At 41.0% G+C, this 72,089-nt stretch overlaps 3 protein-coding genes and 1 long non-coding RNA gene across 4 annotated transcripts in view; 1 reads left to right on the forward strand and 3 right to left on the reverse strand.

Annotated features, from left to right (window-relative positions):
- Window positions 1–5,351: 5,351 nt before the first annotated feature.
- nsfa (N-ethylmaleimide-sensitive factor a) lies at window positions 5,352–32,975 on the forward strand. The gene is made up of 21 exons (XM_017722612.2): window positions 5,352–5,363; window positions 15,049–15,134; window positions 15,905–16,004; window positions 18,281–18,320; window positions 18,440–18,606; window positions 20,034–20,141; window positions 20,317–20,392; window positions 20,479–20,634; window positions 20,828–21,027; window positions 21,974–22,139; window positions 23,722–23,796; window positions 23,952–24,139; window positions 24,365–24,460; window positions 25,662–25,818; window positions 26,096–26,229; window positions 26,447–26,513; window positions 26,973–27,052; window positions 27,313–27,447; window positions 29,569–29,682; window positions 30,152–30,207; window positions 31,904–32,975. The coding sequence occupies exons 1-21, from the start codon at window positions 5,352–5,354 to the stop codon at window positions 31,923–31,925; spliced, it is 2,235 nt and encodes a 744-aa protein (XP_017578101.1). The 3' UTR covers window positions 31,926–32,975.
- A 5,220-nt stretch (window positions 32,976–38,195) lies between these two features.
- Window positions 38,196–43,883, reverse strand: LOC108442530 (gastrula zinc finger protein XlCGF49.1-like). Its single transcript, XM_017722610.2, has 3 exons — window positions 43,793–43,883; window positions 41,269–42,168; window positions 38,196–39,410 (listed from the first exon to the last, which is right to left on the reverse strand). The coding sequence occupies exon 2, from the start codon at window positions 42,052–42,054 to the stop codon at window positions 41,272–41,274; it is 783 nt and encodes a 260-aa protein (XP_017578099.2). The 5' UTR covers window positions 42,055–42,168; window positions 43,793–43,883; the 3' UTR covers window positions 38,196–39,410; window positions 41,269–41,271.
- Window positions 43,884–63,378: 19,495 nt separating this feature from the next.
- Window positions 63,379–72,089, reverse strand: part of LOC108442526 (cytochrome P450 2K1-like) — an 11,840-nt gene continuing 3,129 nt past the window's right edge. Inside the window, exons 4-9 of the mRNA XM_037544917.1 lie at window positions 70,962–71,122; window positions 70,677–70,856; window positions 66,028–66,169; window positions 65,747–65,931; window positions 63,657–63,798; window positions 63,379–63,569 (exon numbers count right to left, since the gene is read on the reverse strand). Coding sequence (XP_037400814.1) covers window positions 63,379–63,569; window positions 63,657–63,798; window positions 65,747–65,931; window positions 66,028–66,169; window positions 70,677–70,856; window positions 70,962–71,122 — 1,001 coding nt within the window. The remainder of the gene's footprint in view (window positions 63,570–63,656; window positions 63,799–65,746; window positions 65,932–66,027; window positions 66,170–70,676; window positions 70,857–70,961; window positions 71,123–72,089) is intronic.
- On the reverse strand, window positions 68,986–70,417 carry LOC119265087. The gene is made up of 2 exons (XR_005131381.1): window positions 70,206–70,417; window positions 68,986–69,548 (listed from the first exon to the last, which is right to left on the reverse strand). It is a non-coding gene; the product is annotated as an uncharacterized LOC119265087 (long non-coding RNA).

The raw sequence follows: 72,089 nt of genomic DNA on the forward strand, positions 1-72,089 counted from the left end.
CAAAACAAAACATTGCATGGATCATGATGCTGAACATCTGCATCCAGTGTAATATACCGAATGGAGGGGTTTGTGTTCTCTCTCAAGAAACAACGTGTATTGTGATTTTTATAATTTTATACAATTGGATAAAAACCACAATACAAGTTATAGCTTTTCCACAGTACATATTTTTAAAAAGAAAATGGAAAAAGATATCCTGAAGTGAGCCTACACATTTTTGAGTTATCCCATTATGCTCCATAAAAATAGATTTTTTCATCCTCCCATAGTCAGGCTGTAGCTATAGGGATGGGTACTGTTAGAATTTTATCAATATTACTATTCTTACCAACAGTCCTTATCGGTCCAGTACTTTATTCAATACTCTCTTGTTTTTCTTACTTGGGATTGTTTAATCACAACTTTGGGAGTTAACCCAACCTTTTATGATGATATGTCTTTTTAAGGCCACCATACAGATTGACCCAACTGGATAACAGTACCACCCACACAGCACTTTCACAATGAGGAACAGCCTCTTATTTATCACACACATCTGAATAATTTCAGCAAACTCTGGTAATCCACTTGCTGATCCATGGGCAACTATCATGCCATTGCTGTAGGCTATGCCACTACTTGATGCATTTTTGGTAAGATGCACTTCAGATATGTTAGGGCATTTTAAACCAATAGCCTCAGCCACTTCCTCCTTCAGTACATCAAATGGAACTATGGATACATTAGATACATCTAGGCCAGATGTACCATAGGATGGCGAGTGTATGTGGAATGCAATCATCATTTGATGTTTTGAAGCCAAAGTCAGTGGTATGTTCTTAAAGCAACTGGTGTGTTTCACAATGTTCTTAAAGAAACTATGTTTGGCCTCAAATCGCATCGTCCAAACGGTGACTAAGGGGGCCAAAACATCTGATCATCTCAGGGTAGTGCTCAAGACAGTGATGCTTTGGAAGAGGTTTGACACCAGGGAACAGTTCTTGGTACCTCTGTCTGTGTTCAACAATTTTGCTTTCAAGGTATGCGATGGATTCATCAGTATGCACTGGACCAACAACTAACTCAACAATGTGTTTTAAATCCATCAACACAAGCCATGCTGGCTCATTTTCTGGCACAAGAGGTCCTATCACAAATGGGAGTAACCTCAGGAAGCTCCAGTTTTCATGAGCATTACCACCAATAGTTTCAGATCATCTAATGTAAAGAACTTCTTTGATATCATTGATGCCAAGCAGTAAGCCAGCTCAACGGGCACGATACCTTCAAATTTGTCATGAGCAACATTAGGAGGAAAACCAGAGAGAGAGACTCTCTTTTAACTCCAAACCAATGTGTGTTGGTCTCATAAGCTGACTTTACATGATGTGCATGGCCCTCTTTAGTTCTCAGGCTGAAAGCACCAGATGCAACACAGTGGTACCTAAATATCACAACCCTTTCCTGTGCAAAATCAGCAAGAGAAGTCACCAGAAAAATTTTCTATGAAGCCCTCAAGAGCTTTAAGATCTTGAAGAAGAGGTTCCAAGACTTTCTCATAACCATATGTTTTTACATCAATACTTTTGCAAAGTACTGCAAGATAAATACACGATAAAGATGAGTGAAAGCCTGGTGGCAGGTTGCCTAGTGCCCAGTAAACGCCACAAAGCTTGTGTTTTTTCCAAGAAGTGCCTAGGGGGTTGCAAGTCTCAAAATCATCCAAATACAAATGCAGTGATATTCACAACTCCTCTGCATTCAAGAAAATTTTCCTTAAAATGCCGACCATCTTCAGATGACCTGAATTCATTAGATGGGTCAAGTTCAACGTCCTGTTGTCCTCTATGATTTTTAATAATCTTATCTAGAATTACTTTGTTGTTTAAAATTTCCTGCAATGATTTTAACAGTGGGACATACTGAAAGTTGTGTTTCTTTTTATGATCAAGTATGTAAGTAACTGGCTCCACAACACAGAATTTTTCCTTGTAGTACTGTTTATGCTGATACGAAGTGCTAAGAGGGCTGCCGTTTTCAACTGCTTTTGAAACAGGGTTAGATAAGGAAACTGCTGAAATGATTTCATTAACTATAAAACCATCAACTTGTAGGTTGTGATGGTGAAGGGTATCATGCACAAAGTCTCTAGATAGTGGGACTGATGCAGACCTTATCAAGCAGTAAAGTTCTAGTAAAAAAATCATCTACAGCTGTACCTAGCACATGGACTAAATATTCCAACTTCAGTAAGGCTGCTGTTCAATTACACTTGGAAGTGCCTTGTGTTGACTCTTCCATTCTATCGATGTATCAGAAACCTCCTCTTCCACGCACTTATCGTCCTGGCTATTAACAAACAGATCACCGAATGATGGAGATGCTATTGTAGTTGTCCTCAAAGTACCTGGTAAGAAATCAGTTAATGTGTGAGGTGTGTGTTTGCACTCTACTTTGATGTACAATTAAAGCATTTCAGGTCTTAAATGTGCATGGACAGTTTGAATATGTACATGGGTAATGGATGGTGTGTCCAAAATATGGGTGTTTGAATTTGTAATGAACAAGTAGTTCAGACGTACTAACAGCTACTGAACACCCCTTACACTGCCACATTCACTGGAGAAAGAGAGAGAAAAATGGCATGTTAGTTCATCTACACACATCCAACAGAAATAGATGTGTGAAATAGATCACATAATTGTCTACTTTAAATTAAATGCAACTTATAAGCCAGTTTATTAGCTCCCCTTGAAAGCAAAAATTAATGTACTGTAATCCAATAGTCTTGCAGTAAATCCTACTATCATGAAAGCTCTATTGTTTAGTTACAATTATTGCTCAGGTACAGGTGTTTAAACACCTGTTAAGTGTTGATTCAAATTCATGACCATTTTAAAGGCTGTAGTTTGTGATGCTGTTTAACTGTTGTGTTATAGTGAGTGTTCGTGTAGAATAACATAGTTATTGAAGAATAGAAAGAAACCAGGACTTACTGCAGGGCTGTTCGACTGTATAAATATAAGATGTGCATCTCATGAATTAGAAAATGTCTGTTCTTCCAATTTGTTCAGCACACAATATTACTGGAATTAATAGCATCAACATGATGCTGAGGAATTCATGAGGTTCTAGTTTAAACACAGCAGGAAAATTAACAAAAGCATTTGAATATCAATGCTCACCACTCACTACAGGGCCTTTGAAACAGCACTCACAGCAAAACAGAGGCCAACTGTTGGCCTAGGCTGGTTGACACCTATACAGTACAGAAAAGTCATCATTTTAAAATGATTTGATTTTCCAACTAGTTAGTGAATCTTTATATAGAATGAAAACATTTCCTGTATATGTAAATATCTCATCCAAGTGTCAGTTCAACAAATTATCTAAGAAAGATCTAAATTATTAAAAGCAGTTTAACACAACACTGATTAAGTTAATTTATCTTTTTTTACAAGTCTGTGTTTCAACAAGGGTATTACCCCTATTCAAACTGCATAAGCTTTTCAGGGGACGTCTGTAATAATAATAAAAAAGTACAATTCTCCTTAGTGACAAAACTGTCCAGAAAAATTCTGTTCACTTTTTTTCTGACTAACGATTAAATTTCACTTCCATTTGGCGATTTGTAAAGTGTTTCTTATGTAGGCGAGGATTTTTGATGCATATGCAGCGGACACTTGCTCAGAAAAACAGAGCAGTGAATTCGAACAGCACTACACCGACCAGAGCAGCAGCGAGTGTCGTGAAACCCAGCAGCGTGGAGTTTTCACCGTCTGAGAAGAACACAGACACCAAGGAATACATGTGAAACAGCAAATGACCCCAGTACACCATGTATATCATAAGTTTAACCTGAGTTTAAACTTATGTTGCGAACTTTTCTGGACCCGCTGGACATGTTAAGTCGCCCTGCGAGAAAAAAAGGCGCCGTGCCGATGCCAACGCCAAACTGAAGTCTAACTGAAGTCTAAGCTAAGTAGCTTAGCGCTCACGCCACATGTTAGCTAGCTCGTTTGAAGTTTTAAGCCACTACCTTTAATGCGAATTGGAAAAGATGAGCGACCCGATGTTCTATAAATCGTCAAAGTAAAACACATTCCGCAAACACTTTAGCTACGTTAATATACATAAAAAGATAGGGCTGATAACATTAGCATAGCGAGCAAGCTAATGAATAACTGTGGTTAGCATTAAGATTAGCTTCGTTTTGCATGATAATACCAGCAATTAAAAACCTAAACTTGCTAAAATATTGCATCTAAGCAGACTAGGTCTGCCTCTGACCGACAACTGATAAGTTGCATTTACCTTCTCCGTGTGCTGGGCTCTCCAAAATCGCATGAAACCTTCCAAAGCGAGGTAAAAAGATGGCATGTGTAGAACTCCAGCCACAGCTCCTGGAGACCGCCCCCAGGAGGCGGGGTTTCCCATTTCGGGTTAATGAAACATAACTGCTTTCATTCTTGGTGACGTGACAGAGACATGCAGAACGGAAATCCATCAAGATTAATATAATTCTACGAGTTTTAATAATGTTCAGAAGAGAAATATAAATAAATTATGAAGAATATACAAACTTAATATTCATAAATTCAACAACCCTCCATCGTCCTTTTTTTCAGTGCAATCCCAGGAGCTGAACCCTGAAAAGAGTCCCCAGTGTCAGCTGGTACAGAGACTGACCACCTCACTGACCCCCAACAACCCAAAATCTCTGACCAGCACAGCCTCCCAAACACCAGTCAGAGTAAACCAAATGATTAAACAAAGCAAAAATATCTACCTGGAACATTGGAAACACTAAATTCACTCACAAAACAGACTGAACTGCGTTCTGGCCCCAAAACATGAATACAGACTGGCTGAATATTTTTTTACTGTCCAAGATATGAAGCAGAGACAGATCCTCACCAGATGCAGACTCAATGACCACAGCCTGGCCATGGAGACAGGCAGGTTTAAAAGGCCTGGCTAGCGAGAGAGAGAGTGTGTGGTCATTGCAGGACAGGTGAGGTACAGACAGAGGTGCACTTCCTACTAAACTGCCCAAAATATGAGGCTATTAGAAATAAATATTTTAACCTATTTGAAAAGCAGATAAACAACTTCAGGATGTTGGGAGATGAATATAAATTAGCAAATATATTAGGAGAAGGTCCAGCAGCGTCCACTGCAGCCAGATATGTGTACGAGTTCCAGTGAGTAAGTGTGATTACAGTGTGCTGCCGCTGAGGGCGCTGTGTCGGTCAGCGGATGTAATTATATTGTGCTGCCGCTGAGGGCGCTGTGTGTGAGGGCGCTGCTGTCCGCGGTGCTGAATCTCTTTTTTCTGCTGCGGCGGCGGAGCGCGAGCACACGCGACCATGGCGACCCGGGTAAGAAATGCGCAATTTGTCCATTTAATAGATCAATCGGTGAATAATTTGGTGATGTAACGACGCGCGTCGATCTGTGTGTTTCTATCTGTGGCGGAAAATGGGTGGGTTTTACATTCAGTGAATCTGCGTTAGTTCTGTGTTAATGCAGTGAACGGGAGGGCGATGGTAGAGCTGGTGCTGGTGCTGATGGGGGGTTAGTGGGGTCTGAAGGCTCGCGCTGGCGCTGAAGATGTTGATCGAAGCGCTTCTCTCGCTTAACCTTCACGAGACTTAAGAGAGCCTCTCCATTCTGGAGCTTCTCGTTCGAATTTTCAGTTCCACCTTAAATAGTGCAGCATTTATATTCTAGTGCCTCAGGCTCTGCCGCAGTACCCGATGCACCATTTAAGGTGGAACGGAAAATTGGAATGAGAAGCTGGATAATGCTGGATAATGCTGTCCGTTCACGCTGCAGGGCGCGCGCTCGTGCGCGTGGGTTAATGCGCGCGCTGACGGTTTTAACCTTGAATCAGTCCGTTAAAGCCAGATTACAGCGACACAACCGTTACTGACATCCGAGCCTTTAACTTCACGCCTAGACCGCAAAACACCCGCCGGCCACCTGATTATCATCAGAATAGCTTCATCTTCTCATATTCAGTATTTTCATTCTCACTGTTTACACCGAACAACACCGACATCTTCATATCCTGTGATTCTGTGAAGCATTTTTGGGCTGAATTACTAAGATCAGCGCTGTGCAGAAGCCAGAGACCCCCTTCATTTATTTATGGTCGAGTTATTGATTATTACCCAGAATCCTCAGCTGCTAGTGTGTCACTCCTTTCCTTTATTTCTAGCCTCACTTTCAGTTCCTCAAAGAATCTCCAAAGTTCAGTCTTAGAAGCTGGTTGATGATTTTCTGAAGTAATCAAACACATTCAGTGGTGTTGAGGTCTGGACTCTGTGGTGGTCAGTCAGCTCTGCTGTCCAGTTTACCATAAATGCTCTTCACTCCTCTGTTATGTGGTCGTCTCTGCAGACGCGTCATACTGTTGATTGGTTCCTGCTCATTTACAGAACCCTCCTTGCTCTGGATTGTAAATAAAATGTTTATATTTGTGTTGTTGTCATGGCGACCCCTGGTTCCTGTCACCACCACTGTAAAGACACCTGAACCATGTCACACCCAACCACTCTGAATCTCTCTGATTACATCTCACACCCTGACTTATGCAGGAATTTTGGGAAATGGAGTTCCCCTTTAAAGCTTTCATCATTGAGAGAGAGGAGAAAATCAAGCTGCTTCAGATCTGAACACATCCACAGGTGTTTCTGTCTATTCTTCCACTGTGGGAAGATGACTCAGCGCTGTGGGTCTGAAGGATGTGTAGCTGGTTTTATTTAATTATTTAACCAGACGAGTCATTAAGAGCAGGCAAAGTCTCATAATAAACACACTACGTACAGTGATCACAGCTATAGTAACAGTTACTACATCACAGTCACAGACGCAGCTCTCAAAAAATCAAACAGACAAAAAAAACAAAACAACACGACACCAACAGGACCTGCATAATATCAGCCAGTAGGCAAACATTACAAGAACATACAGCGAGAAACAATAAACAGCAAGATCAGAGGAATATTAATAAGTCATGCAGCAGCTGCGTCATCCAAAATGTCCACAATATCATTCTTAAAACTGACCATCCGTAAGAGAATATAAGGTCATTCACTCACGCGATGAAGTTGCTGTTTATCTGACGGGGCAGTTTTGGGGTCTACCAGCTCTTCCAGGAGGTTGTTAGGAGACACATTTTCTCTGTAACTTTTAATCAGTTTGTACATTCCTAATTTTCACTTTGATGTTTCTCCTTCATTGTGCAGGTCAATTATCTGATGTTTGTACTCTATAAACATCTGAAAAATTCACTGACTAGGAATTTAGTAAAGCATGGGGGTCTCTGACTTTTGCACAGACCTGTATATATTTAACCTACAAAATAAAAGTCCTTTGTTATCAGCTGATTCCCTGTGAATCACAAAACTGATTTGCTGATTTATAAAGTATCTTAATGATTGATTGTGACGTTTGCTGGTTTTATGTTACTGTATCACATAGTTTACATTATTTTGGCGATTGATTATAGACTCTACATTAGTTTCAGGTTTCCCTGATTGATCGTTAATGAGCTTTAACTTCTCTAAATGGATCAGTATCAGCTGATTGTTTCCGGTTTTGGTCTCTGAGATGTTTCTGTGGAAGTTCTTGATGGGATCATGTGTATGTGTGTGTGTGTGTGTGTGTGTTGCTGATGTGAGTGTGTCTGTGCGTGAGTGTCTGTGTGTTGCTGGCATGTGTGTGTGTCTGCGTGTGTGTCAATGTGTCTGAGTGTATGTGTGTGTTTGTGTGTGAGTGTGTGTGTCTATGTGTGAGTGTGTGTGAGTCAATGTGTGTGTCTATGTGTGTGTGAGTTTGTCTGTGTGTGTCTGTCTGTGAGTGTGTCTATGTGTGTGTGTGTGTGTGTGCATTGCTGGCATGAGTGTGTGTGTGTATGTGTGTTTGAATATCTGTGTGTCTAAGTGTGAGTGTGTGTATGTGAATGTGTGTGTGTGTGTTACTGGCGTGAGTGTGTGTACATGTTTATGTGTGTATGTGTTGCTGGTGTGTGTGTGTGCGTGTGTGTGAGTGAGTGCGTGTGTGTGCTGCTGGTATGAGTGTGTCTTGGTGTGTGTGCTGCTGGTGTGAGTGCTGGTGTTAGTGTGTGTGTCACTGATCAGCACTGGACATGAATCACACACTCGCTCAGTGGAGCTACAGGAGAGGGGTTTCTAATAAAGTGGCCAGGAGGATTTAATCTCTGTAGGATCAGAAATAAAAACAACAACAACAAAAACAATGTCAGTCCTAAAGGAGCTTTAAAGTTACTGTGTGTGTGTGTGTGATCTCTAATCCTAAGAGATCTAAATTTAGAAACTAAAACATTCACACACACATACACACACACAAACGTACTTGCACACACACAAACACACCTACACACACACACACACACACACGTGTTTGTATGTGTGTATTTGTGTGAGAATGTGTGAGTATGCATGTGTAGGAGACTGTGTCTGTATATGTGAGTATGTGTGTGTTTATGTGTCTCTGGAGGTGTGAGAATGTGTGTGACTGTGAATGTGTGTTTAAGTGTGAGAGTATGTATGTGATTGTGTGTGTGGGTGACTGTGATTGAGTGTGTGTGTGAGAGAGACAGTGTGTGTAACTGTGTTTGTGTGTGTGTGAGAGTGTGTGGGTGACTGTGTTTGTGTGTGTAATTGTGTGTGTGAGAGAGAGAGTGTGTAACTGTGTGTGTGTGACTGTGTTTGTGTGTGTGTGACTGTGTGTTTGTGTGTGTGTGTAAGAGAGAGAGTTTGTGTGTATGTGTGAGTGTGTGTGACTGTGAGTGTGTGACTGTGTGTGTGTGTGTAACTATGTGACTGTGTGAGAGTGTGTGTTTGAGTGTGTGTGTGTGAATGTATGTGTGTGTGTAACTATGTGACTGTGTGTCTGTGTGTATGTGAGAGAGTGAGTCTGACTGTGTGTATGTGCAACTGTGTATGACTGTGTGTTTGTGTGTGTGTAACTGTGTTAGAGAGTGTGTGTGTGACTGGGTGTGTTTGTGTGTGTGTGTGAGACTATGTGTGTGTATGTAACTGTGTGTGACTGTGTGAGTGTGTGTGTGTAACTATGTGTGACTGTATTTGTGTGTGTGACTGTGTGTGTAACTGTGTGTGACTGTGTGTTTGTGTGTGTGTAAATTTAGTTTTAATGCAGAGTTTAGTGAAAACTTTAATACTTAGTGTTAAGAGTTCAATATAAACATATAACTCTCTTCGTTGTCTTTGACAAACTCATTGTGACTTAAATTCAATCATATCATTTAGTCATATTAATACAGTACAATTATATTAATCTCACTGTATTAAAATATGAAAGCATATGTAAGTTTAAATCTTCTGTTTCTCTCATCAGTCGTTATAATCTGCAGAATAATAAATTAACAATGATTATTTACGTTCAGCCAACAGTTGTATTTACATTCATATCATTAAACTGAGCAGTACGTTTTAAGTGATACTGTTTTGATCCCACAACTGGGGAAATTCCATCTCTGCATTTAACCCATCCATGCAAGTGAAACACCACACACACACACTAGGGGGCAGTGAGCACACTTGCCCGGAGCGGTGGGCAGCCCTATCCACGGCGCCCGGGGAGCAATTGGGGGTTAGGTGTCTTGCTCAAGGACACCTCAGTCATGGACTGTCGGCGCTGGGGATTGAACCGGCAACCTTCCGGTCACAGGGCCAGTTCCCTAACCTCCAGCCCACGACTGCCCCCTTAAACTTAAACTTAAAACTTAATGATAATAATTAATATTGAATGGTGTTTTGCTGATTACAGTCTGTAGAATTAGTCTGTGTTCAGTTATTAATGTTGAATTTTAATCTAAAAGGGTTAGATTTATGTAGTTAAAGCCTTTTTTTTTACAGATAGTTAATAATTGAAACACTTCAGTGTGAAAGTAGAGCAGGTCTGTGATTCTCTCCTCAGTGATTATATAATAAACTGACTAATTAATGACTAATAAGCCTTGTTTGGCAAAATATAGAAACACAGTGTTCATGTCCAGTAGAGAAGATAAAAGCTGCAGTGAATTATGTGCAGATACAGTGGAATTTCAGTGACTGTGTTTCTGTAACTCTTCTTCATTGATCTTTTCTCTGATGGCTCTTCAGTGAAGCTTCTCTGGAGACGCAGCCTGATTATATATCAGCACCAGGCGTGAAATAGAGTCTGCTTGTTGCTTTCTGGTGAGATGATGAGGTGAATCTGAGTCTGTGTAGAATGTGATGCTTTTCAAGAAAAACAATGTGGCTATAATTTGCTTATTGAGAATTGACTGCAGTTCAGATCACTGCCCTGTACTGCACTTCATTTTGCTGCACTGCACTGCCCTATACTGCAGTGTACTGTACTGCACTGTATGGTACTGTATGACACTGTACTGTTCCTCCAAAGTCAAGGCTGTAGCTAGATTGTTTAGACCCGGGAGGGCAGGTAAGACACGGAGAGTTTACTGGGGGCGGGGCACACTGACACTGACAAACAAATGAAGAAAACAGCATCACTGTATTAAAATGACACCCACCTATTTACAGAGTAAATTATCCAATCACAGCCAGATACACTCAATCTTTAAAAGCAGCAACATCAAACTAAGAACTGACTGGTAACAAAGATTTTAGCCATAATTTGTTACTGATGCTTTATTAATGATGGCCACCTGTTACTGTTCATAACTGAGTGGGCTGATTGGTGGCCATGCTTCATTCTAGTGTGGTCCTGTCCCCCTTGCGCCCCCTGGAACATGTCTGTACATTGTTTATTTCAGATTTGGTGTGTTTACCACAGTGGCACTGTAAACAGATTCAGTCTGAGTGATTCGGGTCGGATCACACTTGTAGATGCCTGCAGTATCTTTAATGCTGTAAAGTCCTGCATGCTGACCAAAACTAAACCCAAACTCCCCAGCTCACCTGCCTGGTTCAGTTTTCTCTCTCACCTCCTGTTCCCCTCCCTCCTGCTTGCGTTGGCCCTCAAGGTCGTTATATTTTTCAAGGTACGTATCCTTTGCTAGCTCAGACTGGATGCCGCTGTGGCTTTAGTGCTTCCCCATTAGCGTCTCAGACAGCAGCTTTTCCAGAGCGACCCGAATGCTATCAGCTGCCCACCCCCCGCTGCCATCTGGGTAGACACTCAGAGAAACAGAGCTTTGTGTTCCAGTTCCACCAGCATCAGGATCAACAGAACTGTACATCAGCTCACAGGGAATCTGCTTTAGGGAAAAAGTGAAAGAGCAAAACTGGAAAATAAAGCACCAGCAGTGAAGTGACAGACTGCAGTACAGGACTGAAGACTACAGTACAGGACACACAGACTGAGGTACTAGACCGATAGAGTGCTGTTCAGGGCTGACATACTGCTGTACAGAAGAGACAGACTGAGGTACAGGACTGACAGACTACAGTACAGGACAGATAGACTGCTAATCAGGACTGACAGACTGAGGTACAGGACTGAAAGACTGTGGTACAGGACTGACAGACTGCAGTATGTGACTGACAGACTACAGTACAGGACTGATAGACTGCAGTACGTGACTGATAAACTGTTAATTAAAAGACAGAAAGTCTGTTGTAAAGGACTAATAGACTACTCTTCAAGACTGCCAGATTATAATAGAGGACTGACAAACTGCATTACATGACTGATAGACTGCTAATCTGGACCGAAAGACTGAGGTACATGACTGAAAGACTGTGGTAAAGAACTGACAGGCTACAGTACAAGGCTGACAGACTACAGTGCAGGACATGGAGTGCTGTTCACGGTTGACATACTGCTGTACAGAACAGAAAAACTGAGGTACAGGACTGACAGACTGCAGTACAGGACTGATAGATTACTAATCAGGACTGACAGACTGTGGTACAGGACTGAAAGACTGTGGTGAAGGACTGACAGACTGCTGTTCAGGACTGACAGATTGTAATACAGGACTGTGAAACTGTGGTACAGAACTGATAGACTGCATTACAGGACTGACAGACTGCAGTATAGAACTGACATACTGCTGTTCAGGACTGACAGATTGTAACAGGACTGAGAAACTGCAGTACAGGACTGACAGACTTCAGTACAGGACTGATAAACTGCTGCTTCGGACTGACAGACTGTAATACAAGACTGACAAACTGTGGTACAGAACGGATAGACTGCAGTACAGGACTGACAGACTGCACTACAGGTCCGAAAGACTGTGCTACAGGACTTGCAGAATGCAGTACAGTACTGATAGACTGCAATACAGGACTGACAGATTGAGGTAGATGACTGATAGAATGCTGAACAGGACTAATAGACTGCATTACAGGATTGACATACTGCAGTACAGAACTCATAGACTGCAATACAGGATGGTGTATGAAGTTTAGATAGACTGCAGTACAGGACTGACAGACTGCAGTACAGATTGTTTAGCAGATGGTGTATGAGGTTTAGTGGATGATGTACAGGGTTTAATAGATGGTGTATGAGGTTTAGTGGATGGTGTATGAAGTTTAGTAGATGGTGTATGAGGTTTAGTAGATAGTGTTTGAGGTTTAGTGGATGGTGTATGAGAATTAGTAGATGGTGTATGAGGTTTAGTAGATGGTGTATGAGGTTTAGTGGATGGTGCTTGAGGTTTAGTAGACAATGTATGAGAATTGGTAGATGGTGTATGAGTATTAGATGTTGTATGAGCTTTAGTGGATGGTGTATGAGTTTTAGTAGATGGTGTATGAGGTTTAGTGGATGGTGTTTGAGGTTTAGTGGACGGTGTATGAGGTTTAGTAGATGGTGTACGAGGTTTAGTGGATGGTGTTTGAGGTTTAGTAGATGATGTATGAGAATTGGTAGATGGTGTATGAGTATTAGATGGTGTATGAGGTTTAGTGTATGGTGTATGAGGTTTAGTGAATGGTGCATGTGGTTTAGTAGATGGTGTATGAGGATTAGTGAGTGGTGTATGAGGTTTAGTGGATGGTGCATGAGGTTTAGTAGATGGTGCATGAAGTTTAGTGGATGGTGTATGGGGTTTAGTAGATGATGTACAGGGTTTAATGGATGGTGTATGAGAATTAGTTGCTGGTGTATGAGGTTTAGTAGATGGTGCATGAAGTTTACTGGATGGTGTATGGGGTTTAGTAGATGATGTAGCCTACAGTGTTTAATGGATGGTGTATGAGAATTAGTTGCTGGTGTATGAGGTTTAGTAGATCATGTATAAGGTTCAGTGGGTGGTGTACAGGGTTTAGTGGATCATGTATAAGGTTTATTGGCTGGTGTATGAGGTTTAGAAGATGGTGTATGAGGTTTAGTTGCTGGTGTATAAGATTTAGTAGATAGTATTTTGGGTTTAGTGGATGGTGTATGAGGTTTGTGGATCATGTATAAGGTTTAGTGGGTGGTGTATGTGGTTTACTGGGTGGTGTATGAGGTTTAGTGGTTTGTATACAGGATTTAGTGGATGGTGTATGAGGTTTAGTGGATGGTGTATAGGGTTTAGTGGATAGTGTATGGGGTTTAGTTGATGGTGTACCAGGCTTAGTAGAGGGTGTATGAGGTTTAGTCGATGGCATACAGGGTTTAGTGGATGGCGTACAGGGTTTTGTAGATGGTGTACGGGGTTTAGTGGATCGTGTACAGGGTTTAGTGGATAGTGTATGCGGTTTATTGGATGGTGTACAGGGCTTCGTAGATGGTGTATGGGGTTTAGTGGATGGTATACAGGATTTAGTACATGATGTATGAGGTTTAATGGAAGGTGTACAGGGTTTAGTGGATGGTGTATGAGATTTAGTGGATGGCGTATGGAGTTTAGTGGATGGCGTATGGGGTTTAGTGGGTGGTGTGTGAGGGTTAGTAGATGGTGTATGAGGTTTATTAGATGGTGTAGAGTGTTTAGTAGATGGTTTGGCTTATTTGGTGAGTGTGGAGGGATCTGTGGGCAGACAGCCAGTGCTGCAGGGGTTTTGTGTTTTTTTCTTTTTCCTGGCCTGCAGTTCTGCTGTCAGACTGACCTTCAGTGACTGGCTGAGTCAGTCTGCTCTACAGATCAGCCCACACTCTTTTCAGTTGCACAGGCAGACATAAAAGCCTCTGACAGCATAAGACGTTTTGTGTTCCAAGTCATTGATGTTTCTGAGGATTTAAGGTGGATCTTTTTATTTTTGTTCACAGGAATGTTTTAGTTCTGATTAGATCTTCAGGATCTCCTGTATAAGAGCATCGACTGACTGATATCATCCAGAACAAAATCAGCTCCACTAAAGCTCAAATGAATGATTGTTAAACCGAATGTTCTCTTCTTCTCCAAACTGTACACTAACTCTAACAATAATATGGACAAACTAAAATAATGAAATGAAAATTATTTTCTGTTTATTATAATACATATACTAATTAATCAATTATTTTGATTGTCTAACTGCCTGTAGAGTTTTATTGGTATCTTTTCATGGTTTATTTTAAGCATCAATCTTGCAGTCACAGTATGTGTGTGTTTGTGTGTGTGTGTATGTGTGAGAGTGTGTGTCTGTGTGTGCGTGTGTGTGTGTGTTGCTTTTGCTTCATGTTTTTATATTCTGTTCTTTTGCTGTTTATCTTCTAATTTAATTGCTGTGAGAAACGCTGCAGTTTTTGCTCCTTTAGTTCTGTCTGTTCTATTCTGATTGCTGTGTTTTGTGTTGCTGTTTATAGTTTGTGTGTTTGCTGCCTGTAACATGTAGAATTCTCTTCTCTGTTGTCTCTCTGCTTGTTTGGGATTCTCTCTGTGTTTCCCTGCAGGTTTTATCTCAGTTAATGATCATTATTTTGTTTATTAAATGAGCTGCTGCAATGAAACAGAGCTGCAGTGTTTGTGGTAGAAAACATCTTAAAGATCTAAAGAACTTAATTTCCCAGAATGCCAGAGAGCTCAGAGAGCTCCTGCTTCATTCCCGCTCCCACTCCTGCTGCATTGTGTAAACCATCCAGTGTTAAGGCTTTGCTCTGTTTTCCGTCTGTTCTGTTTGTTTATCGATGTTCTCTCTCTTTCTGATTCAGACGATGCAGGCAGCGCGCTGCCCGACAGACGAGCTCTCCTTAACCAACTGTGCTGTGGTCAGCGAGAAAGACCTGCAGTCGGGCCAGTGAGTCACTCCCTTTCTCTCTCTCTCTCTCTCTCTCTCTCTCTCTCTCTCTCTCTCTCTCTCTCTCACACACACACACACACACGTTTGTCTTCTGTTGATTTTTGTGTTACTGTATTATACTTGTGTTACTATATTATACTGTATTATACTGCCTGATATAATGCTACCCCTAAAGCTAACCCTAACCTTAACCTCAGTATCCAAAAGGCAAATTTTCTGCTTTTTTAGTTTTCAAATAAAAAAATAATTGTGTTGAAAACAACACATGCTTAAATGAGGACCAGCGAAATGTCCTCACTTGAACAAAAATTTAATATAGTCCTATCATAATGAGGACATGGGGTTCTAACAAGTATAGCACTACAAGAACACTCTCATACACACATAAACACACTCTTACACACACACACACACACACACACACACACACACACACACACACACACACACACAAACACACACACACACAAACACACACACACACACACACACACACACACACACACACAAACACACTCACACAAAGGCTGGAGTTGGTTTATCCTGGTGGACTGGCTCTCAGTGACATTAGTGTAAGAAAAGGAGTAAAAAGTACTGTGATACTTTGTAGGTTCTAATGAAACCTGTTTAAGATAACCTTATTTGTGTGTGTTCTTCTGCTGGAGATTATTGCTCATATGGTTCTCTGCTCTCCACTCCTTCATTAAACTCCACCTTCTCACTGCCTAGCGTTTCCTGAACTGACCCTTGTGTTTGTATACTTGCAGGCATGTTACTGTGAAGACCACGCCGACACATAAATTTGTGTTTACAGTGAAGAGCCATCACACAGTGGCCCCAGGAACCATCGCGTTCAGTCTGCCACAGGTGAGCACAGTCCACACACAAGCTACTCAGTAATCACTCAGTAATCAGTCAGTCATTGATCAGTAATCACCCAGCTATTGAATTCAGAACCCTTAGCCAACTGTGTTCGCACACAGAATAATTAGATCCCCGCATTTAACCCATCTGTGCAGTGAAACACCCACATACATGCACACTAGTGAACATACACACACTAAGGGGCAGTGAGCACACTTGCCCAGAGCAGTGGGCAGCCCTATCCAAGCAGCGACCTCTCGTTCCCTCTCTGTCTCTCCCTCTCTCTCTGTTCCCTCTCAGCTCTTTTTAAAAGGTGCTCACACTGCACCCAAACATCTGGGTCACATGTGAGGTGTAGTAAAGCAGCCTCGCTGCGTAACCAGGGGCAGGGCCCAGGCGACGGAGCTCGGGACTCACTCCTTGCCAGCACCGTAATCATCGTTGTCAGTCATTGATCAGGAATCACCCAGCTGTTGACCAGTGATCGGTCAGTTATTGACCAGTAACCTGCCAGTTATCACTCTGTAATCAATCATCGATCGGTAATCACCCAGCTATTGACCAGTAATCAGTAAGTTATCAACCAGTAATCAGTCAGTTATCAACCAATAACCTACCAGTTATCACCCAGTAATCAGTCAGTTATTGACCAGTAAATAATCAGTTATCACTCAGCCAGTAATCAGCCAGTCATTGATCAGTAATCACCCAGCTATTGCCTGGTAATTAGTCAGTTATCAACTAATAATCAGTCAGTTATCAACCAGTAATCTACCAGTTATCACCCAGTAATCAGTCAGTTATTGACCAGTAAATAATCAGTTATCACTCAGCCAGTAATCAGCCAGTCATTGATCAGTAATCACCCAGCTATTGCCTGGTAATTAGTCAGTTATCAACTAATAATCAGTCAGTTATCAACCAGTAATCTACCAGTTATCACCCAGTAATCAGTCACTGATCAGTAATCAACCAGCTATCGAGCAGTAATTGGTCAGTTATCGAACAGTAAGCTACGAGTTATCACTCAGTAATCAGCCAGTCATCGACCAGTAATCACCCAGCTATCAACTGGTAATCAGTCAGTTATCAACCAATAGCCAGTTATCAATGAGTAATCTACCAGTTATCACCCAGTAATCAGTCACTGATCAGTAATCAACCAGCTATTGAGCAGTAATCAGTCAGTAATCACTCAGAAATCAGCCAGTTATTGATCAGTAAACTACCAGTTATCACTCAGTAATCAGTCATTATTCAGTAATCACTCAGCTTTTGACCAGTAATCAGTCAGTTATCACTCAGTAATCAGTCAGTTAATGCCAAGTAACCTACCAGTTATCAATCAGTAATCACCCAGCTATCGACCAGTAATCAGTTAGTTATCGACCAGTAATCAGTCAGTTATCGACCAGCAACCTACCAGTTATCACTCAGTAATCAGTCAGTCATCGATCAGTAGTCACCTGGCTATCGTCCAGCAATCAGTCAGTTGTCAACCAGTAATCAGTCAGTTATTAACCAGTAACTAACCAGCTATGACCCAGTAAACAGTCAGTTCTTGACCAGTAACTAACTAGCTATCGATCAGTTATCAGTCAGCTATTGACTGGTAATCAGTCAGTTATCTATCAGTAATGAGTCAGTTATCACTCAGTAATCTGTCGGTCATCAACCAGTAACCTACCAGTTATCACCCAGTAATCAGTCACTGATCAGCAATCACCCAGCTATCGACTCGTAATCAGTCAGTTATCAACCAGTAATCAGTCAGTTATTAACCAGTAACTAACCAGCCCAGTAATCATTCATTCATCGATCAGTAATCACTCAGCTATCGACCAGTAATCAGTCAGTTATCAACCAGTAACCTACCAATTGTCACTCAATAATCAGTCAGTTATCAACCAGTAATCTACCAGTTATCAGTCACTGATCAGTAATCAGTCAGTTATCGACCAGTAATCAGTCAGTTATCGACCAGTAATCAGTCAGTTATCCACCAGTAATCAGTCAGTTATCCACCAGTAATCAGTCAGTTGTCACTCAGTAATCAATTGTTGATCAGTAATCACCCAGCTACTGACCAGTAATCAACCAGCTATCAACCAGTAATCTATCTATCTATCTATCTATCTATCTATCTATCTATCTATCTATCTATCTATCTATCTATCTATCTATCTATCTATCTATCTATGTGTAATCACTGTAGTTCAGTTGTCTGATTATGTCTCTCTCTCTCTCTGTCTCATTCTCTGTCTCTCTCTTTCACACAGAGAAAATGGGCTGGTCTGTCTATCGGGCAGGAAGTAGAAGGTGCGATTGACCATGTTCCTGTTCAGCTCTTCAGACTCTCAGCAGGTTCAGGTCTCTGAGCCTTTGGCTGATTAAGAAGTTGTCAGTTTCTGAGTGGCTCTTATTGTCTCTTCTCTTAGTGGCCAACTACAACTTTGATAAGTCGAAGCAGTGCATTGGAGCGATGACCATAGAGATCGACTTCCTGCAGAAGAAGAGCACAGACTCCAGCCCGTACGACTCCGATAAGATGGCCAGCGAGTTTATCCAGCAGTTCAACAACCAGGCGTTCTCTGTGGGTCAGCAGGTCAGAACCAGGGCACACAGTTGCATTTCACTGTGTTTACAGTGCATTTTATCATGGTATTAATAATAATTTGACTTATTGTATTAAACATAGACAAAAGCCAAATAAGACACTGAAAATGAAACTCAATCAAAATATCACAATTCAAAATGACATTTTTGCAACAAGTTTATACAACATGCACAATTTAATTTACAACATATTAACCACTTTACATGCAGCCTAATAATCCGTTAATCTGACTAATAGCTCAAACGGAATAGAATACATCCGTGTAAACACCTCAATCGGAATAGTCTAGTGCGATTGTGGCCATTCGGAATACAATTTCTATCCAATTGAACGAGGTGGATAAACCTCTAAATAATCCGTTAAATAGAAGAATAATAGCCATTTAAACACCTGAATCCGATTACATTCTAATCGGAACCTGTAAGTATGTTCTGCGCATTTGCATCGCGTCGAAAGGTTTATAACGTTCAACATGGCGAGACAAAGTTTATACTCTGATCTTTAAAAGACGGCGGTGGGATGGACGTCTAGCTTATGTGTCTCAGAACACGACATCTTCCTCTCACCGCTTCCTTTATAAGTACATGTGAAGGAAGTTTTTCTGAGTCTGACATCAGTATAAAGCAATTAAAAACACAAGCGCGCCAAATGGAAGCTCATCTCACGCCGACTGGACCCCACATGATGTTCGCTGTGATGGTAATGTTTACTCTAAGCTACTCCACGCGTCATTTTGCATCGGATTACTTATAGTGAGCATGTAAACAAAGATTTTCCATCAGATTGTTGAATAGAGTGTGCACATAAACACCTCAGTCTGAATCTGTAATCCGATTGTATTCAGTCTGTTTGGCAAACATCTTTGCATGTTAATATAGCCACTAACTTAACATAAACACTGCTGACTTTAGTACTTTGTGGACCTTTTTAAATTTTATACAGGTTTCTGTGAAAGATTGTTCCAGTTCAGTACAGTTGTACTAGGAGGAGTTTCAGTTGTACTGTGAGGGGTTTCGGGTGTCCCCTGAGAGGTTTTGGTCATACTGGGTGGAGTTTCAGTTGCACCAGGAGGAGTTTTGGTTGTTGAGTGTATCTTGAAGGGACAGATTGTTTACATTGCTATAATGTGGCTCAAATGCAGCTCAGACTTCCTGAAGTGCTCTAAATGATCAGATCTGTATCTGCTTAAATGTGTCTTGGGTTTTTTTACGCTTGCATTGTGTCACTTCATCCAGATACAGTCGAGATACTCAACACACACAAAGTGACCAGATGTAAATGGGGTCACAGTGTAAAGCAGAAAATGTGTTTGTTCTTTCAGTGCCCTTATTTAAGGCAAGGTTAAAAAACAGGAACAGGATTCAGGCCTCACATGCCGTGTGTGTGTTTGTGTGTGTGTGTGTGTGCTTGTGTAGCTGGTGTTCAGTTTCTGTGATAAGCTCTTCGGTTTGGTGGTGAAAGATATGGAAGCGATGGACCCCAGCATCCTGAAGGGGGAGCCAGCATCCGGCAAGAAACAGAAGGCAAGAAACTTTTACTTGTTCATTTATTTGCTCAGTCAGCTGAAAACTGTGAGCTATTCTGTCTGTGTAGTTTTGTGCTTCAGGTTCTTGACTCGGTTCTCTGCTCCTCCTTCTGTTAAAGATGGTTTAAACTGTGTTGGAAGATGAACTCAGTGTGTTTGGTTCTGCTCTACAGATCGAGATCGGGCTGCTGGTGGGAAACAGTCAGGTGATTTTTGAAAAGGCAGAGAGCTCGTCCCTCAACCTCGTCGGTCAGTTTGATTCTTTTCTTCATCACGGTTTTGCCCATATTTGAACTCAGAGTGTGATTTTTCACTCTGCTGCTCTTGATTTTCAGGAAAGGCCAAAACTAAAGAAGCTCGTCAAACCATCATTAACCCTGACTGGAACTTCGAGCGGATGGGAATCGGAGGCCTGGATAAGGAATTTTCTGACATCTTCAGGAGGGCCTTTGCATCTCGTGTTTTCCCTCCAGATATCGTGGAACAGATGGGTACACACACACACACACACACACACACACACACACACACACACACACACACACACACACACACACACACACACACACACACACTCACTACGAATTCTCAGAAATGGTTCAGTTAGATTCCTGCAGTGTACACTTACTGAGTATGTGGTAAATTTCTGTGTGTGTGTGTGTCTGTGTGTGTGTCTGTGTGCAGGCTGCAAACATGTGAAGGGAATTCTGCTGTTTGGTCCTCCGGGTTGTGGAAAGACTCTGATGGCTCGGCAGATCGGAAAGATGCTGAACGCTCGTGAGCCAAAGATCGTAAACGGTCCCGAAATCCTGAACAAATACGTTGGAGAGTCGGAGGCGAACATCCGGAAACTGTTTGCAGACGCAGAGGAAGAACAGAAGAGGGTCAGACACACACACACACACACACACACACACACACACACACACACACACACACACACACAAATACACAAACACAGACATATACACACACACACACACACACACACACACACACTAATACACAAACACACACACTAATAGACAAGCTCACACACACTCTAATATTCTCTCTGCTCTCTCTTTTCTCTCTGTTCTCTCTCGCTCTCTGTTCTCTCTCTTTCTCCCTATACTCTTTCTTCCTCTCTCTGTTCTCTCTCTCTATTGTCTCTCTCTGTTCTCTCTCTCCCTCTCTCTTTGTTCTCTCTCTCTATCTCTGTCTCTCTGTTCTCTTGTTCTCGCTCTCTGTTCTCTCTCTCCCTCTCTTTGTTCTCACCCTCTATCTCTGTCTCTCTGTTCTCTTGCTCTCTCTCTCCCTCTCTCTTTGTTCTCTCTCTCTATCTCTCTCCCTCTTTCTGTTTTCTCTCTCTCTGTTCTCTCTCTGTGTGTTCTCTCCTTTTGTTCTCCCTCTCTCTCTCTCTTCTGTCTTTCTCTGTCTCTGTTTTCTCTCTCTCTCTTTGTTGTCTCTCTCTCTGTTTCCTTTCTCTGTTATCTGCTTTTCTCTCTCTCTCTCTCTGTTTCCTTTCTCTGTTATCTGCTTTTCTCTCTCTCTCTCTCTCTCTCTCTCTCTGTTTTCTCTCTCCCTCTCTTTGTTGTGTCTCTCTATCTCTCTCTCTGTTCTCCCTCTCTCTCTGTTCTCTCTCTCTCTCCCTCTTTCTGTTTTCTCTCTCTGTGTGTTCTCTCTCTGTTCTCCCTCTCTCTCTTTGTTCTGTCTTTCTCTCTCTCTGTTCTCTCTCTTTCTGTTTTCTCTCTCTCTGTTTCCTTTCTCTGTTATCTCTCTGTTTTTCTCTCTGTCTATATCTCACTCTCTCTGTTCTCTCTCTCTCTTGCTCTCTGTCTCTCTCTGTAGCTGGGGGCTAACAGTGGTCTGCACATTATAATCTTTGATGAGTTGGATGCGATCTGTAAGCAGAGAGGAACCGGAGCAAGCAGCACTGGAGTTCACGACACTGTAGTCAATCAGCTGCTGTCCAAAATTGATGGAGTGGAGCAACTTAACAACATCCTGGTTATAGGTACAATACTGAACATCCCTGAACACTGCTGAACACTGTTGAACACCACTGAATACTGTTGAACACTGCTGAACATCCCTGAACACTGCAGAACACTGTTGAACACCACTGAACACTGTTGAACACTGCTGAACATCCCTGAACACTGCTGAACACTGGTGAACACCACTGAACATCCCTGAACACTGCTGAACACTGTTGAACACCACTGAACATCCCTGAACACTGCTGAACACTGCTGAACATTGCTGAAAACTACTGAACACTGCTGAACAATACTGAAAAAATACTGAACAATACTGAACACTGCAAACACTGATGAACACTGCTGAACACTGATGAACACTGCTAAACACTACTGAACACTGCTGAACACTGTTGAACACCACTGAACACTGTTGAACACTGCTGTACATCCCTGAACACTGCTGAACTCTGTTGAACACCACTGAATACTGTTGAACACCACTGAACATCCCTGAACACTGCTGAACACTGCTGAACATCGCTGAAAACTACTGAACACTGCTGAACAATACTGAAAAAATACTGAACAATACTGAACACTGCTGAACACTGATGAACACTGCTAAACACTACGGAACACTGCTGAACAATATTGAACACTGCGAACACTAATGAAAAATACTGAACACTGCAAACACTGCTGACCAATGCTGAACACTACTGAACAATAGTGAACACTGCTGAACAATATTGAACACTGCGAACACTGCTGAACAGTACTGAACACTGCTGAACAATATTGAATACTACTGAACACTACTGAACACATCTGAAAAATACTGAACAATACTGAACACTGCAAATACTACTGAACAATACGGAACACTGTAAACACTGCTGAACATTACTGAACAATGCTGAACACTACTGAACAATAGTGAACACTGCGAACACTGCTGAACTATATTGAACACTGGGAACACTACTGAAAAATACTGAACAATACTGAACACTGCTGAACAATACTGAATACTACTGAACACTACTGAACACTGCTGAACAATACTGAATACTACTGAACACTACTGAACACTGCTGAACAATACTGAATACTGCTGAACACTACTGAACACTGCTGAACAATACTGAATACTGCTGAACATTGCTGAACAATACTGAATACTGCTGAACACAGCTGAACACAGCTGAAAAATACTGAACAATACTGAACACTACGAATACTACTGAACACTACAAACACTGCTGAACACCGCTGAACACAGCGGAATATTGATGAACACAGCTGAATATCGCTGAACACTACCGAACACGGCTGGACAATACTGAACACTGCTGAACAATATTGAACACTGCGAACACTACTGAACACTGCTGAACAATACTGAACACTGAACAATACTGAATACTACTGAACAATATTGAACACTACTAAAGACTGTTGAACACTACTAAACACTACTGAACACTGCTGAACACCACTAAATAGTAATATTCAGTGTACTGATTGTTAATTGAATGTTTTTGATTATTACTGAGTTTTTGCTGATTGTATGTTGAGATCGAGCCTCAGTGAGTGAAACTGTTTGCTGAGCAGGAATGACTAACAGGCCGGACCTGATAGACGACGCTCTGATGAGGCCGGGCAGGTTCGAAGTGAAGATGGAAATCGGTATTTACTTCCTTCTCCATCCGTCTCTTCCTCCATCTGTCATCATCAGTTTCTCCTTTACTTTTCATCTGTCCTCCTCACTCCTTTACACCTGCTTATTGCTGTTTTACTCCTCTTGTACTCCTCCTTTACTCCTCTTCCTCTGCCGTTCTCAGGTCTGCCAGATGAAAAAGGTCGTCTTCAGATTCTGAGTATCCACACGGCGAAGATGCGTGAGTTTAAACTGCTGTCCACCGATGTGGACCTGAAGGAGCTGGCGGGCGAAACCAAAAACTACAGTGGAGCGGAGTTGGAGGGGCTGGTCAGAGCGGCCCAGTCCACCGCCATGAACCGCCACATCAAGGTCAACTTCTCACATCAGCTGGACATCGTTCATTAAACTAACAGACAGAGATAATTCTGTAGATTAATAAGATGGACGCATTTTATTTTTAAACGAGATCGTTCTGTCTTTCTTCAGTGTTTATCTCCTTATCTGCCTTTAAGTATGTGTAATACTCCAAACACTGCTGAACAATACTGAACACTGCTGAACACTCTGTGTGTGTGTGTGTGTGTGTGTGTTCAGGCCACAGCGACAGTGGAGGTGGATCTGGAGAAAGCTGAGAAGCTGCAGGTCACCAGAGCCGACTTTATGGGCTCTCTGAACAACGACATCAAACCTGTGAGTGTTCATCCATTCATCTATTCATTCATCTTTTCATTCATGTGTTCATCTGCTCATCCATTATTGAGAATTGCCCTGTTGTGGGACTAATAAAAGATTATATTATCTTATTGACTGATCACTTCATCCCTTCATCCATTGATCCACTCGTCCATTCATTCACTTATCAGCCTTCACACTCATCAGTTCATCCAGTTCTTTTTTTATCCACGCATCACTTTATTTATTCATCTGTTTATCTATTAATCCACTCTCTAGTTCATCTGTTCACCCTCTCATATGTTGACCTGCTCATTTGCTCACTGGACACTTCATTATCTATAAAAAAAATTAATAGCTAAAAATACAAATCCACTCTAAGTTGTTTAGAGCTTAGTGATTTTACCGTTAACAGCCACAAGGGGTCCTACAAGACCTCCTGTTATGATTAATGACTAATAACCATCAAATCAAGAAAGCAGAAATGATGTAAATGCCAGTTAAACACAATGCTTATTTATAATTTATTTTATTTGATATTTTTATTGACATTTGATTGTATGGTTTATAGATTCTATTTCTCCTGGTTGGTTAAAGATCGGCCTGCATTAACTTTATAGTAAATAATGACCTTTTATTGGATCACATGAACAGCTAATCAAAACTCAAACAGAAATCACTGGTCTGACTGGTAATCGGTCAGGATCCTCACAGTTCACAGCAGAAAAACACTCTTGGCCCTCAGGTACAGCCTGTGTTCGTCTTACAATCCACAAAATATTTTGTGAAATCAATTTTCAGTCCACTTTTTATCAGTATTGTTGTTCATTCAATCCACAGACACAACAAAGAATATGATGAATAATTTAACAATCATTGCTGATATGATTAACTGAACTGTGGAGAAAATACATGACAACACATTTTTAAGACCAAAAAAAAAAAAACATTGAACACCTTGAAATTGCCTTTGATTTTGTAACTTGAGGGATATGTAAATAAATATGTATTATTATTATTGTTATTACTATTTTATTAGTAGTAGTAGTAGTAGTATTACTATCCCATCATCCTCTCATCTCTTTATCTGCCTGTTCACGCCTCCATTTATTCATGTAGCTTCTCCTATTTCTTTTTTTTAATCATCTGTGCTCTTTATGAAGGATCACAAGTCTGATGTTCTTTATCCTGTATTTGTAATTTTCCCTTGTTTTTTCAGGCCTTTGGGACTAATCAGGAGGATTATGCCAGCTACATAATGAATGGGATTATTAAGTGGGGTGACCCTGTGACCCGCGTGCTGGAGGATGGAGAGCTGCTCGTCCAGCAAACGAAAAACAGTGACCGAACACCACTGGTGGCCGTGCTGCTGGAGGGTCAGAGCGCTTTAAAAATGATATGTTATAAAACTTGATCAAAGCATTTCAGATAAATACGATAACCGTCTGTGATCTGATCACTAATTATACAGTTATAATCTGAACAGTAAATACAAATTTACACATTTATAATTTAAACAGTAAATACATGTTTACAAAGTTATAATCTGAACAGTGAATACATGTTTACAAAATTATAATCTGAGCAGTAAATACATGTTTACAGATTCTGTATGTTTACAAATTCTGTATTCTGTGGTGTTGTTTTGTTCAGGTCCTCCTCACAGTGGAAAAACAGCGCTGGCTGCTAAAATCGCTGAAGACTCTCAGTTTCCCTTCATTAAAATCTGCTCTCCGGACAAAATGATCGGCAATTCTGAAGTATCCAAGTGTCAGGCCATCAAAAAGGTCAGTCATAATCTGACCTATATCTAAATTTATAATGTGTACTGTATCTCAGTTATAATCTGTACTGTATCTCAGTTATAATCTGTACTGCAGGCAGTTATAATCTGTACTGTACAGTTATAATCTATAATGAATTTAATCTGAATTGTAGAAGCTTGTTCTTAATTTGTGACTGTATGTCTGTGCACTGAGCTGGATTATGTTTTGTGTCCTGCAGATTTTTGATGATGCGTATAAGTCTCAGCTGAGCTGTGTGGTGGTGGATGATATCGAACGTCTTCTGGGTGAGTTTCTTTTATTCTATGTGTGTTTATGGTCCTCAGATTAATATGTGCTAATTCGTAATTACTCTGCATGCTGACACACTAGAGATGTCAGCTCTGTCGGAATAGAAACATGCCTGTATGCAGTGAAAAGACGCTTCATAGAGTTTCAAAAAAGTTAAAACCATTTCAACTTCTGCAACTCATTCTATGTGAATCCTTCGTGGTTGTTCTCTACTCGGCTCTGTTTACGGCCATCGCCAAAATTTTCTTTCGATGGTCCACATTTATGTGTTTCTGGTCCAAATGTTTTGTTTCCTGGTGGATCTCGAACTGGCCCCCTCGCCCGTTACATGCCTTCTAGACGGACAAGATCTGCAGTGTCTGTGTCTCACCGCTCCGTCCTTGTGTTGTCTAGTGTGGAGGCGGTTAAAGCTGCGCTCTCTGTGCTGCTGATCATTTTCCCATAATTCTCCTCAGATTATGTTCCCATTGGCCCTCGGTTCTCTAACCTGGTTCTGCAGGCTCTGCTGGTTCTGCTGAAGAAAGCACCACCTCAAGTATGTATTTAATGTGTTTGAACACACACACACACACTTACACAAACAAACACACAGACTTTGAGTTTCTCTGATTCTCAGGCAGTAATCAGTCTCTATATGAGTTTTACTGTGCAGTTTATCATCGTGAAAGAACAAATAGTGAAACCACTGATACTGATATTTTCAACTTTTTTTCATTTGCTACAAACAAAATGGATATGTGTGTGTGTGTTTGTGTATGTGTGTGTGTGTTTGTGTGTGTGTCTGTGTTTGCACAGGGCCGTAAGCTGCTCATCATCGGGACCACCAGCCGGAAGGATGTTCTGCAGGAGATGGAGATGCTCGATGCTTTCAGCACCACCATCCACATACCCAACATCTCCAGTGGAGAACACCTGGTGGAAGCTCTGGAGGTGAGGAACCTGCTAATGCAGGCTTTCCTTGGATGTGTCTGTGACATTGGCTTTTTATTTGAACTTTCCGATCCACCTTACATTAAACATTCGGAGTTGGAGGCTTAGATAAGAGAGTTGGCACTGGTGTGTGAGAGTGTGCAATGTTCTGTGGTCTCTGATGGACTTTATTAGAGGTTTCTGACTGTATGATATTTTGTGAGGTGTCAAATCCAGGTTCAGAAAGTAAAAATCCTTCCCAGGATTTTGTTCCAACAGGCTGGACAGCTCTGCTGGTGGTGTGATCTAACTAGAGAAGCCAGCCTGTTGGAACAAAATCCTGGGAAGGACTTTTACTTTCTGCACCTGAATTTGACACCTCTTATCCGTAAACACATACTGAGTTGAGGGAATAAAGGTGCAGCTGGGAGTAAAGACCCTGTTAAAGGCCCAGTGCTGTGCTCTTCCTCCTCACTCAGAATGTGATATTAGCAGGACGTGTTTGATGATCTTCATATTTCTGCTTCAGTCCGACATTGACTGGCATTGCAGAGTGGAGAGTGATTCAGTTTAGTTTCAGATTCAGTTTATTCTCATTAACACAACGTGCAGCACATATGAAATGAAAAGAGCTGCAGTTCCACTACAGATGGTGCAAAAGGCTTAGTGCTTACATGACAGAAGTACAGATAAGGACACACAGCAAAACAGCATAAACACAATCAGCAACTGTACAACTTTACACTGAGGGAACATATCAACAAATTAACATTGAATGAGGTGATATAAATCGTTCTGGTATAACTCCTGATCTGGTATAACTCCTCATCGCTCTGCTGCAGTAGATTTATATTTGATTGGAGATCCATTAATCATTAACAGACGGTCAGTTTCTGGATGTAGGAGGCAGAACAGTCACTTTCTACATTCTGGACATTTTTTACAGTTCACCAGCTTCTTATTCGAATTTCTGTTCCACTTCAAATGCTGCAGCAACAGAAGTTGAGAATTTAAATAAGTCTGAGGCACCAGAATTTCACTTCTGTGTCATTTAACTCTGCATCATGCAGAACCTTCGATTAGCAAATGTACAGAAATCTGTCCATAAACAGTGAGAAGCTGCTACGATCCGCAGTTTTCAGGAGTTTTCTCAGACTCTCCCTCTTCAGGTTCGTACATGTGTGGCTGCATTGATCTGACCTCCAGTCTGCGCTGCACTGACAAACTGGGCGATTACATTTGGCGCAGAGGCTGTCAATCAACCCACTGGGATTCACGCCCACACGCCAAATGGTTAAAGGCAACAGAGGAAATACAAAACACTCCTTTTGTCAATCTGTAAGTACAGTGGTCTTCAGCCTGTGGGCCTCATCGGTTCTGCTAATCAGGTTCTCTATGTATTTGTATGAAATTCCTGTATCATGAATAAACAGTCACAAACAGGTTTTTCAAAGAGAAAGACCCCCGGACTGGACCACCTATAAAAGAAACTCTCAGATTGACAAAAGCAAAAAAAACAACAACAAAAAAAAACCCCAAGAATAAACCGGAACAAACAAAATACAGCAGTGAGTAAAAGGCCTCAGTACACCACAGCAAAAATATACAAACAGGCAGAGTCTTCAGGTGGCACTGTTCTCCTCTGCTCCTCTCTGAATGGGAAAATGAGTGTCGCATCTTCGTCATTCAAAAAATCACGTCTGGTGTCCACCATATCCATTATAAGCTTGATCAAATTCATTTACATTCGTCTGAAAATACTGCATGAACAAACCCAGTCAGTGTGTAAAAGCTTTTAAGCTTCATGTCTGGGAACAGAAAACGAGCAGCTGAACACTCAGAGCTCTGCTTTAATCTGCTGGACTGAGACTGACCTCCTTACACAGCTTTCATTTCTTCAGCAGGTCATTTAGTGCAGGGCAGCAGCCAAACATCACCAGCCAACTTAGAAACATCCCCTTATTTCTACTGTTCACTATTTACTATGTCCTATTATAAAATCACATTTACAAGATCCACTGATTACTGTCATATTTGTTTACATGTAAGATGATCTGGTTGGTTAAATCTTACAAAAGGCTGGAGACCCTGAGTGTGTGTGTGTCTGTGTGTGTGTGTGTGTGTGTGTGTGCGTGTGCACAGCTCTTGGGGAGTTTTACAGATGCAGAAAGAGCCACTATTGCCCAGCAGGTGAAGGGAAAACGAGTCTGGATCGGCATCAAAAAACTCCTTATGCTCATTGAAATGTCCCTGCAGGTCAGACACTGTTTTTAAAACTGTTATTATTATTATTATTATTATTATTATTATTATTATTATTATTATTATTATTATTATTATCATTGTTGGTAGTAGTAGTAGTAGTGCAGTAGTAGTAGTAGTAGTAATAGTATTAGTATTGTACATTTTACATTCTGAATGTTTTATTAAGTTAAGCATCATCGCTCTCAGAAACTCCTGGCTTTGACAGTGTTAGTGTGTTATGAAGTATCTCAACACTAAATATCTGAAACTGCCTGAATCATTGTGAATCAGTATGAATTAGTGTGAATCAGTATCAATCAGTGTGAATCGTGTGAATCAATATGTATCAGAGTAAATTAGTTTAAATCAGGATGAATCAGTGTGAAACATTTTTAATTAGTTTGAATTATTATGAAGCTGTATGAATTAGTGTGAATCAGTATCAGTGTTCTGACACTGATGGTGTGTTTTGATCCCTCAGATGGATCAGGAGTACCGAGTCAGTAAATTTCTCTCTCTGCTTCGGGACGAAGGAGCGTGAGTATTCAACATTGTCAAACGTTTGAGTTATTCTGCAGTTTTTATTGTGTTTGTACACTTCTTACCCAGTACTTATTAATGTGGCACAGGATCAAAAACCCTCAAAATATTACTTATACATTCAATATGTTTTAATTTTGTAACCACCAGGATGGATGAGAACAATCACATCAGAGTTTAAGGCCTCCTGTGGGGGGTAAGAGAACAAACTACACTGACTGTCATAATCGAGTCAGATTCCTGTATTCCTTTAAAGCTCCAGAAAATCCTGCTAATATATAGAATTCCCTGATTCCCTCTGTTTCCTGACCAGCTGCTTCAGAAGAGCTTCAGAAATGACCTCATTTATGATGCAGATTCCTCTGCTTATTTAAAGAATTATTTAAAAATGATTTAGGCTAATTATCTATGAACTGCTACTTGCATATCCCAGCCCCAAATGTCAAACAATGCAATGAATAAAGTAATAATGGCTATTGATCAGTGTTTAATAGCAGCTAAAATGAACAGTCTTTTAGTTTAATAGCAGCTAAAACAAACAGAAAATTGAGTTAACAGCATCTGTCCTTCATTTACTGTGATGACGTCTCAGCAGAGTGTCTGTGTGAGTAAACACCGCAGATCTCAGCACGGCGCTGCTGTCCACTGAGGTAAAAAGAACCATCAAAGAACCGTGTTCTGTTCCTCAGTCATCTTGTCTGTAAAGCTGACTCTGAAAACAGTCCAGCTCAGAGAGTGACCTGGTTAATTACTCTCCAGAGAAGAGCTGGTCAGTAACCTGCATTCTCAGTTAAAGGCTAGAGTTACTCAGGCAAGCTGTCAGCAGTCTGTATCTGTAGTAGCCTGTAGTCTGTAGTGATCTGTAGCAGTCTGTATTCTGTAGTGTTCTGTAGTCTGTAGCAGATGGTAGTGGTCTGTAATCCAGCTAATCAGCTCATTAACAAGCCCTTCATGATTTGATGTGGGTGCAGCAGGGAAACACTACAGCGTACAGGGCCAGAGCCAGTTACCTTTAGCTACACTCCTAAAAATGGTTCTTTAAGGGTTCTTTAGCCGAGAAAATGATTCTCCTGCTGAAAGAAAATCCATAGAACCCTTTAAATGTGTCTATTGATTCCTGATGGTTTTGTAATGTGTTTTGGCTTTTTGATTGGTTGGTATCACTGTGTAAAGGATCTTAATGGTTTAACAGATTCTAAAGGCATCTGATCATTTTCTAATGGGATCTAAAGGTGTTCTACAGGAAACTAGTGGTCTCTATTGGAAACCATTAAGCCAATTCCCATCAGAAAGCAAAGCCACTATGTTTTAATTCTGATGGTCCTTTTTCAGCAGGGTGTATATAGAACCTTAAACTCTCCAAGAACCCTCTGCATGATTAAAGTGAAATGGTTCTTCAGATTGATGGTAGATGGTTCTATAGAGAACCCTTTTGAAAATGCTTCTATATAGCACCATAAAGGGTTCCACTATTTAACCCAAACCCTTTTTGCTAAGAATGACATTCAGCTTGTTAGCAGCTAACAGCCGTTTGCTAGCGGGACACACTTTTATTTTAAAACAAATTTGGTGGCTGCTGTAAATTCCTAAGCTGATTTTTCTGCCTGGTCTGTTTGTGCACACTGTTCACTCTCCATCTCTCACACTCTCTGTTTCACTCTTTCAATCTCCATCTCTCACTCTCTCTGTTTAGAGACCGAGGGTTCTACGAGTAACAGGCCAGACCGACGGGGGCGTCGTTTCCTTCACATCCCATTTTTCTGCACGTCAGTGAAACGTTCCTTGAACCTCCAGCCGCCGTCGTTCCATCACTAAGAGAACCGTCACCGCTGAGTGTGATTATGCTGTCTAATCACATCTCACTGCAATACTCACCACTCTGAATCGTGTTCTGTGCTCCGTGTGCTGTTTCTGTTTGCTGATGTCAGTTCATTTGAAGATAATGATGAAATAAAATAGCCAAGAGCCATAAAGATATACAAAATCATCCAGAGAGAAAAAGTTTATCATAAATGTAGTTTGAGTGTGAATATATATATATATATATCATATAAAAATACAGAATATTTATCACGCTAGCAGTATTGAAATATCTAGCTGAGAGGTGCGAGTTGTGTTGGTGTGAAGTTCAGGTGAGCTGTGCTGTGTCGTGTGTTCAGTTCCTTTCTTTATCTGTGACTCAGCTGGTAGATTAACATTCCGTTTGTGTGAGTAACTGAATTCTGCGCTCGGGTCGTCCAGCAGAATAACGCACGTATTCTAACACATCAGTTCTGCTTTTAGTTTGATTGTTGGTTCAGCTTATGGAGTGCAGGTTGGTACCATTTAGAACTCCTGTGTCCATTAAGTGTGTGTGTGTGTGTGTGTGTGTGTGTGTACTGAAAAGTCCAGCACTTTGCTGAGTGAATAAGCTGTACTGAAGAACAACCTTTACTATAACAGTGACACTGTCCTTTAGTCCTTTAATCCTTTATTTATATTTGATCTTAACTCACTGTTAACTGGTGTGCTGCTCAGGGGTGGGGGAGGGGGTATTTCACGTTCTGAGTGAACAAACTTGTGTTGATCAGTTTGGTGGGTGTATAGATATTGATTTTTGAAAAAAACCTTTGTTTTGTTAATTTATTATTTTTGCCTGCCTGTTGCTCTGCCCCCTGTATGAATAGTGCTTGATGTTTAGAGCTGTTTGTCATTAATAAATATTGAAGCTGTTATTGCAGTTTGAAGCTGTATTATTGCAATAAAGTCTGTCACATGGATGGAAACTGTTAATTTAACTGGTTATTCTAACATATAATGACATTGAACAGTCTGCATTATTTACATAAACATGCGAGCAGGATGATAATTATCATTATAGGATTCAGCAGAACTCAATGTCAGCAACTATAAAGAAAAAATTGGATTAAAATGCTGTGAGTAAGAATTCTTTATTGAAAATCTGGGACTAAAGCAGGATGTGGTGTTTTACAGTCACTACAGTCACATTATTCATTAGCTACTTGTGTTGCTGATGGTGGAATGGGGGTCAGTACATGTCTGTCCACTAAATACATGTACAGAGAAGACCAGCGGTGCATTCTGGTTCCTGTGGTTCAGAGAGGGAACCAGGGTGTAGCAGTGAGAGGCAGTAGGTGATCCTACTGTTACAGTAGCTGCCGAATCGGCATCAAAATAAAAGCATGTTTCGCTAGCAACAAAAAACATTGAAATGAGGTTCCTCTATGGCTCTTGATGTTCCAACTTTTTCCTGCTTTTTCTGAGACAAGGTTTTGTTCTGACAACAATGATATTCTCTGAAAATGAAACATCAAAAGATCCTAAACTTTCTGAATCTGAGTAACAGATTTAGACCTGCTGCAACATTTAACTCTGTCAGTCATAACATACGAGATTAGAGAAACAGAAACACCCATAACTTAAATAACCAACACACCCCTACATAAACACACACACACAAACACATACATAAACAAACACACACATACATACTTACAACCCCAATTCCAATGAAGTTGGGACGTTGTGTGAAACATAAAACAGAATACGATGATTTGCAAATACTTTTCAACCTACATTCAACTGAATACACTACAAAGACAAGATATTTAATGTTCAAATGGATAAACTTTGTTGTTTTTTGCGAATATTCACTCATTTTGAATTTGATACCTGCAACACATTCCAAAGAAGTTGGGACAGGCGCAACAAAAGACTGGGAAAGTTGAGGAATGGTCAAAAAACGCCTGTTTGGAACATTCCACAGGTGAGTGTCATCATTGGATATAAAGGGAGCATTCCTGAAAGGCTCAGTCATTCACAAGCAAGGATGGGGTGAGGTTCACCACTTTGTGAACAACTGCATGAGCAAACAGTCCAACAGTTTAAGAACGTTTCTCAACATGCAATTGGAAGGAATTTAGGGGTTTCATCATCTACAGTCCATAATATCAAAAGATTGAGAGAATCTGGAGAAATCTCTGCAAGTAAGCGAAGAAAGAAAGGCAGAAAAACAACATCAAATGCCTGTGACCTTCCATTCCTCAGGCGTCACTGCATTAAAAACCTGACATCATTCTATACGGATATTACCACATGGGCTCAGGAACACTTCAGAAAACCATTCTCAGTGAACACAGTTCTTCGCTCCATCTACAAGTGCAAGTTAAAACTCTGCCATGCAAGGTGAAAACCATATATCAACAACACCCAGAAATGCTGCCAGCTTCTCTGGGCCTGAGCTCATCTGAGATGGACTGAGGCAAAGTGGAAAAGTATCCTGTGGTCTGACGAGCCCACATTTCAAATTGTTTTTGGAAATCATTGACGTTGTGTCCTGTCCGGATTGTTATCAGCACAAAGTTCAAAAGCCAGCATCTCTGATGGTGTGGGGGTGTGTTTTTAATTAATAATATTAGACTAGAAATTCAGTGTCACTCACATAACATACCTATAGACATAGATGAATGCTGCACCAGCTCTGAGCCACACCTAGAGAATTTTATCCCAGTTATAGAAAAGGATTTGCTTAATATAATTAGCTCATTAAAATCGACGTCATGCTTATTAGATCCTGTACCTACACAGCTATTTAAACAGGCACTGCCTAAGGTTGGGAACTCATTACTAGATATAGTCAATTCATCTCTCAGCTTGGGCTATGTACCTAATTCTCTCAAATTGGCAGTCATTAAGCCCATCATAAAAAAGCCAAATCTGGATCCCTGTGAGCTGGCTAATTATAGACCGATTTCCAATCTCCCCTTCATAGCCAAAATTCTTGAAAAAATAGTGTTTAAGCAGCTGTGCTCTTATTTACAAAACAATAGCATTCATGAAGTTTTCCAATCAGGATTCAGACAAAATCACAGCACAGAAACCGCCTTGCTAAGAGTAACAAATGACCTACTTTCTGCACTCGATAGGGGCAGCACTGCCATTCTTGTGCTCCTTGATCTCAGTGCTGCCTTTGACACTATAGATCACGCTATTCTGCTCAATAGATTAGAAAATCTTATAGGAATTAAAGGATCCGCCCTCACCTGGTTCAAATCCTATCTTAGTGATCGCTACCAGTGTGTTCATTTAAAGAATAAATGCTCTTATCAGTCTAGAGTTAAATATGGTGTCCCACAAGGGTCAATTCTGGGCCCAATACTCTTTACACTCTACATGCTACCGCTGGGTAAAATAATCCGTAGGCACGGTATTAACTTTCACTGTTATGCAGATGACACCCAACTTTACATATCAGCTAAACCCAATGAGGACCTCTGTCTAAACCAAATAACTGACTGTATTAGAGAAATAAGAAAGTGGATGACACTTAATTTTCTCCTACTAAATTCAGATAAAACTGAGGTCCTCCTACTAGGTCCCAAACTTGATAAAATCGATAATATTGTAGTAGAAATAGATGGTCACCTAATCATACCAGGTAAAACGGTGCGAAACTTAGGAGTCATTTTTGACTCAGTTCTTTCATTCGATGTGCATATATGCAGCATAGTTAAAACCGCATTCTTCCATCTACGTAATATAGCTAAACTCCGCAACATACTCTCTCATGCAGATGCTGAGAAGCTGGTGCATGCATTCATAACCTCTAGACTGGACTACTGCAATGCTTTGTTGGCTGGAAGTTCATGTAAATCTTTGAATAAGCTCCAGCTGGTTCAAAATGCAGCTGCTAGGGTGCTCACCAGAGCTAGAAAATTTGATCATATTACACCAATCCTCTCATCCCTACATTGGTTACCTGTTAAATTCCGTATAGACTATAAAATACTTCTTTTGACGTATAAATCTCTTAAAGGGCTGGCCCCGCAATATCTGGCGGAACTCCTTATCCCTTATAACCCGCCACGTACACTCCGCTCGCAAGAGGCCGGCTTATTATCAGTCCCGCGTATTAGAAAAAACAACGCATTAGGTAAAGCTTTCTCTTATAAAGCTCCGCAACTTTGGAATAATCTCCCTATTAATATACGGGACTCAGACACACTCTCAGTCTTTAAATCCAGACTCAAAACATTTCTTTTTGAACAAGCTTTTAGATAAATTTATCATAGCGGTTCTCTCTAGCTGTAGCCTGCAGCTATTCTACTATTGTCCAGTGCACACAAACTTAGTCTGTACTGTTGGTCTCCCTTTAACGATTTCTCTTACAGCTCACACACCAAACACAAACCCTGTTCTAATCATTATCTTTCTCTTTTTCCCCTCATGTCCTGAGCTGCTGTCTGGAGGTGTCCATCCAGGGTCCCTGTGCTTTTTCACAGGCGTGCCCCGCTCTTCAGCAAAGTATAAAACCATTCTAACCTCTTTTTCTTCCCTCCCACTCTGTTCTCTCTCTCTGTCTCTCTCGCATGCGTCGAGATGTTCGGTTGGCCTGTCTGGAGGTGCCGATTCGTGTTTGCAGCACTCTGGAATCGGCCCTGTCCCGCTCAACAGAGATTAACACAACCCTTCTAACCTATCTCTCTTCCCTCCCACTCCGTTCTCTCTCTCTATCTCTCTCACATCTGTCGAGATGCCCCGTTGGCCTGTCTGGAGGTGCCCCATTCGTGGTTCCAGCGTTCCAGCCATCTTCTTGCACTCTCTTTGTACTGTTGTTCTTGTTTCTGTTCTGTTTCTTCTGTGCAGGTCGACCCACGGGGGTTGGGTTCCTCGGACTGAGCCTTGGTCCCTTCTAAGGTTTCTTCCTCTTAAAGGGAGTTTTTCCTTACCACTGTAGTCACCACAAAATTGGCTTCACTGTGGTGATGCTCATAAGAGGCGTGGACCTGTTTTTCTGTAAAGCTGCTTTGTGACAACCTTGTTGTAAAAAGCGCTATATAAATAAACTTGAATTGAATTGAATTGTTTCAGCAAGACAATGCCAAACCACATTCTGCACGTGTTACAACAGCATGGCTTCATCGTAAAAGAGTGCGGGTACTAGACTGGCCTGCCTGCAGTCCAGACCTGTCTCCCATTGAAAACCTGTGGCACATTATAAAGCTCAAAATACGACAATGGAGACCCCGGACTGTTGAGCAACTGAAGTTGTACATAAAGCAAGAATGGGAAAGAATTCCACCTACAAAGCTTCAAAAATTACTGTCCTCAGTTCCTAAACGCTTATTGAGTGTTGTTAAAAGGAAAGGTGATGTAACACAGTGGTAAACATGCCCCTGTCCCAACTTCTTTGGAATGTGTTGCAGGCATCAAATTCAAAATGAATATTTACAAAAAACAATAAAGTTTATCTGTTTGAACATTAAATATCTTGTCTTTGTAGTGTATTCAATTGAATATAGGTTGAAAAGGATTTGCAAATCATCGTATTCTGTTTTTATTTCTGTTTTACATGTCCCAACTTCATTGGAATTGGGGTTGTACATACATGAACACAAACCCACATACATAAACACACACACACACACACACACACACCCCTACATACATAAACACACAGACACCCACACACACACACATACATACACAAAAATACACACACCTACATACACACAAACACACCTACATACGTACACACACACACACACACACCTATATACATACATGCACGCACACACACAAACACACACACATGCACACCTACATATATAAACACACCCCTACATACATATATACACACAAACACACACACCTACTACATACATGCACACACAAACACACATACCTACTACATACACACACACACACTCACACCTAAACACACACATGCACACTTACATACATACACAAACACACACACACAGACCTACATACATAAACACAGACACCTACACACACACAAACACACCCCTACATACATACACACACAAACACACACACCTACTACATGAATACATTAACACACACACAAACACACACACCTACTACATGCATGCACATACACAAACACACACACCTACATACATACATACAGAAATCTTATCCTTCTCAGTTGAATATATTATTAATAATCAGAGAAAAACTAGTGAATGTTTAATTTTTTTTATTAGTTTTTATGACAGTCATTGTTGTGGTCAGTTCAGTTCACAGGATTTCCTGTAAATTGCAGTATTGATTTACAGTCACAGCTCTGTGGACTAAGATATCAGAACAGTTTATTAATTTAGATTCATTTTAGTGATTGACTCAGTAATACACTGACAGTGACCGACTGTAACCATGTTCTCCTCCAACAGAACCTCAACTTATGGTGTTTGTGTGTGTGAAGAAACCCAATGAAGAAACCTTTAGTGAGTTATAGCTCCCTCCTCTGGAAAAGATTTTTTTAGGGCCTTATAAGGCTGGACCCGAATATTCCAGTATTCTGATATCTGTTTGTTGTTAGGTAATTTTGGGATTCAGACATAATTTTTTTGTCTTGGCTACAGCAATAAAGGTGAAGGCTGCAGAACACTGCACCAATCTGGGTTCTCTGACGAACTTAGACGACTCGAGGTTTCAATCCATAATGCAGCTTCAATTTTAATTTGCTAAAAACAGAGAAGAAACACAGCCTCTCCAGTGCTGACAGCTAAACACAGCCCTCTGCTCTGGAAACCCACCACTCCCCCCACAATCAGGCTCTTCAACATAAAAGTCTTAAAAACTCTTACAGCGCAGTGGAGCCACAGCACATTCGGTCAGCACCATCTTCTACTATATGCTTTTTAACCGGCTTGTTAAAATGTGGAAAAAAACACTCAAAATCACTCAGTCTAGATAGCATGTATTCCCAGCATGGCTGTAAAAAATGCCCCACTGTACTGGACCCTCAACTGAGGCAGCGATGTTGCCCTTCATACCTAGAGTTAGACCCCTTACTGGTTAACCTATGTGTGCTCTGTGCTGTTACCTAAACAGCCCACTGCTAAGGGGCCAGCAGACAGGTAGATGGAGCGAAGCCGCAGCACTGCGAGAAAAGCCAGTCTGGAGATTCAGATTTTACAGCGGATCTGATTTCAACACAGCGGCAAAGATCACAGATTTTCTGAGCAGCTTTCTCAGCCCCCATTCAGCTGCTGTTAATGGCAAAACTCCGGAGCCAAAAAAGGTGCTTAGAGCTCCTGCTTTCCTGATCAGATCATCTGGACAGTAATATTAGTACAAGATCACACTCTGGTAGATGTGTAGGTCTGCTTTTTGGAGGTTGAAGGCATCTCAGCAGGTTCTCTCTCACAGTGGCACCTGAGATTCTCAGTGATCTGTAAAGAACAAAAGATCACGTTTCTCTATGGAGCCAAACTGACAGATTAAAACCAACACATGCTCACAGTTTATTGCTTTTACTAGACATGTAGAGGAACAGAACATCCACATAGAGGAATGATAGCTAAATGAGGGAGTGATAGAGTGATAGACCAATGATAGTGGAGTGATGGAATGATGGAGAAATGATAGTGGAGTTATGGAGTGATAGAGGAATGATAGTGGAATGATGGAATGATGGGGGAATGATAGAGGAGGTATAGAGTGATAGAGGAATGATAGCTGAATGATAGAGTGATGGAATGATAGAGGAATTATAGTGGAGTGATGGAAAGATGGAGGAATGATAGTGGAGTTATGGAGTGATAGAGGAATGATAGTGGAGTGATAGAGTGATAGAGGAATGATAGCTGAATAAAGGAGTGAGGGTATGATAGAGGAAAGACAGTGGAGTGGTGAAGTGATAGCTGAGTGATGGAATGATAGAGGAATGAAAGTGGAATGATGGAGTGATAGAAGAGTGATGAAGTGATAGAGGAGTGATAGAGGAATGATATCTGAAAGATAGAGGGATACAGCAGTGATGAAGTGATGGAGGAATGGTAGCTGAGTGATGGAGTGATAGAGGAATGATAGAGTGAGAGGAGTGATGAAATGATGGAATGATAGAGGGATGATAGTGGAGTGATACAGGAGTGATGGGAGTGACAGAGGAGTGATAGTGGAGTGATAGAGGAACAATAGCTGAGTGATGGAGTGATAAGGGAACGATAGTGGAGTGATGTAGTGATAGAGGGGTAAGAGCTAAGTGATGGAGTGATACAGCAGTGATGAAGTGACAGAGGAACGGTAGCTGAGAGTGTTTATAGATAGTGTTTCTCCAGATCGGCTCATGACTCATGGCTGAAGCTCAAGCAGCCAAAGCTAAAGCTGCATTTTCTTGATTTACTCTAGAGTCTTGTAGAAAGGGGCAAAGCAGCCAATCTAACCTGACAGGAAGTGAAGCTCCCCTGAAAGATTCCCAGTATAAGAGGCATGATCAGGTGAGAGCCAGCTAAACAGAAAGGACTGAATACATTCCTCAGGCTTATCAACAAGGTGGTCTTGCTCAGTCATCAAAAAACTGATAACAGACTAAAAACTGACTTGTCTACAATCAGATTTCCAAATGTGGACAGCGGTTCCCTTTGGGTACCAGGCAGGCAGTGTGTTTGGTATGTGGATGTATACACTGCCATCATCTATTGGCGATGTTGTATATAATGAAATGCATTTATCACGAGAGAAGTTTAGCTGCCTCTCAGATTAAGCAAGGCACTTTCTGCAAGTATGTATTTTACACTCCAAAATAATAACAAGCCTATCTATCAGTCTGGTATGGTAACAGGATTGCCTATGGAACCTGAACCTGACCTATGGAACCTGACCAGCATCGACCGTGTATCCATGTCTTAATGAACCTAAAAGAACCCAGACATGGGTGAGTGATGCAATCACTTCACGACAGTGTTTATGAAAAGACACTATTCAACATTTGAATATCCAGAGCAACTTACAAGAAGTGGTTTGTCTATCTACAGAAAGTATCTTTCTAGTTACCGACAGGCTGAGAGAGCCAGTCTTGAGCTCAGATACTGCTAGAAACACTGTTAATACCCAGAGAAAAAAAGAACAGAGTTGAACACAGAACAGTGCAATACAATGAAATAAAATACATAAGTGCAATACAATGCATTACAATCAATACTTAATTCAGTGCTTATTTAAGTGCTGTTACATCATATTATATTATATCACGGTATATATGCTGACCACAAAAAACTGATAATGAAAAGTTTGGTTCAACAAACTCACGTGTCAAGAGTTGTTCACTTCCCTCTTAGTGCACTTGTGTGATTTTAACGTACTTGAATGCCTGAAGCTGCGCTCACAGTCTGAGCAGTAATAGGGTTTATCTCCAGTATGAATGCGCTGGTGGACTTGTAGGTTACTCTGCTGTTTAAAACTCCTCCCACACTCCGCGCAGTGATACGGCCTCTCTCCGGTGTGATCACGCTGGTGTAGCTGGAGGTGACTCTGCTGATTGAAGCTCTTCCCGCACTCGGTGCACTGATATGGCTTCTCTCCAGTGTGGATGCGCTGGTGTAACTGCAGGTTACTCTGCTGATTAAACGTCTTTCCGCAGACTGAGCAGTGATACGGTTTCTCTCCGGTGTGAATGCGCTTGTGTAGCTGAAAGTGGTTGTGCTGATTAAAACTCCTTCCACACTCCGAGCAGCTGTATGGCTTCTCTCCTGTGTGGATCAGCTGGTGTAGTTGAAGGTTACTCTGTTGATTAAAACTCTTCTCACAAACTGAGCACTGATACGGTTTCTCTCCGGTGTGAATGTGCTGGTGTGTTTTCAGGTTACGTTTGTCACTAAAGCTCTTCCCACATTCCGAGCACTGATACGGTTTTTCTCCAGTGTGAATGCGCTGGTGTCTCTGGAGATGACTCTGATCAGGAAAGCTCTTCCTGCATTCGGAGCACTGATGGTTTCTCTTCTTCTCGGTATGTTTCTGCGTTTCTGTGGGAGATGTGTCAGTATGGAGAGGACCAGACGACGTTTGCTGAGGCTCAGAGTTACTTCTGGACGTCATGTTTTTAGGGTTAATCTCTCCTGATTTCAGCAGTGTGATGTGGAGGCATATCCTGATGTGTCTGTGGATGTAAATTTAGACCATGTGGAGAAGTGAACTCCTAGAGCAGAGGACCTGCAAGAGGACGCCATTTGTTACAGAGAAAAATAAAATAAAATATTTAAAACTCAGTTTGAAAAGTAACAACAGTGCAATGCAGTTTTGAGGGACTGTATCTAATAAAGATGGCATTCAGTTTCTTTCAGACCAAATAAAATTTAAATTAAAGCAAAACAGAACACTACCAGCATTTATGTGACCACCTTTATCACCTGGACCACTGAGTACCTGACATTCAGACCCTGGTTGTGTGTTTGTTGCCCCCACCAGACTCTCTGGAACTGTTTTTTCAGAAGAGGATGCTGGATAAATCGTCTCATTTCCTCCATTAGAGTTTAATCAAATGGCAGAACTTTCAGCTTCAGACTAATAAATCCAGTTACTGTACTTAGCTTTTGATAGTGTTTTTAAAATGTGGCTCTACTGGCGCATGTTGACTGTTCTTACTTTAAATCTCAGAAACACAAAACATTGTTTAATAAATGCACGTAATAAATAAATACAATTAAAAATGATCTGGACTGCCCACCCAAAACCAATACATTCACTTCCTTGCATTATTTGTATTGTATGTATATTAACTCGATTCCAACGATATACCCATTTATATCAGCACCTTATTAATGCTTATTTAAGGCTAAATTTAATCCAATGAAACTACTGAAACTTGCAGATGAAATCTAGTTCCAGCTCTCCAGAATGTCAGAAGCTGTCCAGCTGTCAGAATTCACAAATCATCCTTACACAACTCTAGATCTGATTTCTGAGGGCTTTCGTAGCTGGAGACCCATACCACATTTCTATCAGGTTAAGATCTGGGCTATTTTTTTTTGGGGAAATCAGACACAGCGTGAAGCATGGTGGTGGTAGTGTCACTATAAAGGCTGTGGAAAAGGAAAAATAAAGAATACCATCAATACCTCCACCACAATCACCACCACAGTTCACACTGGCTATGTCTCGAGAGAGATTCCTGGAGAGTTTCTATTATCAGATCATCAAGTTCCTGAACTGCTTTCTCCTTCCTGAAAACAGTCTCGTCACTGTACAAACCAGCTGCAGATCTTACTGCCTATTAATCTCTGAATTAATCTCTTAATTTAACACATCTGCACTGTTTTATCAGTACAATTTTTAAATTTGTATAATTTATCAGTATGATTTGTAAAATCTGCTTCATGTGAAGATTCATCTGCAGTAAAAAGATATATTATATATTTAGTAGAAATCATAGAATAAAAGATTCTGATTCAGCCTGGAAAAGTCTGATTAAAAATGACAGAAAAGAAACAGAAAAATCTGCCACATGACATTGAAATGCTTCATTTTGGACAAATAACACCAGGAAAACATAAACACCAATTAAAGCTCAGGAGTGAAGAGCCCTGCTGAAAAAGGACCATTAGACACCATTATGATTAAAAACCTCATGGTGATATCATCTAATAAAAAAATGTAAAAAAACACTGCACAAAGCCATCAGGAATCAACTGACACACTTAATGGTTTCTATGGGTTTTTCAGGGATGAACAAAAAGTAAACGCTGAATGACATCATCATCATAGCGACCATCTCTCATTTCTCTGGTGGTCAGTCAGACAGAGTGGACAATGCTAACGCTAGATATATGAGACTCACAACAGATCAGCTCGCGCTTCCTGATCCTCTCCAACACAGCACGAGCTTCTTCATCGCTTCGTTCAGCGGAACCGCTGTTGGAGAAGCAGCGCCCCACCTGGCCAGCAGCAGGACTCACACTGGAGCTCACACACACCCACACACACACCCACACACACACACACACACACACACACACATACATATATATATGAACACACAGAAACACAGACTCTATATAGAGAGAGTCTGTGTTTCTGTGTGTTCATATATATGTATGTGTGTGGGTGTGTGTGTGTGTGTGTGGGTGTGTGTGAGAGAGAGAGAGAGAGATAGAGAGAGAGAGAGAATATATATATATATATATATATATATATATATATATATGTATATATATTCTCTCTCTCTCTCTCTATATATATATATATATATATATATATATATATATATATATATATAGAGAGAGAGAGAGAGAGAGAATATATATATATATATATATATATATATAGCGACAACGACCGCCTCCGGTGCTGTTGACAAGCAGGGTGCCGGTGGAAATTAGACTACTGTAGGTCGAAGACCATCAGAGAGGAGAGGAGGAAGGCGGGTTAGACGGCAGCGAGAGAGAAGGAAAGGCAGGAGTGTGGAGGTTAGAGTAGGGACTCTGAACATAGGGACAATGACTAGTAAAGGCAGAGAGCTTGCAGACATGATGGAGAGAAGGAAGGTAGATATTCTGTGTGTCCAGGAGACCAGATGGAAAGGAAACAAGGCCAGGAACATTGAAGGTGGATTCAAACTGTTCTATCATGGTGTAGAGAGGAAGAGAAATGGAGTAGGGATAATCCTAAAGGAACAGCTTGGGAAAAGTGTTCTGGATGTAAAGAGAGTGTCAGACAGGATCATGAGCCTGAAGTTGGAGGTTGATGGTGTGATTTTGAATGTGGTCAGTTCATATGCACCACAGGTTGGTTGTCAGTTAGAGGAGAAAGAGGAATTTTGGAGTAAGATGGATGAAGTGGTAGATGGTATCCCTAGAGAGGAGAGATTGGTGATTGGTGCAGACTTCAATGGACATGTTGGTGAAGGGAACAGGGGATGAAGAGGTTCTGGGTATGTATGGTGTGAAAGACAGAAATGCGGAAGGTCAGATGGTTGTAGATTTTGCAAAGAGAATGGAAATGGCTCTGTGAACACGTATTTTCAGAAGAAGGAAGAACACAGTGTGACATACAAGAGTGGAGGGAGGTGCACACAGGTGGATTATATCCTTAGCAGGAGATGCCACCTAAAGGAGATTGGAAATTGTAAAGTGGTGCCAGGGGAAAGTGTAGCAAGGCAGCATAGGGTGGTTGTCTGTAGAATGGGGTTAGAAACAAAGAAGAGGAAGAGAGTGAAGACAGAGCCAAAGATTAGATGGTGGAAGCTGAAGGAGGAGGATGGTTGCAGGCAGTTCAGGGAAAAATTGCAACAGGCCCTTGGGGGCAGTGAGAAGCTACCTGAGGACTGGGAAACTACAGCTAAGGTGGTGAGAGAAACTGGCAAGAATGTGTTGGGTGTTTCGTCTGGTCAGAGGAAAGAAGACAAGGAAAGTTGGTGGTGGAATGAGGAAGTCCAAGAGAGTATTCAGAAGAAGAAGGCAGCTAAGAAAAAGTCTCATAACCAGAGAGATGATGGAAGTAGGCAGGAGTACTGTGAGGCTAGTCGCATAGTAAAAAGAATGATGACAAAGGCAAAGTCTCAGGCCTATGATGAGCTGTATGAGAGGCTGGACAGTAAAGAAGGAGTAAAGGACTTGTATCGCTTGGCTAAACAGAGAGACAGAGCAGGAAAGGATGTACAGCAGATTAGGCTGATAAAGGATAGAGAGGGAAATGTACTAGTGAGTGAACAGAGAGTGTTGAGTAGATGGAAGGAGTACTTTGATGAACTAATGAATGAGGAAAACGAGAGAGAGAGGAGGACAACGGGGGGAGAGATAGTGGATCAGGAAGTGCAGAGAATTAGTAAGGTGGAAGTGAGGGCAGCTTTAAAAGGATGAAGAATGGAAAGGCAGTTGGTCCAGATGACATACATGTGGAGGTATGGAGATGTTTAGGAGAGAAGGCAGTGGACTTTTTAACCAGGTTGTTTAACAAAATCCTGGAGAGTGAGAGGATGCCTGATGAGTGGAGAAGCAGTGTATTGGTCCCCATTTTTACGAACAAGGGTGATGTGCAGAGCTGCAGTAACTACAGAGGTATAAAGTTGATGAGCCACACCATGAAGGTATGGGAAAGCAAAAGGAAAGGTTGAAGCAAGGCTAAGGCGAGAGGTCCAGATCAGTGAGCAGCAGTTTGGTTTCATGCCTAGACAGAGTACCACAGATGCAATTGTTGCATTGAGAGTGTTGTTAGAGAAGTACAGAGAAGGTCAGAAGGAGCTACATTGTGTCTTTGTGGATCTAGAGAAGGCATATTATAGGGTGCCAAGACAGGAACTGTGGTACTGTATGGGGAAGTCAGGTGTAGCTGAAATGTATGTTAGGATGGTGCAGGACATGTATGAGGATAGTGAGACAGTGGTGAGGTGTGCAGTTGGAGTGACAAATGGTTTCAAGGTGAAGGTAGGGTTACATCAGGGATCAGCTTTGAGCCCCTTCTTGTTTGCAATGGTGATGGACAGGTTGACAGATGAGGTCAGACAGGAGGCTCCATGGACCATGATGTTTGCAGATGACATTGTAATCTGTGGTGAGAGTAGAGAGCAGGTGGAAGAGAATCTGGAGAGGTGGAGGTTTGCACTGGAGAGGAGAGAAATAAAGGTCAGTAGAGATAAGACGGAATACATGTGTGTGAATGAGAGGGAGGCAGGTGGAAAGGTGAAGATGCAAGGAGTAGAGGTCGTAAAGGTGGATGACTTCAAATATCTTGGGTAAACCATCCAGAGCAATGGACAGTGTAGAAAAGAGGTGAAGAAGAGGGTGCAGGCAGGATGGAGTGGGTGGAGACGGATGTCAGGGCTGATGTGTGACAGAAGGATAGCAGCAAGAGTGAAAGGGAAGGTTTACAAGACAGTAGTGCGTTCTGCTATGATGTATGGTTTGGAGACTGTGGCTCTGTCTAAAAGACAGGAGGCTGAGCTGGAGGTGGCGGAGATGAAGATGCTGAGATTTTCATTGGGAGTGACAAGGCTGGACAAGATTAGAAATGAGCAGATCAGAGGGACAGTGAAGGTGGAGCAGTTTGGAGATAAAGCCAGAGAGGCCAGGTTGAGATGGTTTGGACATGTGTTGAGGAGGAATAGTGGATATATTGGGCAAAGAATGTTGGAGATGGAGCTGCCGGGTAGAAGGAGAAGAGGTAGACCTCAGAGAAGGTTTATGGATGTAGTGAAGGTGGACATGGAGATGGTTGGTGTGAAAGTAGAGGAGGCAATGGATAGGGCAAGATGATCCGCTGTGGTGACCCCTAAAGGGAGCAGTCGAAAGAAGAAGAAGATTACAGTTTTTTCCATTTCCTAACACACTAAGTCTCCAAAACTCTAAACACATTTACACACATTTTGCAATTCAAAGTGGCACTTTATAAATGCACTGAACAAGGTTCTCTGCATAAGACACAACAATCTGACATAAAGTCACATGTTTGCCATATCAAAACATCCATCCATCCATTTTCTAAGCCACTTCTCCCTCAGGCTCGCAGGGGGGTGCTGGAGCCGGTCATCGGGCAGAAGGCAGGATGCACCCTGGACAGGTCCCCAGTCCATCGCAGGGCAGACAGACAGACACAGAGGCAATTTAACATGTTCAATTGGCCTAACTGCATGTCTTTGCACTGTGGGAGGAAACCCACGCAGACACGGGGAGAACATGCAAACTCCACACAGAGAGGTCCCTGGTCACCCAGCCGGGAAATCTAACCCAGGCCGTCCTTGCTGTGAGGCGACAGCGCTGCCCACCGCGCAACCATGCTGCCCCATATCAAACCATAATGAAATCAGATTATGAGAAATTCAAAGACACATCATCCAAGATAACACCATATTCAACAACATTCAACGAGTCAGTCTGTCCACATTGGCTCGCATTCTCAAGGGAAATCAATGAAATCAGAATGAAACAACTTTATAAGGTGCCTTTTGAGAGAAACTCAGCTGAGCATATGTGGATGTAAGTACAATATTGACTACAGTACACACATTGTTTCTCAGTGTACTGGATAACACCAATTTTTTTTTGTTCTTTGTTTTCAGAGAGTACTGGAAATGGATGCTCATGCAATCCCACATGAGTTCATCTTTATAGATGAGGCTGGGTTCAACCTAGCAAAGACCAGAAGGGGAAGAAATGCCATTGGCCACAGAGCCATTATAGATGTTCCTGGCCAACGTTGTGAGAACATCAACTCCACAACATTCTCATATCACCAGAGCGTATGAATGTTGCAGACCATCAAAGAAACATGAGCTTTCATCGTGCAGCCCCAGTCCAAATCTGGTTTGCTGACCACCCACCATTTCTCATGCAATACCTCCCACCATACTCACCATTTCTGAACCCCATACAAGAGTTCTTTTCGGCATCTCTTATGTCGAGATGTTGAATGAGGAAGAGTGCATTAAAGACGATGAAAGTTGGTATCAGCCTAGATGTGCACGGATAACGGCTTTTATTGTGACTGTAACTAAACGGAGCACAACTATGGAAGACCCGATTTCCTCTAGCTTAATTGAGGTTACTTCTTCTGTCCCGCAAATAGTGGAACCGCCTCCTGTTTTTCCTGGTGACGCCGACACTGATCTCGACTTTATTGATGTGACATCACATAAGTCAAATGAATCAAACCAATCAAGCACATCGTCAAAATCATTGTGCATTAATGCAGAGGCCGAGCACGCTGCTTTAATGGCTAAAGCTTCAAAATTACAAGAGAAGCATGCTATTCAGGAACAAGAGGAAAGGTTAAGAAAAAGGAGAGAGACTTTGAAACTGAGCGCTGAAATAGATGCCACAACTGAGAAAATTAACTATTTAAAAGGGGCTGTATTTAATATGTCTAATGGTGAAAACTTTGATCCATTTTCAGTCTCAGTACCTCAACACATGCTCCTTTGGATGAAATGCTGGGCGGCTCACTTAATTTTCATGAAACAACTACTCCAGCAGTCAGACCCAAAACAGGCCTTCATGTGCAATTTCCCCTGCTTGATTTAGGTCCGGGTATGCATCCCACTAGGTCCTTCTCTTATTCTAGGGCCACTGGTTATGCGCGGTGTCAGCCGCAACACACTTCATCTCATAGTTTTCCCTTTACCATCCCCGTCACCATTCCTTCTACCCATTCGTCATTAACTACCCATTCTTTCAATCCCCGTCCATCCTCAAGCTCTGTTCGAGCTACTTCTACTCAGTCTGCTATGCCTCAGCAGCAAAATCAACCCAGTTCATTAGATGAAAACCATATGAGAGAAATTATGGAGAATCAAAGTGAGTTAACAAGGAAGCTTATGAAACAGCAACTTTTGTCTACATTGCCTCAAGGTACCATTCCTGTCTTTGATGGCCATGTTTTGGAATATCAGTCATTTATTAATTCTTTTGAAAATATGATTGAACGTAAAACTGATAATAATGGAGACCACTTGCAGTTTCCAATTCAGTACACTAAGGGAAATGCACAAAGCCTAGTCAAGAGTTGTGAATATATGGCACCTGATGGAGGCTATCAAAAGGCAAAGGAATTACTGAAGCAAAATTTTGGAAATGAATATAAGATATCTTGTGGTTATTTGGACAAAGCTCTTTCTTGGCCTCAAATAAAGTCTGATGATTCTAAAATGTTGCAGGATTATGCTATGTTTCTTAGGAGCTGCTGTAACATTATGGAGGATATGGAGTATATGGAGTATATGGAGGAGCTGAACACGGTGTCTAACATGAGAAGCATTGCCCTCAAGTTGCCCTATAAGCTTAGAGAGAAATGGCGTGCCAGGGCGTATGAGCTACAAGAGTACAGGAATCGGAGGGTAGAGATTGTGGATCTTGTGTCTTTTATTGAAAAACAAGCTTGTATATCAGCTGATCCAGTCTTTGGTGACCTTCAAGATCAAACAGCTATTAGGGGGAAGCCTAAGTCTACTGTGAAGTCACATCCTTCAAAGGCAACCAGCAGTAGCTATGTCATAGGTGTAGCTCTCCCTTCAAAAGAGTTAAAGCTCCAATCCTCTTGAACCTTCTGTAGCTCAAAGCACACCTTGGACAAATGCAAAGAATTTGCAAAGAAAGCTCATAAAGATAAGCTTAGCCTTTTAAAGGCCAATGGTATATGCTTTGGATGTCTTCAGGCCACAAGCCATATCAGTAAGGATTGCAAACAACATCTCACATGTAGCATTTGCAAACAAGCGCATCCAAGCACCTTGCACATTGAGAGAAAGGCAGCTCAAGAAGCAGAAAAGTCCTTTGATGTCATAGGTAACACATCAACAGAGTTATGTGGTCATATAGGGGCCGGAGACCAAGAGAGTGTTCTTCCCATTGTTCCTGTTAAAGTCAAGGGCAGCCATGTCTTGCAGGTCTATGCTCTCCTGGATCCTGGGTCCTCTGCCACCTTCTGCTCTGAGGAGCTGATGTCACGCCTCCATATGAAAGGTAAAAGGACACGCATTCTTCTTCGAACTATGAATCAGCAAATGTCCATTTCCACTCATGTTATTTCAGGATTGGAAGTTTCAGCACTGAATGTTGATAACTTTCTTTCTCTTCTGAATACTTTTACTCAAAAGGAAATGCCTGTCACCATAAACAGCATTCCCAAGCAATGTCAAATGATTTGACATCTTGGAAGTATTTAAGTAAGGTAACACTCCCCACCATCAGTTCTAAGGTAGAACTTCTGATTTGTACAAATGCTCCTAACCTTTTAGAACTTTGGGAGGTTATTAACAGTCAAAATGGGGGTCCCTATGCAGTAAGAACCCTATTGGGGTGGGTTGTAAATGGGCCCTTAAGAAATGCTGCTGGCAGTGGCGACAGTCTGACTGTGAATAGGATTTCAGTTGCAGGTCTGGAAAAGTTGCTGATATCACAGTACAACCAGGACTTCAATGAAGTTGCTTCGCAGGAAAGGACAGAAATGTCTATTGAGGACAAACAGTTTTTAGAGATAGCTAATGGAGCACTCTTGAAAGATGGACATTACAGTCTGAACTTGCCCTTTAGGAAACCTGATGTGTTCATGCCAAATAATCGGCAGGTTGCAGAACAGCGTTCGCAAAGCCTGAAAAGGAAAATTAAAAGGGATGAGCAATACAAACAGGAATACATTGCATTTCTCAATGACATCTTTGAGAATAACTATGCTGAGGAAATTCCACAGAAGGATTTGGCACAGCCACCAGGAAGAGTATGGTACTTGCCACACCATGGTGTTTATCACCCTAAAAAGAAAAAGCAGAGTAGTGTTTGATTGTGCTGCTTCTTTTCATGGTGTTTCCCTCAACACAGTTCTACTCCAGGGTCCTGACCTGACCAACTCCCTTATTGGAGTCATCTTGAGATTCCGCAATGAGCCGATTGGAATCATGGCTGACGTCAAGTTGATGTTCCACCAAGTAAGGGTTTCAAAGTCTGACGTGAACTACTTGTGATTCCTCTGGTGGCCACAAGGTGATACTAGCCGGATCCCTAGGGAACACCGTATGCTTGTACACATATTCGGTGCTGTGTCTTCCCCAAGTGTTGAAAGTTTTGCTCTGCAAAAAAACACTGCTGACAATGAGATCAGTTTTCCCCCTCAGGTGGCTGAGACCGTCAGACATAAATTTTTTTTGGATGACTGCGCTAAATCTGTAACCACAGAATCTGATGCCATCCAGCTGGTAAAGGATCTCACTTCATTGTGCAGTAAAGGTGGGTTTCAGCTTACTCAGTGGGTCAGCAATAGCAGCGCTGTCCTTGCGTCCATTCCTGTGGAACATAGAGCAAAAGGCATTAAGTCATTGGATCTGGACAAAGACAGTTTGCCTGTTGAAAGAGCACTGGGATTGCAGTGGTGTATGGACTCTGACAATTTCTAATTTAACATCAATTTAGGTCAAAAGCCGCATACCCGCAGAGGCATTTTGTCTGTTGTCAGTTCTATCTTTGATCCTTTGGGCTTTCTTGCTCCTCTCATTCTTCCAGTGAAGCAGTTGCAACAGGAGCTCTGCCATAGGGGTTTTGGATGGGATGAACCTTTGCCACAGTCTGTGTCTGACTGGTGGATGGAATGGACCAGCAGCCTGGAGAAGATCAAGAGCTTCAGTGTGCCACGCTGTCTGAAACCCCTTGGCTATGGAGTAACGAGATGTGCCGAACTGCATCATTTTTCTAACGCCAGTGAGAGCGGTTATGGCTCTGTTATCTACATAAGACAGGTGAATGAGCAGGTGTGGTGCATGTCACTTTTGTCCTTGGAAAGTCCAGAGTCCCTCCACTAAAGGCCATCACAATTCCGAGACTGGAGCTGGCTGCTGCAGCACTGCTGGTGAAGGTGGATAGAATGTTGAGGAGAGAATTGCACGTTGACTTAAAGGCCTCAGTTTTCTGGACTGATAGTCAAATGGTGTTGAAAAAATTTGCTAATGATTCAGCAAGATTTAAGACCTATGTTGCAAATAGGGTCTTACTGATCTGATACACACATCTGTCTCAATGGAGATATGTGAGCAGCAAACATAATCCTGCTGATGATTGCTCAAGAGGACAAAGTGCAAGAAAGTTGATTGAATAGAAGAGATGGATTCATGCCCCTGATTTCCTTTGGAAGTCTGAGGAAAGTTGGCCAGCAACTGAAGCATTGGGCTCCGTGTTTCAGGATGATCCAGAGGTGAGGAAAAACACTGCTGTGTTTGCAACAGTGGTGGAGACTGAAACACCCACGGACCAGCTTATTTTGTATTTTTCTGATTGGGTGAGAATACTAAAGGCAGTGGCATGGTACCTCAGACTGAAAAGTGCTTTGATGCTAAAGATGAAGGGAGGAAAGGAACTTCTCTTGCATCAAAACAAGTTCTAATAGAAAGAAGATGAGTACAAAGTCTGAGGATTTCAGAACCGCCATTGGTGGATATTTCACGATTAAGGACATTGCAGAAGCAGAACGGGCAATCATCGCCTATGTCCAACGGCAGGCATTTTCTGCAGAAATTGCATCATTGGAGGTGATTCCGCCTAGGCTGCATAGGAGCAGCAATCTCTGTCGGCTTGGTCCTGTGTTGGCATCATGAGAGTGGGTGGTCGACTGCACACATCTGCAATGCCTGTGGAGGTTAAGCATCTATGCATTTTGCCCAAAGAGTCACATATTTCAATTCTTCTGTTAAGACACATCCATGAGTGCAGTGGTCATAGTGGAAGAAACCATATGCTCCGGGAAAGATATTGGATTATAAAAGGCAACTCTGTAGCAAGAAAGGTACTCTCAAGATGCACTATGTGTCGCCGTCTGAAGGGCAAAGCCGGTGAACAAAAGATGGCAGATTTGCCACCGGAGAGAATTCTGCCGGACCTCCCTCCCTTTACTAATGTGGGATTGGATTATTTTGGTCTATTTGAAGTAAGACAAGGAAGAAGTACAATCAAAAGGTATGGAGTTCTTTTCACTTGTATGTCTAGTAGAGCAATACATCTTGAAGTCGCTTACTCATTGGATACTGACTCATGTAGTCATGCTTTGAGGAGATTTATATGCAGGAGAGGTCAGGTAAAGCACATCAGGTCAATGGGATGAATCTGGTTTGAGCTCATGCGGAGCCAAAAAAGGCCCTGATGTCACTGAACGAGGGAAAAATCCAAGATGCTCTGCTTCCTGATAAAATTGAATGGAGCTTCAACCCACCAGCTGCATCACATCATGGTGGAGGGAAAACTGAGAAAGACTCATATGGTCTGTCCGGCAAATGTTGAACTCCACGCTCCGTCAGCAGTCCATCGATGATGAAGGTCTTCTGACCATGTTCTGTGAGGCAGAAGCAATCCTCAACAGCCGTCCCCTCTGCACGGTGTCCTCAGATCCATACAATCTGGAACCACATTCTCCTGCTTAAATCTATGCCCATTCTACCTTCTGGAACTTTCCTGAAGTCCGACCTCTACGTCAGACACCGCTGGAAACAAGTCCAGTACATGGCTGACCTGTTCTGGTGCAGGTGGACCAAGGAATATCTCCTCTTACTGCAGGAAAGGCAGAAATGGACAACTGTAAAGAAGAATCTAAATGTTGGAGATATTGTCCTGGTGGTGGACCACACTGCTCCGTGAAGATCCTGGCCATTAGGAAGAGTTTTGGAGACCAAGCCTAATGGCAAAGTGCTAGTCCGGTCAGTCAAGCTCCAAACAAAGACGTCAGTCCTTGAAAGACCCATTACCAAGCTGTGTCGAATTCTTGAGGCTGAGGAGTGACTGGAGTCTTCTGATCACATAGGAAAGGAATGTAATGTATACATATCCTTAACACCTTAACATTCATTTTATTCAGAGAATTGCACTTTAAACTGGTGGACAGTCATTGTTTTTTAAAGTGCTTCATAAATAAATGTGACTGAAGGAAGCAGCAACATAGCCATAAACAAATTGTTCGCTAGCTAGCTAGCAAACTCCTCTGACTCGTTTCCTATGGATTCTAGCACGCTTCCTTCACACTTTATAAAGATAAAGAATATAGTGAGGTTCATAATTGAGAGCCGTCTAGCTACCTGGATGTCACACAACTAAGCTAGCTAGTTGGCTAACATCTAGACAGGTATTCTAGAGTTCAGTTCAGTTATAATTTTTGACATACTCGCAAAAAGAAAAAAACAAAAATGCTGAGCAACGTTTTTCTACATGTAGCTAGCTATTCAACGATAGCTATTCAAGCTTGTTAATAACAATGTTAGCTACTCTAACTAGCTACATGTCCCGTGGGCACACGGTTAGTATAGCTTGAATGTGCAGAAAGCTAATATGCATAACGTTATCTTTTGATCACTATTGTTAGATTTTAGACAGACATGTTAGACAGACATGTGTATTGAACATTTATGGAAATATGAAACAACATTTAATTGCCAAATAAAGGATGATTACGTATTTTATGGGACGGGTGGCAACCCTAGAACTAACCTCATACTTAACTAACATTACAGTTAGTGTAATAATGTTCTTTAACCTGATGTTTATCATCTCAAAATCAGCATCGCAACTATACTAGCACTGTGGTTTCATTATAATTTCATATCTTGATAGATAATTAATCAGTTTTCACCTCTTTCCTCCTGTGTCTCTTTTCCTTGCGACACCTGACTCCCTCGCTTTGCTCCACTCAGTTTTCCAAAGAAATCAGTCTCTTGCTGCTTTGACGTTATCTTGTGCTGCTTTCACTGCAGTCGGACATTGGAGTTTTGCGCTCGTAAATGTCAAATTGATCATAAATTTTCTTTTAATTCATTACTGCCAACAGGGATGGCAGCAGGTGTGGCAAGGCTTTCTTTTAGGGTAGCATTTGCCACTCTATGCCACCCCGGCATATTTGTTCCTTGTATGTTTACAATCAGGCTTATACTTTCACATCAAGTTCACTTCACAAATTCAATGTTTCACTATACATCACCAGAAAATATACATCTGCATTCTGTTTGTGTACAAAAAACAATCAACCTAGGCAGACCTCAGGGTTTAAGTCGTCCTGCAGGCAGTCTACAAGTCCACTTTTCCTTTCAGATACAGTTCTCATGATTTCTCATTATGATTTCCCCGTTTGTTATCCAGTAATAAAGCCTAATAAACATGTTTTACAGCTAAAGGTAAGCATAAAGTAACAGTCGTGAGTTATATTGTTTATATGTGTATAGTTTTAACACAGGCAGTTCCAGGTTTAGATGAATAAGACTTGCATAGAAGCTGAGCCAATAAGCTTAATGTTCTATTCTCCATATAACTATGTCTTTGAACAGATATTCAAACCTGCTTCTATTTACAATTGCTCAGATGATACTTAACATGGCATAAGTCATGGGTTGTGTGGTTTCAAATGGTTCTCCTGTAACACAGTAAGATATTAGGGAGGGGGAAAAATGTAATGCTAACAAAACTAACCAGAAATAGCACAGAATTACACATGAGGCAGTTTACAGCTTCACAGACAAGAGAGGATGATTTGAGACAAGTTCTCTTTTCACCTCCATTAATTTTGGGGTTTCTTTGATGAAAAAATAAAGGTGCCTCTGAGTTATTATTATATGTTATCTGACATCTACCATGGAAACTGAAATTTCCTTCATCAACCAAATGGGAAAAAAAGCATGCCATTTCAGCATCAATCTCAAGGGCATATTTAATTCATTAAGCTGCCAATACAGAGGCATCTAGAGATTTGGCCATCATACAGTTAAAGTGAGTCAAATTTTCTTGTGTTGATTGTACAAGCCCAATTCCAAAAAAATTGGGACGCTGTGTAGAATGTTAATAAATGTTAATTAAAACCCGAATGCAATGATTTGCACATCTCATCAACCTATATTTTATTCACAATAGAACATAGAACACATAATATATTGAAAGTGAGACATTTTACCATTTCATGAAAAACATTAACTCTTTTAAAAAATGATAGCAGCAATGCATCTCAGAAAAGTTTAGGCAGTGCCATGTCTACCATTGTGTAGCAGCCCCTCTTCTTTTAAGAACCATCTGTAAATGTCTGGAAAGTGGGAAGACCAGTTGCTGCAGTTTTGGGAGAGGAATGTTGATTCATTCTTGTCTGATGTAGGATTCCAACTGCTCAACTGTCCTGGGTGTTCTTTGATGGATTTTTTATTTGACATGATTGGCTCCTCCCAGTCCAGTCTATGTGCGTTTGTTTTGGTCTAGCACTAGCATGACTGAGATTTCAGGATTCCCAGGACATCACTCCTCCTTCTTGCCAGCAATTTGCAGGACCATAAGTCAACATTTATTATGTTAATTCACAGAGAAGCACTGAGGCAGCAGCTCCGTGGTGCATCCAGAAAGCCTACTAGTACTACTAGAAAAATCTCTCTTTCTCTCCCTATGTCTGTAAATATATAAATATATAATATACTGATTGTTGATTGTTGTTGTTAGCGTAATTTCTCCATATTATTATCATCAGTATATTTGATTTTCTACAGTAAATTAAAAATGTTATATATATATATATATATATATATATATATATATATACATATATAATTATAAATACCGTTTTTGGATACAGTTACACAGTACTACTAAATCGTACTCAAAGAGACAATGTCACGTGACTGCTACAAAGAAATTATGCGGCAACAATTTGCTGTCGGCTTATATCATAAAGTTTGTCAATTTATTTATACACAAATTCTGCCCTCCGTTCCTTTTCTAGAAAAAGTCATTAGTTAGACAGATCCGCAAAACTCAATTTTGACCAGGCAAGGCATGATCCCTGAAATGATTTCATCAAGGCCTACAGTACATTTTTTTGTCACAGCACTTCCAGTCAGCCTGCTAACTTTGTCATACCAGGAGAGCTGAAAAGACCTGTTACCTTTCCCTACTTTTTGCACCAAATCAATCTTAGGTGTTGATTTGCTCAGCTGTTTAATTCTAACCTTCTCCCCGGAAGGAAGACTATCAAACGGTGTTGCCAAAATCAGGTCGCAAGTAATTTCACCAAGCAAACACCAAGAAATGGGGTGCAGTTTGTCTTTCGATGTTAATAGGTCAAAATAGCTATCAATCAAAATGGGATTCAGGCTTTCGACTGATCCTCCAATCCTCTTGCAGAAGCTCTGCGTCCCGACTCGCCCACCCACCCACAGCTCCATTCACCCCCAGAGACGCTCAGCGTCCGGGGGCGGGACAAAATCATGGCATTTATCCAATGACCAATTTATCCAATGAGTTTCGAAGCAATGAAAAAAACGTCCCATGCAGTCCCGTTGAAGTGAATAGACGCTCTCTTTCTAACGCATTTATAGTCAATGAAATGTTAACACAGCTGAACATATTTGACCATTTGATTTTTGACATTTTAGGGGAAGCAGACTTTCCCTTGCAGTCTTAGAGAAATTGCCACTGCTCTGTCCACCGCTACTACGCGCCCTTGAATTATAACTTTTGAAACACGATTCTACAAATTCTCCGTCACACTGCAGGATCGGTAACATAGACACTCGGGTTGTAACTTCAAGTTCACCTTCAAGTTGTGTCACGTTAGGTGCTTTGGGAGCTGTAGGTGCTTTCTGTGAGCATGGGGGTTGGTGCTTCCAACGCATTCCTTATCATTACCAAGACAATAGGCGTTCGCTTCACAGCAGGGGAGTGGGCTACAGGGAGGCTGGTTTCCCTTACGAAACTTTTTGTAGCTTTAGTCATTCTAGTGCTAGTCCATGTGTTTTTGTTTTGGTTTTTAGTCCAGCCCCCTCGTTTCATGACTTCACCCCTGATTGTCTCCACCTGTTTCCCGTCTGTCCCTCGTTTACCCTGTTGTTAAAGCCCTGTGCTTTGCCTTTTGTTTTGCTGGTCTTTGTACTGTTTAATGTACTGTTTGAAGTGTTTGATATTGTTTGGTGTTTGTTTCTTCCGACTTCCGTTGTTTGTTGATCCTGTTTTCATTTTGTCATGTCTGTCCCTCCTTCTCTCCGTGTTGGCTGTTTGACCCTGGACCATTCTGACTATGACCCTGGATTTGGCCATAATAAATCTCGCTTGTCTCTGCGTCCGCCTCAACCTCGCTCCACGTTACATTATTTCATGTGCCAAAAGTTCAGGTTTCTGTGAAACCATGCTGTTGTGATGGACATAGTATGTGGCTTAGACTTGTCTTGCTGAAAAAGACGTTGTCTGGATGGATGCATATGTTGCCAAAAGCTGTATGTTTCATTGAGCATTAATAGTGCCTTGACACCTATACCATGTGCACTTATGCCCCCACATACCATCATGGATGCTGGCTTTTGAACTGTGTGCTAATAACAAGCTAGGAGGTCTTTACTGTGGAGGATGCAGTGTCCATTATTTCCAAAAAGAATTTCAAATTTTCATCTGACCACAGGACACTTTTCCACTTTGCCTCAGACCATTTTAAATTAGCTCAGGCCCAGAGAAGTGGGCAGCATTTCTGGATACTGTTTATATATGGTTTCTTCTTTGCATGATACAGCTTTCACTTGCATTTATGGATTGCACATCAAACTGTGTCCACAGAAAATGATTTCTGGAAGTGTTCCTGAGCCCATGCAATGATTTCCAGTACAGAATCATGCCTGTTTTCAATGTAGTGCCACCTGAGGGCCGAAAGATCCCGAGCATGCAATACTGACCATCAGTCTTGTCCCTTCTGTACAGGGATTTCTCCAGATTCTCTGAATCTTTTGATGATGTTATGTACTGTACATGGTAGGATATCCAAAGTCTTCACAATTTTCTGTTGAGGAACATTTTCTGAAATTGTTCCACAAGTTTTAGATGCAGTTTTTCACAGTTTGGTGAACCTCTGCCCATCTTTATGCCTGCAAGACTCTGCCTCGCTAAAATGCTCTTTTTATACCTGGTGATGTAAGTTAGCTGCAAATTGCTCCTCCAGCTGTTTTTTTATTAGTACTACTTGCTTTTCCAGCCTTTTGTTGCCCATGTTCCAACTTTGGAAAAATGTCTCACTTCTGATATGCACTTCTGACACAACATCTGATATGTGTTATATGTTCTATTGTGAAAAAAATATGGGTCTATGGGATTTGCAAATCATTGCATCCTGTTTTTATCTCAATTTTTTTTTTACATTTTACACAGCATCCGAACTTTTTTGGAATTCGGATTGTAACAGCTCATCCTAGTCTTGAGGGCTTCTGGCATAGCAAAAGGCATAGCATGCATATTCTAAACAAGAAAGAAAATTGCACAATTAATTTATACTGATTTGTTATTTGAAAGCCTAATTAAAATTGACACCAATAATGTTCAAACAGCTTTGGCATGTATGAGAAAACCCCATGACATCTACCAGAATGTATAAGCACATAATCAGTATGACGAACACTTCTACTTGTACTCAACTACAATTATCATTAAAGTAACTGTATTTTTCCTCAGGATTTTCTGCATTTTTTCCACACCTGCTGTTGTACTGATTTTTTTTCTTTAATTCTGTTTTGTGAAGTTTAATGTTCAAAAGAAATACACATTGCCGTATTTGGAAAATTTATTTCATGTGAATGAATGTGTAATGAGTTTTGATAAGCTCACTCAGTTCGAGGCAAAAGCTCTGAGGATAGCATTTAGCGTATGTGAGTGAGATGAAGAACTAATTCTGGACTGTACATTTATCACTCACATTTTTTTTACAGAAAGAACGAGAGAGAAACTTCCAGTCATATGGCATTACGTGGCAGAGACTGATCACATTAGATACCCAATAAAGAGCTTTGCACAGTAATGCTTCCTGGTCCCACCTGTTGCTTGTGGTTGCCACAGTGGTGACACTAGTAGAATTGGTCAAACCAAGCAGAAAAAGAGGTGAGAGGTGAGACAACATGTGAAATGCTAATTAAAATAGTAAGCAGTGATTGGTAACTTCTGTTTCACCTGTATGAATTTGAAAACATTACAAGACCACAGCATTTTATGTTTTAGCTGATGCACCCTGTTGTTTTTATGCTCAATCCACATTTAATACCTGCTTTCTTCTATTTTTTTGTGTATTTGTTGCAATTTCTTTTCTTTCTTTTTTTAGTATTAGACAAATATAACCCAAGTAAAAGTGGTGCTTTTAAATTATGATTTTATTTGTTGATGGAAAAATGCTGTTTAGCTCCACATGGCCTTATGTGAAAAAGTAATTGTCCCCATAGCTACTAAATGAACCATTTAACAAAGTTCAAATGACTACTGTACTTAATTTCACTAGACACACCAGCAAGACCTGTTGATTCTAAACATCACTTAAATAGAACCTGTGTGAAGTAAGCTATAATGTTTTTAAAAGCAGCACATGATGGAACATTTTAAAGAGATTCAAATACAGATGCGAGATAAAGTTACTGAAATCTATCAGTCTGGAAAGGGTTAGGAAAACATTTCTGAGACTCTGGGACTCCAGCAAATGATAGCCATTATCCACAAATAGAGAAAACTTGTAATAGTGGTAAACCTTTGCAGGAACAGGCTTACCAGAATTTCACCAAACGACTCATCAAGGAAGTCACAAATAAACCTATAAAAACATCTAAAAAACTGCAGGCCTCACTTACTTCAGGTAAGATGATTGTGCATGATTCCACAATAAGAAAGACACTGGGGAACAATGGCATCAATAGGGGTGCTGCAAGGTGCAAACCACTGCTGGCCAAAAATAACATAGACGCTTGTCTCTTGTCTGATGATTCAAATGTGGAACATTTTGAAAGACATGGGTCCTGTTACATCTAGCATAAAGTTAACACTGCAGTCCACCATAAGAATATCATCTTCTTATGATTATGGGGCTGCTGTGCTTTTGCAGGACCTGGATAACCTGTTACAATTAATGAAACCATAAATTCTGTTCTCTACCAGAAAATCAAGGATAACGTCCGCCCATCAGTTTGTGACCAAAAGCTGAAGCTCATATGAGTTAGGCAGCAGGACAATGATTAAGGTTATGGAGTTGCCAAGTCTGATTAATTGTCACTAGTGAGTAGAAAGTAAGTTAGAATGCTGCACACTGCATACGTAGAGATCATTTCACTCATGTCCCCTCTGGTGGTGCTATTGCATATAGTTCTGCTTGAATGGGGAAGCAGGTTGGAAATGTTGGTCATATGTACATGGGATATGCAGACTGGACAAAGCATGAGGTTTTCCTGGCATCAGCCAAATTCAGTCAGACTGCGACAAGATGAAGTGAAGCTACGACAGTGCCGTGTATCTTCAGCACAACCCATCTTTTACCAGTGTTTGTGGAAAATGTGTGATTGTAAGCAAGTTTGTGTGAATGTGTTTGAATGAATGTGTTTGAAAAGGCTTTTTTTAAGCAGTCAAGGTAAAAATGAACTTTTCCACATGTTAACACAGATCCCTGGGGTATTCATAAGCTGTCTGGTCAAAGCCTTGGTCAAAATTCCACAAGGATCAAGCACCACAGTACTCTTCTCATGTAAGAATTTCTGGTAAAACAGAAATTTACATTTCTCTGTAAATGGCTCTACAGTTTCTAAAATACTGTAAAAATATAGTTTATATATGTTGTGTTTGTCCATGACACAACTTTTGTTTACATCATAAGATGTTGGCTTGCCAATGCACAATAAAAAGTGTTTGAGGTGTACACAAATGTTTTCTGCATAGTCTATAGTTTTATAACTATGATGAATATTCAAAGAAATGAACATTTAAGTAATTTTTTTTAAGTTATGTATAACGTGTGGGAGTAATGATGAGGCAGACGCAAATGCTGAGAGAAGCGAGATTTATTTGGGGCAAATCTATATTCAGGTCAGAACAGTCCAGTGTCAAGGAGCCAACACGGAGACATCTGGGTACAGACATGATGAACAGAAACATAGAATTCCAAACAATACACTTCAAACAATCCAAACATCAAACAAACACCAGCAAGGCACTAGGGAAAACTCAGGGCTTCAAATACAATGGGCAAACGAGACACAGATGGTAAACACAGGTGAAAACAATCAAGGGTCTGGAAACAAGGGGGCAGGACAGAGAAGAATCAAACCAAAAAGCACATGTACAAGAAAATAAAAGCACATGGAAGACTGGGAGGGGCCAATCATGACATTATGAGGTCCCAAATTCAAAGTAAACTGATAATGACCCATGTAATGCCAAAAGAATGACAATAATTACATCAGAATACTTTATTGTCCATTTTATATAAAATTGTCTTTTTTCCTGGCATATAAACAAATAAACTGCACAGCAAAAACATCAAAAGAGAATATTTGAACATGAAATATTAAGTAAAATTACTGACTAATAGATCAGCTGCCACAGAATAAGCTAGAATGAGGCAGATACTACATATGCATCAATAGCACCAATTTATCGTGATCTTAAAGAAATCACATCTTCACTCTGTTAACTTGTCTCTTGTCACCCCATTTTTGCTTGAAACGACATACCAAAAGCAAAAGGAGCACTTTTTCCACATACTTTGGGTTATAGTCAAGATCTTGGTCTCATTTGAAAGGTAACACTCAAGTATTTTTCCAATCATCAGAGTAATTGTATGAATTACTGACAATAGTACTAGAAGCTAGTACTAGCTACTAGAGGCTAGAAGCTAGGAATTTATTTCTGCCTCTTACTGTATTACTGTATTGTGTTTTGGATTATGATGTCTTTGTGGTCAGATACAAGGCTTTGAAAGGAGGGGCCACAGATGTGTTACCATTGGCTCATTTGGTGTTAATGTTGAAAATGAGATGATTGTAACTGCTATGAAAAATAAATCAAAAAACAGTTTGTGGGAATTTAATCTTGAGATTTCAAGATTTCCAAATGTATATTGCATCACCACAATTCTGGACAGTTATGAAAAACAGAAATGATGCTTCAACTGAAGTCTGCCGGTACTGTTACAGTGATTTAGTGATCAGTGAAGAAGTTAAACACTGCGGCTAACTGCACACAGCTTGTGGGGGGAGGGGCTCAGTATGAAGCCCACAGCTGGAGTGAGGTCCAGCTGATCCTCAGACACGCCTGGTGGAGGAGTGAAGCGAAAATGTTGCAGAAGGGAGGTGAAAAACAGGAAGAACTCCATCCTGGCCAGACTCTCTCCCAAACATACCCTACGTCCTGAAAGCAGAGATGTAGAATAGAGTTACAGTTACAGTATGATTTATTTAAATGCTAGATGCATTGCAGTAAACCACTTCAAAATACCTGCAGAAAATGGCATGAAAGCATCTCTCTTAACAAAACGTCCCTGTTTGTCAAGGAAGTGTGCTGGGTTGAAGGTGTTCGGGGTCTCCCATTCATTCTCATCCCTCAGTACAGATGTCAAAAGAGGAACCACAGATGTTCCCTGTAGAAATTATGAACTTCCATAGTGACCAATTTCCATGACAATGCAAATGTGTAACATTTCAATCCAGAGTCATCTTCTCATTACCTTTTAGACCTTATTTGACTGCAAATACACCTGTAAAATGTGTATTTCTCTACCAACCCGAAACCAAAAAATTGGAAAGTAGATTAAATGCAAATAACAAAAGTGAAAGTTGACTATGACATTTAATATTTTACCTTATCAAATTTATTGCTTTTTTGTAAATAAACTCCAAATTTGATACCTACAACACATTCCAAAAAAGTTTTGACATGGGCAGTGTAAAGCCCTGTTTGAGCAGGATTGGTATTACCAGAGTATATGCTGTAATTTGAGTGATTTGAGAAAATTATCCCCTATAATTTGCCAAACTCAAAGCTCCTAGTAGTAGTAATAATGGTCCTGCTTGAATCAACATCTCAGGAATGTAATAACAAAACCAAGTTAGAGAAAATGGATGAGGCTGAAGTTTGCTTCCTATTCACCAGCTTCTTGTTCACATTTTCCCATGCACCATTTAAGACTACTGAAAGAACTTTTTGGGTGATGATTGAATTACAAGAAGGAAAATGAAATAACTCAAAAGTACCTCTTTTCTGTCTTATTGGGCTACATTTTCTAAGTTAAATGAACCCCTGTCTTCCATGCTAAACCTATTCTATATGCCAGTTACCCACACATAATGTTGGAATTCAAAATTGTGGTGCCTGTTGCATACTGCTGAGGTACACATCCGTGTAATGCTGTTTCAATCAGGGTTATTTATCCCATATAAATCAGCCAATCAAATTGCACACTTTTAAACATTACCAGACTTCCTCTGGTATTTCACCATCTACAGCCCATCATATTATTAAAGGATTCAGAGAATCTGGGGAAATCTCCATGCATAAAGGGCAAGGCCAAAAACCAGCAGTAGATGCCTTCAATCCCTTATACGGCACTGCTTTAAAAAAGCATGCTTCTGTAATGAAGATAACCACATAAGCTTCAGATACTTCAGAAACCCCCTGCCAGCAAAATGAGTTTGTTGCTGTATTTGTAAATATGAGTTAAGATTACTTAAAACAGAAGCCATTTCAATAACATCCTGAGTGTGAACTGTTTTTGAAACTGCTTTTGGAAATAATGTATATGGTTTTCTTCAGGCCAAAAACAAACAGGACTTTCATAGGTGCTACTAAGGCAAGGTTTTAAAGCTAGCATTTGTCATAGTATGGGTGTGTGGTAATACTGAGAGGTACATGCGCATTATGAAGCTACATATGCTGCCATCTAGACAATGTCTTTTTCAGGGACATCCCTGCTTCAGCAAGACAATGCCAAGCCACATACTGAAAGTAAGAGAACACAGGTGCTAGACTGGCCTGCATACAGTCCAGACTTGTCTCACCATTGAAAACATTTGGCACATTATGAAACACAGTGTATAAAGGAGACCATGGAACTTACGATGAACTCAGACATGAACTTAAGGGTGAATTTTTGCTTGTACAATCTGTGAAACAGGTCAACTCAGCCTAAAATTTGTTTATACCAGTATCATGGTTCAGTTACAGTGGATGTGCAGATGCTTCGTCTTTTCTGTATCCTCTAGCTGAATAGTATAAAGTGCTCTGAAAAGGCTTCTTTGTTCTCATTTCTGCAGACTGCTTTTTGCACTCTGTCAAATCACTAACTTTCTCTTCTGCATAAAAAATAAAAAAACACAAAGACATTTTGTGTTTTTGTTTCAGACATATACCTAAATAAAGTTATTATTTTTCCACAACACGTTACAAACATTATACTTAGAATAATGAATTGAATATATTGAATTGAATAAGAATGTATTGAAGTGAAAACAAGTCAAAAATGGATTTTCATTTACATTTGTCATATTGTCTCAGCTGTTTTTTTTTTCTCATTAACCTCACTGACTGACCTTCTTGATAAAGAAGCCCTGAAAGTGAACATCACAAGTGGTGGTGTGGGGTACGCTCATGGGTGCTATGTTGGCCAGTCTCTGGATTTCATGCATTACTGCATGAGTGTAAGGCAAGTTCTTCCTGTCCTCCATCACTGGCTGACGACCTCCAACCACCCTGTCAATTTCCTCCTGAACTCGATCTGCATAAAATGAAAAAAAGGAAAAAAGAATCATAAGCAATTAGTCATTGTAACATTTAACATTTGCATGTTTTTTTCAGTATTTTTCATTTATACCCTGTACATGAGGGTACTTGGCCATTAGCAGAAGGCTCCAGCGCAGAGTTGCAGCAGTTGTGTCTGTACCAGCACCAAAGAGGTTGGCTACTGTATAAACTAGGTTCTGTTCATGGAACAAAGTGCTCTTCTCTCCAGATTCCTGACCAGATATACACAACAAAATTTTTTAAAATTCTGTATAACTGAATGATTAATTTGTAAAAAAAAAACAAAAAAAAAAACAAACAAAGTAATTCAGAGTGGTTCAATATGAAATGCTCTGCTGTTCCTACAGAGTCAAAAATGTTCACAGTGGAGGTGATAGGAACCAGACATCTGAATGCCTCTAAAAGCACCCTTGTGGTTAGACATACACTGCCTGATATCTGACTCATTAGTTTATGATCATTTTGTAAAAAGAATTTGTGGCTGAAAATGTATTTTAATTCCTTAATTTTAAAAAGGGGGACCGGAGGGTGTGTGCCAATTATCGGGGTATCACACTGCTCAGCCTCCCTGTGAAAGTCTATGCAAAGGTGCTGGAAAGGAGACTCCGACCGATAGTTGAACCTCAGTTTGAGGAGGAACAATGTGGATTCCGTCCCGGCCGTGGAACAATGGATCAGTTTTTCACCCTCTCACAGATTGTTGAGGGGGCATGGGAGTTTGCCAACCCAGTCTACATGTGTTTTGTGGACTTGGAGAAGGCTTATGACCGTGTTCCTCGAGATATCTTGTGGGAGGTCCTCCGGGAGTATGGGGTGCCGGGGCTACTACTCCGGGCTATCCAATCGCTGTACTCCCAGAGTGAGAGCTGTGTCCGTATACTCGGCATTACGTCAGACTCTTTCAGGGTTAGCGTTGGACTTCGCCAGGGTTGTGCTCTGTCTCCACTCTTGTACGTGATATTCATGGACAAAGTGTCCGGGCGTAGCCGGGGTCAGGAGGGCATTATGTGTGGAGGCTGGAGGGTGGCGTCTCTGCTATTTGCAGATGATGTTGTTCTTTTGGCGGAATCACATGGATGCCTCCAACGCTCGCTGGAACGGTTTGCAGCTGAGTGTGAAGCGGTTGGTATGCGGATCAGCACCTCCAAGTCTGAGTGCATGGTCTTGGCCTGGAAAAGGATGGCATGCCCACTCCAGGTAAGGGGAAAGGACTTGCCCCAGGTGGAGGAGTTTAAGTATCTTGGGGTCTTGTTCACGAGTGACGGGAAGAGGGATCGTGAGATCGGCCGAAGGCTGGGACAGGCAGCAGCAGTAATGCGGTCACTGTACCGGAATGTAGTGGTGAAGAGGGAGTTGAGCCAAAAGGCGAAGCTCTCTGTTTACCGGTCGATCTACATCCCAACCCTCACCTATGGTCATGAGCTGTGGGTAATGACTGAAAGAACGAGATCGCGAATACAAGTGGCGGAAATGAGCTTTCTTCGTCGGGTGGCGGGCTACACGCTCTGCGATAGATTGAGGAGCTTGGTCATCCGGAAGGAGCTCAGAGTAGAGCCGCTACTCCTCCGCATTGAGAGGAGCCAGCTGAGGTGGTTCGGGCATCTGATCCAGATGCCCCCTGGACGCCTCCCGGTGGGGATGTTCCAGGCACGGCCTACCGGGACAAGACCCCGGGGTCGCCCTAGGACCCGCTGGAGGGATTATGTCTCCAAGTTGGCCTGGGAGCAGCTTGGGGTCCCTGGGAATGAGCTGGAGGAAGTTGCGGGGAACAGGGTCATCTGGGATTCTCTGCTCTCCCAACTGCTACCGCAACCCTGTTTGGACTAGCGGGCAACGATGATGGATGGATGTTGAGTTATTTTCAGAGGACAGTAAATCTATACTGCTATACAATCTGTTCACTAACTTAGTTATATCCAAGTTTCATTTATATAGTGTTGTTCCATGAAAATATGTAATATTGTTGTGGCACCCAAAGTGGTTTCATTTTTGTTGAAAGGACAAAATAGCTTTAACATTTCAGTTGCTGACCCCTGAGCTAAGCTTACTAGTAAGGGGTGATCAGTGCATGAGGTCAGCGTGTGACCATTTGCTCTAACTGTCTGCAGCTCAGTCTCATCTCCACCAGCCCAGTTAATGACGGAGTTCTATGGCTCAAATTTGCACGAACTGCTTGAAGCCTGTAATGAAATTGTGGTGTAATTATCACTATAACTACACAAAAATGTGTAGGCATTACAGCTATTAGTTACATTTCATAAAACTGTAGTGGCTACAGCTATTAGCTACAAAAAACTGTAGTTAGCTACAAAAAGGAGTGGGCTACTTAGCTACTCCCTCATACCTGCCACTGTCAATCAAATAAACTTCAATGCAGAGCAATGATGTTCAGTCTCAGCAATGCAGAGGCCCTTGGCAATTATCTGTTAGTCTGTTAGTTATTATCTGAGACTATAGCTTGTTGAGTTTAAATACAAGTACAATAATTATTTGAATTGAAAATAAAATGAAAATTACAGATGTGTAATTTTTAGTTCCCAGAAATGATTAGGCCTTCTCTGAAGGCCTAGATGGCCCTTGAGGGTTCTCCACTGAAGCACACCAAATTGCTGAGACCCAGGGAAAAAAAAGTTTTAATTTATTATTTTTTTTAATATAAATTAAGTGTCGTGGTGATAAAAAATACATTGCAAAGAAAAAAATGTTAAAACTTATTTTTATTAAAATTTTACAACATGTCCACTGTAGTGGACAATGGGATTTAATGGTTCTCAAGTGTTAAACTTTTAAAAGCCGAGTATGTATATGGAAATATCCACTGAAATCATCTAGGAAAATAGAATACCATGTACAAAAACAATAGCAAATGTAATTAACCCAGAATAATGGAACATCTACAACATTTCACCTAAAATTCTTTATAATTTCATTAGATATTTGACTCTAGATGGTATTTCATGAAACAATCTGACTGTTTGGAGACACAGAGGAACATGCTGCATTTTATGCATCTCACAAAGGTTTTGCGTTTGCATCCAGGCATTCTGCATCTGGAAGCATTTGGAATGTTGAGCATTTGGGGCAAATGAATTGCACCATATTTCCTTATTCTTGTATCTGGATGGGGCTTCCTTTTCTTGATTTCCAGAAAGAATTCTTGATCACTTGAGTCAGTGTCATCTCGTTGACCTACTTGGGCCTGGGATATCAGTTCTTCAGCCAAGAGAAGTTTGAACTCCAGGTACTGGGAGGTTTTCTTTGCAGGTCGTTGCAAGGTCTGACTGTCTTGTCTGTATTGAATCCAGGAGTTGGTGATGGCCAAATCAATGAAGTGCCCAGTACATTTTCATTCTTGGATATCCGAGGCATGCCATGTACACGGAGATTCCTAAAAAGGTCTTGATCTCTTCTGGTGTTGTGTTCAAGCTACAGCCTGAATCCTGTACCATGTGCTGGTTGGTGAAGAAAGACAGATCCCGAATTAACTGATCATCAATGTACTGCTGGAAATACTGCAGTGGGCTCCAGTCTCTTCGGTATAGGGAATCATCAGCTGATGTAATTCCACATTCCTCCAACATGGGCATGAACCTTAGAAGAAAGAGAAAACATGCTTGATAATTTAGCATAATTAACATGCCGTAAAAATGTTAAAGGGATAGTTCACTTGAACACTTTTGTGTTTTCAACACATTCATTCATCCTTCTAATAAATGTCTTAAAATTTTTCATTAGATTCAAATATAAAATATTGGGATATATATCATGACATAACCCTAACCCTGCAGATTATCCTCTCATTTTTGCATTGATTAAAAACCTCAGATCCCTACGTGCTGGTTTTTGCCCATAGAGGACGACGGGACACTTCATCCAGCTCTGCATCTTGGTCAACCTAATCTGGGTCCTCCTCATCTGTGTCATCTGAGCTTTCACTCTCTCCTGTCTCATGCTCTCTCAATGGACTGTCATCCTCAGAAAGATCTATGTCTGAATCTCCCTCAATGATTCTGTTAAGAATCCTCTCTGCCTCTGTCATTGAGCTGTCTACTAAAAATTGTGAAACAAATATAAGCACGAGGTCCTGGCGTCCACTACAGAGTACATTTATAAATTTGCTGTTTTTCATATGAAAATACTTAAGCTTAGCTCTGAAAACTCACTCAAATATTCCTGAGATGTTTACAACCTTGAAACAATCAACTTAGTAGAGTAAAAAAACTCGTTAATTATGAAAATCATGCTTACCTTTCTTTTTTCCATAAAATCTGCTTGTTGTGATGGCAGCCATTTTGAAAAGACAGCAACAAGAACCTGGCAAAGTCACACCCCTGAAATGTGATGTCATTTTAAAGCCACAGTGGTCCTCTTTAAGGAACAACAGGACTAAGTAGAGTGAAAAGTATAGTATGGAAGATATGAGAAAAAACATAATGTCCACTACAGTGGACAAAATTGAATTGCTGGGTCTCAGGAGGTTAAAGGTTTTATCCTGTAATGTTTTTGTGCGCCTAATTGTGCTGATTTGTCAAATTTTGAAATGTCCAGGTTAAATTTCCACTACTAAAAACAAGAATGTGTTCTTCAGTTTCAATTAAAAAACTCCCAAACAATAACATAACACTGCTAAAATGTTTCAAGTCAACAGCAGACACTGGAAACACTTGTTCTTCACCCACAGACCCATCATTTCTGCATACAAGTACAGGAAAGACATACCTTTGCTTTCTGTTTGTGTACAAGAAAGCAGTCAATCAGGCCTCTGCAGTCCTGAGGGTTCAGTGTCTCCTGCAGATGCTCCACTAGTCTGTTTATTCCTTTGATAGAGTTCTCACGGTTTATCATGATGAGTTTCCTGTTCCTTACCCAAGAACGAAGCCAAGGAAACATGTTGTACACCTAGAGGTGTACACACAGATGCACGTTAGCATTCATGTGTTAAATGATTTATACATTTACACATTTAATAACAGAAGAGTTCCATTTTTAGACGCAGAAGGGTACCTGTATAGATGCTGAGCCAATTAGCCTGACATTCTCATTACTCCAGACAACCATGTCTTTGAACAGAGGATCACTGTATTCAAACCTGCTTCCATACACAATGGCTGAGATGATATTAGAAATGGCATAATTCAATGGCTGTTTGGTATCAAATGGGTTTCCTGTAAGTGAGATGGTAAGATATCAGAGACCCAAAAAAAGAATGTACACTCACTGGCCACTTTATTAGGTACCTGTTCAGTTGCTTGTTAACACAAATAGCTAATCAGTCAATCACATGGTCGCAACTCAATGCATTTAGGCATGTAGAGGTGGTCAAGACAACTTGCTGAAGTGCAAACCGAGCATCAGAATGGGGAAGAAAGATGATTTAAGTGACTTTGAGCGTGGCATGGTTGTTGGTGGCAGACGGGTTGGTCTGAGTATTTCAGAAACTGCTGATCTACTGTGATTTTCATGCACAACCATCTCTAGGTTTACAGAGAATGGTCCGAAAAAGAGAAAATATCCAGTGAGCGGCAGTTGTGTGGACAAAAATGCCTTGCTGATGTGAGAGGTCAGGGGAGAATGGGCAGACTTGTTCGAGATGATAGAAAAGCAAGAGTAACTCAAATAACCACTTGTTTACAACCAAGGAATGTTTTCAACACCTTGTTGAAGGTATGCCATGAAGAATTAAGGCAGTTCTGAAGGCAAAAGGGAGTCTAACCTTCTACTAGCAAGGTACCTAATGTACCTAATAAAGTGGCTGGTGAGTGTATATCTAACAAAACTAACTAGAAACGGCACAGAATTGATTACAGAATCAAATGCAGCCTGGGAATTTCTACCATTTGATCACGTTTCTTTCATGTTAAAGCTTTAAAATACATGTGTTTAAGGACAGTACAAAAAACCAAGCATTTAAAATTTGTTAAACGACTGAGCTGTAATGTTTGATGAAGAAGTCTTAACTTTTCTGAGTGAGCTTGTGGTCACCTTTGAGGCTGTGAGGTTTGATAATGTTGATTAGGCAAAAGCTTAATAATGCACCTACATGTCTTTTTTATATACTCTCCTCTATCTGTGTTTCTCTAATTAGCATTATTGCAAAGGTGTTTTTTTCCTTCACTTTTTAATGAGTTTTTA

This window comes from Pygocentrus nattereri, chromosome 14 (assembly GCF_015220715.1).
Source record: "Pygocentrus nattereri isolate fPygNat1 chromosome 14, fPygNat1.pri, whole genome shotgun sequence".
Taxonomy (NCBI): Eukaryota; Metazoa; Chordata; class Actinopteri; order Characiformes; family Serrasalmidae; genus Pygocentrus; species Pygocentrus nattereri.

Coding starts and splice junctions, on each gene's coding strand:
- nsfa (XM_017722612.2), top strand. Junction 18,321..18,439: donor TATCGGGCAGGAAGTAGAAG/GTGCGATTGACC, acceptor CTCTTCTCTTAG/TGGCCAACTACAACTTTGAT. Junction 24,461..25,661: donor TGAACAACGACATCAAACCT/GTGAGTGTTCAT, acceptor TTGTTTTTTCAG/GCCTTTGGGACTAATCAGGA.
- LOC108442530 (XM_017722610.2), bottom strand. CDS start 42,054: ATGACGTCCAGAAGTAACTCTGAGCCTCAGCAAACGTCGTCTGGTCCT.